Source organism: Diadema antillarum, unplaced genomic scaffold, assembly GCF_040938485.1.
Source record: "Diadema antillarum isolate AM-2024a unplaced genomic scaffold, OU_Dant_1.0 seq00001329_RagTag, whole genome shotgun sequence".
Taxonomy (NCBI): domain Eukaryota; kingdom Metazoa; phylum Echinodermata; class Echinoidea; order Diadematoida; family Diadematidae; genus Diadema; species Diadema antillarum.
Genome location: NW_027272099.1, coordinates 256,911 through 324,240, shown reverse-complemented (window position 1 = coordinate 324,240; position 67,330 = coordinate 256,911). Strand labels below are relative to the sequence as shown.

At 37.4% G+C, this 67,330-nt stretch overlaps 2 protein-coding genes and 1 pseudogene across 2 annotated transcripts; 2 read left to right on the top strand and 1 right to left on the bottom strand.

Moving 5' to 3' along the window:
- Positions 1–24,225: 24,225 nt before the first annotated feature.
- LOC139708374 (galactosylceramide sulfotransferase-like) lies at positions 24,226–25,268 on the top strand (annotated as a pseudogene).
- A 7,508-nt stretch (positions 25,269–32,776) lies between these two features.
- LOC139708373 (cathepsin Z-like) lies at positions 32,777–40,499 on the bottom strand. The gene is made up of 7 exons (XM_071620325.1): positions 40,462–40,499; positions 39,567–39,724; positions 37,977–38,156; positions 37,168–37,318; positions 35,777–35,852; positions 33,923–34,015; positions 32,777–32,905 (listed from the first exon to the last, which is right to left on the bottom strand). Exons 1-7 carry the CDS (start codon positions 40,497–40,499, stop codon positions 32,792–32,794), a joined length of 810 nt encoding a protein of 269 aa, XP_071476426.1. The 3' UTR covers positions 32,777–32,791.
- A 21,990-nt stretch (positions 40,500–62,489) lies between these two features.
- LOC139708372 (uncharacterized) lies at positions 62,490–64,132 on the top strand. The gene is made up of 2 exons (XM_071620324.1): positions 62,490–63,020; positions 63,711–64,132. Exons 1-2 carry the CDS (start codon positions 62,490–62,492, stop codon positions 64,119–64,121), a joined length of 942 nt encoding a protein of 313 aa, XP_071476425.1. The 3' UTR covers positions 64,122–64,132.
- Positions 64,133–67,330: the final 3,198 nt, after the last annotated feature.

Here is a 67,330-nt window from a genome sequence, read left to right as displayed (position 1 = left end):
TGAAATTACGAAATTGCCACTGACTGATCCTTGACTCATTGCAGTTTTTGACAAGCCTTAAAAGGAGATGAACATGCATTTGCTATGAAAACAGGTTGACACAGAACAGACCGAACTCTCCATTTATCACCAAGGATACGACAACTTCCGCACCGCGAGTGCAGCACGATCGATATCAAATTAATCACACAAAGAAATCACAAAGAGAGAAGCCGTAACATATAGTATTCAACATTAAAACAGCCACAGATCACACTACCATGTTCCGTTATTTTCATTGCATTTCCATGCAAGTAAGGCAATGTTTAAAGTATCTCATTGCACTATCGTATCGATATGAAATGTATTTCAAGAGAGAAACAAAGGTGTAAGAAAAAAGATATTCCGAGGGAGGGGCAACTTTTTGATTGAACAGTAAACACAGCGACACGCAAATTTGTTTAGGGGTATTTACAGGTTTCAGTGTCCATCTTATTTTCATCAGCTACCAAAGTGTAGCATGTTTTGATTGCTGGTTTATGAAATGAGGCGGAGTATTGTACAGTTGGCTAGCATTATTATGTATAGCAGAAGAGCGAAGCTCCTTTTTACCAGAAGAAAAGTTCAGAACGTGAAACTGTCATTCAAGTATTCATGTTCTCCTTCAGTGCAGAGTAATCCTCTTCTATAGCCATATAGAGGCCTTCTTTATGATAAAGCTCAGAAGCAGTCACGAAGCTTCTAACTAAAACAATTTCAAAGAGTTGAATTTTACGATGACTTCCGATAGCATGAACATAACTAGTATCACGTCAATCACATTATACATGCACACACACACACACACACACACACACACACACACACACACACACACACACACACACACACACACACACACACACACACACACACAGAAGAAAGAATTAGAATTTAGCTACACACGACCGCTAGATAATGTCATCCCGGAAATGTACTACATGTATCAAGTTTATAGCGATGAGACTGAAGAGGACACTGCAGTGCAAGCTGTAAAATCATAACATCTATACCTTCGTACAAAACAACGACAACATTATCAGTTGCATTATATTCCGGCTATTTTGGGTAGGGAGACATCAGATGCGAAGACAGTAATGTTTTTACTCTCCCATTCTTGACGCTGAATTTGACATAAGATTCTGAAGTGTCGTACAAAACGTGAGATGCTCATTCACTCTGGGTATTATAGAATTTGATGCGAAGAATGTTTTTAGAGACTCTCCCGCCGAAAGCCCATTTTCGCAAAATCTCCCGTTTTCACGGTTGAGATTTAATTTCTCCCGCCCTGGCTCTGTGTCTCCCGCTTGAAATGATTTCTTACTGAGTGTCATCGTATGTTGAAAAATAAGCATGAGATGGGACAAGAGAGCACATAAAACCCTACAGCGGGACTCCGGCCGCCGAGGAACATCGTGCTTTGCGCTCGTGATGTGCGCCTCTCGCACATCGAAGTTGGAGTCTCCCGTTTGCTAGGGGTTTCAGGCGGGAGAATCTCCGGATCAGAAGGTGCTTGGAGTTGGAGTCTCTGTTATTCACAATCGAATAAGTTTTTTTTTTCTTTTTTTTTACTCATTGCTTTTCGACTGTACAAGCTTCCCTTATGGAACAGTGTTACCACACTGTGTTCACATAGTTAACTATGTGCAAAATGTGTGAATATAATGTGTTCACAGTGTTGGCACAGTATGAAATTACAAACTATGTGGTTCACCACATACAACTCAAATTGTCATACACAGATACCACAGCTTACCACATAATAGTCACAATGTGTCATATGCTGCAGTATGTGGGCATGGTGTGATCATAGAGTTGTCATAGTATGAATTTTCAGACTATGTGGTTAACCACATACTAACATACTAATCATAATAATGGTGACATGCAGTTACCACATAATAGCCACAGTGTGTCATATATTGCAGTCTATGGGAATAGTGCCTCCACAGAGATGTCACAGTGTGAAACGATGGACTATGTGGTTTATCTCCTTCTAGCAACATAGTAGTATACAGTTACCACAGCTACCACATAATAGTCACAGTGTGCTACATATTTCAGTCTGTGGGAAAGATGTGTTCACGTAAGAGCACAGTGTGTATTTAAAACTATGTGACTTACCACATGCTAATCTCATAGAAATCTCATAGTGTTACCACACTGTGTTCACATAGTTAACTATGTGTAAAATGTGTGAATATAGTGTGTTCACAGTGTTGCCACAGTGTGAAATTACAAACTATGTGGTTCATCACATACAACTCACATAGTCATACACAGTTACTACAGCTTACCATATAATGACCACAGTGTGTTACATACTGTAATATTTGAAATTTGTGTGCCCACAGGGTTGCCACAGTGTGGAATTCTAGTCTATGTGGTTCTTCACTGAAAGTCACATAGTAATCACAGTTGCTACAGCGCTTGCCACACAAAAACCACATTGTGTCACATAGTGATTTGGAAACATTGTGTCCGCCGAATTGTCACTGTGTGAAATTCTAGATTATGTGGTTTCTCACCCATGTACCACAGCTTACCACAAAATAACCACAGAACGTGTCACATGTTGCAGCATGTTAAAATGTAGTGTTGCAGATTTGTCGCAGTATAGACCGACCCAACAATATTGCTGGGGAAAACATTCATTCTCAATTTGAACGGGACACGGGATATTCCTGTGGTATTTTGGGACATAATATTATATCATAGGACAATACCACGCAACAGTACCAGCACAGGAGTACCACACAGCAAAACCACTTTATATCGCAGAGCAGTACCACACTGCAATAGCAAACAAAAGTACCAAACAACAAAACCAGAGAAAATACAACAGAAAGTACCACAGAAAAATGCCACGGGATATTAATGTGGTATTTTGTCACATATACCACAGGACTACCACAGGACAATACCAAACAGTAGTACCGCACATGAGTACCACAAGCAAAATTAAAGCACATAGTATACAAATGATGCACAGGATAGAGTGCGTTAGTGGAGATGTAGCGCACTCGAGGGTATTTACAATTGTGAAACATGCACGAGGCGACGCACTTGTAACAACTGATTGAGTGCGCACTGCTAGTGTAAACATTGTGACGTCAGGCCGTGCATGTTAGTGAGAAATTAATGCAGGCACACGTGACTCATTTCAGCGCTTCCAATTGGCTACATTCTTGAACCCATTTTATAATACAGTATATCGCACAGCAGTAGCACATAGCAATACTTAATACCACACAGCAAACACAAAATAAGGCAAAACCGCACAAAATACGAAAGAAAGTACAACAGAAAAATAGCACAGGGTATTTTCATGTATGTTTGTTTTTCTTGATATACATTACCACAGGACTATCACAAGAAAATACAATATACCACGCAGACAAAATACGAAAGAAAGTACCACAGAAAAAATAGCACAGGGTATTCTTATGCATGTTTGTTTTTTCTTGATATACATTACCACAGGACTATCACAAGAAAATACAATATACCACACAGCAGTACCTCACAGGAGTATCACGCAGCAGTACCGACTGGAATAAGAAAAAACAACAAACAAACAAACCACACATATATTCCAGAATTTAACTGATTGATGAGTTATGATGAAAATCATAACAATTCATTTAAGTATTATTTGACCTAGTCTATGCTCCTACAGTATAACCTATTAAGTGGGAATGCTGAGGGTACAGTATGTGGTACTTCATTTAGTATTTCTGTGGTATTCCTTTGATACTCCTGTGGTAAGCCTGTGGCAGAAATTTTTTACAAAGCTCATGAATATTCATAAAAAGCAATCAAAAATTTAAAGAATACATAAAGGACTTCTAATTTTAGAGTTTTTATGATGGGGACTTACTTTGAACTTTATTAAAGATTGTTTTGATAATGTTATAATATTCCCAATGTCATAAATTTTGTAATGAAAGTGTAATTTTCATATCTTGATGATAAAGTATTGTCTAGTTAGTAACCATGCCTTAATGCATTACGAATAGATTGGTATAATATATATATATTATATATATATATATTATATATATAATGTGAAGCGGGCTTGGCCTCGTACGTGGTGGGGTACTGCATCATTGGTATATGTGAGACGGAAGGAAAACTTTGCAGTATAGACGTTGCAGTGTCTCATCAAGCCCTTGAAAAAGGCTAGTGAAATAGCCGAAAGCTCGGGGAATAAAGGCAAAGATCTGAACACCACTTGCAACGTCTATACTGCAAGTTTTCTTTCCGTCTCACATATATATATAATATATATATATATAATTATATATATATATATATATATGTACTGATACACTCGATGACTAACCATAGGAATTAGGATGATTATTTATAGATCTATTTAGGACTAGAACCGTATGAGTTGTTTGAGGTTATATAACAGTGAGGACAGGTTGGATAGTTAGGGGACATGTTTTGTCCTGAAATTCATCACTCGCCTATCAGGTAAATTCTGGGATAGTGGCTATTGATTGTCCCAGATTTTTTTCCGACTGTGGTTGATAACACAGGGTGAAATACTGGTGAGAGGCCTGTGGTAGATAACACAGTGTGAGAGACTGTGGTAGATAAAACAATATGGGATGCCTCAACTTGACATACTGTGTTACCTACCACAGTATCCACCCTGTGATTTTCCATAGGTGATAATAACACGGCATTATGCCACATGTCCCAATTTCACAGGTGATCATAGTGTGACATAACACACTGTGTTTCACACTGTGAATCACAGTGTGTTTTACTATGTGGTGATACTATGACTGTTCCATAAGGGCTGTTTCATCGTGAAAGCCTCTAAAATGATTGTAGCTTGCCATATTCTGCTTTTTTCGTATAATTTACCAAAATAAAGTCTGTTTTTTGTTTATTACTATAGGTTTTACTTTATTTTTCAAAGTAAATGAGAACATGGAGGGATCGAGTTCTTCTGTTTCGATTTCACTGACGGAATATTTGGTTGGAACGGTGTAATAATGATTTTGCAACTTCGGCACAGAATGGCACCGGAAATGATTACGAGAACACTAAACAAATCAAGCATAATAAAACAAAATGAATAAACTCAGAACGGACCTGAAAACGGTTTATCCACCTCCTTAGAATATTATCACAACCGACACTGTGGAATACGTTTGTCCACAATCAAGAAACAAGGTCAAATCTCGACAGTGACAATGGTCGCTATGGACTATAATTGTCTAATGTCCTACTTGTTCAAGCCATAAGCATTATGCATAATTGGCAACTCCTCATGTTTCACATGAAGGGATAAACAAATTGAACAAAATATCTTTTCCCTATAAACAGTGATTGCTATTTTTGGATTATCGATGTTAGCCACTTTGATGTCTATGACATCTAAAAAAAGCACAATGATTACGTAGTTATGCTGGTTTGTATGGGCATGGTATATACGTAACATCGTGGGCGCTCACATGTAAAATTAAAATCCACATGTTTTGTATATCCTCTTTCGAACGTGCTTCAATACCATGGTTTATATCCAATGTCACTGAATGTGACATCAAATCAGGTTTTGTTATTAGCTTTATGATACCATAAACCTAGTAACATCGTAAACCTGAATTGTAACATTTTCACTGTAGTTTCTGTGGAATTACTGCGCGCGTGTGTTCATGAGTGTTTTTTCCCTGTAGGATCTGGGCCCTATTTTTCATGAAGAGGTAAAATTGATTATATAGTTGATTTCAACTGTAAGTCTATGGCAGCCTGTGTGGTAAAGAAATTTAGAATCGATTTCATCTTTTGATAAAACGAGGCCCAGAGGGCGAAGCCCAAATCCCTAGCTTTTTATTTGAGTCGCTGTGTGAGAAAAACCATATCATTTGCCTTCATGGCTTTACCATACTGATTAATTTAAGATATGATGGCTACTTAATCTATAAGGAAAGAACAAAATTCTTCATCCTTCCTCATCTACCGGTAATATACTTTGGCTAGCTGTTACTGAAATGAAACGAAATGAAATGAAATGAAAATCGTTTATCATATAGAACAATCAATAACAAACATGAAATGATAAAAAGTTAAAGAATTGTACAGTTGGTTAAAAAAATCAGGAACCAGCCATAGCAAGCAGACTATACAGTGGAGGCTAGTCCTTTCACGATACAACATTACATATTACAACATTTACAGAAGTAACGTAATGGGTATCATAAAACATTATTCGAAAAGAGGTATTTTTGTAATGATTCGCGAATAGCGCGTTACGTAAATTTATATTCTTTAGATCATTTGGCAAACTTCTCCAAATTATACTGCCCTGCATATGACATGGATTCTTTACCAATCTTCCACAAGCAAATTGACAAGTGAATGCTTCGGCTGTCAGGAGTGGTTGGCATAAACCAATCAAGTTCCGGCGGAACCAGGAGTACGATGGATCGATGACGGTTGCTGAATATTTGCGATACTCATCAGCTGCTCATAGCAAAACCACTCTATCACAATCACTCAGATAGACAGTAAAACTAACAATTGTGAAGCCCACGATACTGGCTCCCTCGAGATTCGAGATAAAAATCAGTCAACAAATCAAATAGAAACACTGAGAATTATATGGAGTCGCAATTAACTGGCAATTGCAGAAAAATTGAATTTCATTTCTGTCAGATGTTACTAAGATACACGATTAATGGAATATTGTGCAGTGGGATGACATTATCAGCTCACTCATTTACATATACACATATCTTATTCAACTGTTCAAGAGCTGTTGTGCAAAAATTGCCTTCACAATTTCAAAACTTTCATATTCTTTTTATAGCATTTTGATCATATTTTCACTGTTGTGCTTATAGATTTGAATCTTTTCTTTTTCTTTCGGAATTCCTTTTAAGGTATGAGCATTCTGGTGCCGAACATGATAAACATGATAAAGGATACACGACATGATTTTTTAGAAGCATTTTTAAAACATAAATAATTACTAGTAATTGAATTAGCATATCAGTATAGGAAAGGTCCAAACCTTTTGTGAATAAAGGTACAAATTAACTTACAGCCGTTCATACACCAGCCTGCATCACATTATGTTATATTTGAATTTCACGGTCTCACGCTAGCCTTCTATTAAATTCCCGTGACTTGCATTTTTATTCATTTTTACCATTTTGTTTATACATTCTATTTCTTTTTCTTTCTTTTTTTCTTTTTCTTTTTTTTTTCTGGCGGGGGGGGGGGGGGGGATGGGTTTAAACCTTATCCGCCAGATCTGTTCATATATTGACCCCTGTACCTGGTCGAAGGTGGTACACTCATTACGATGATAACTGATAACAATGCACTCGTGTCCAAGCAAACAGGAAAAGCAAGACAAAACAAAACAAAACAAAGAGAGTGATAAATTTCAAGGTTCTGTGCTCCGTCACAAAACTGGCCGATGATTGTCTCTGTTTCGGAAAAAAAATTAAAACAAGCTGTAACCATGGCCGATTTTCAATCTCTTTCCAACTTGCAGTTTGACTGATTAGGTTTTAAGTTCTGAAATTTGAAGGACGTTGATTGAATTTAAAACTATCTTTTCAAACTCTTATCCGAAGTCAGGTCTCTTATTCTAATATTTCTGCTTTGTAACTGGGATGGTGTAGATTGAAATAGGTCTAAGTTATGGCTATTAATTATGACTTCGTTTATGTTTGCTTGCCTGTTTATTCCAGCAATTATATTTTTCCTGTGCTATGGTCAACTGCTGGTATTTTACTTAAATTTGGAACAATTTGATTGCATAATCATGTCCACTTACTCAACAGTGTACTAGTACATTAATGCGTATAGCAACATTAGTCATTTCACTGTCCAACAGAATTGCTATATGTGTTTATGTACAACACTCAACGCTTTATATATATGAACATTTGAAATTTTGTTGCGCTTGACCTTTCACCACTTAAAGTTCACAGAAGCAGTACACAAATAATTGACTCCTAATTAATATAGTAATTTATAACTCACAAAATTGTGTTTCATATCATTTGAAATGTATGCATTAAAAAAAACACACACACACGGACAAAGGGATGAAAGTGTTACTGTGCTGGTATGAACGAAGACACAAATCTGAAATGTGGCTACAGGAAAATAATGGCAAAAGAAGAGAGCCAAGCCCGAAACCAAGTAAATCTTAGGTTGATTGAAAGCGTCATGAGAGTAAATAGGTATAAAATGCACTAATTCCAACCATTCAAACCAACAAATATTTTCAGGTATACATAACAGTGAGATACGTTGTACATGTGTCGTTGAAATATTCTCTTAATATGACCGAACAAGAATATCTCTGCATACGAGTGCTATGTGAACAATACCATCCCTATCCTAGAGTCCAATATTATACACAGTTATAGAAAATCATACCAAATTTCATTTTTAAGAAACGTATACACGTTCCGTCAATTTATTCCTTACATTGTTATGTTGGGGGTTATATCATCCCCCCCCCCTTCTTTCTGAAAGAGGTAGGTTAAGAAAACTGTCATTATGCTAGAAAAATGAAAAATATGTTGATTTCTCTGTATGTTATTTCGTTTCTGTCGTCGTCCTGCATGCAGTGAAGTCACGAACAATAATTGTAGTCTTCTGATTACTTAGGCATCGAAATTTAAAAGTTCACCATTTTGACCAGATAATCCGATTTTTCTCAAACTCCACTGATGTTTTCGACTATAATATTGCTACATTCACTCAATCCATGATGATTATTTGGGTCTTTTCCCTTTAAGGAGGATAGAGGTAATCAATAAGCACTTTTCATCAAGGACTTGATTACAAAGTCAAGAGTCACTTTCGAGATGCCTTGTATAGCGTGGGCACCGTTGATTACAACATGTTGATTTGATTTTGTTTTGATATTACTTTTTTTTCTTATTGTCTTAGTAGATTTACGTCACAGAGTTGGAGGGTGGCGGAGGGAATGATAATATTTCCGGTATTCTTAACTGGAAGCGTTTACTGACGGTTGCCAGCTAACATCGGGGGCACAATGAAGCCGGAAACATATGGAGAGTAATCAATTAGTCAGACTGTCAACTTATCGTCTATATAAATTGGGCTGGCCTGATGAGAGAAAACAGATAGTATTCGACAGCTCTCACAACAGTACTACATTGGCGTCTCGCTGAAATCGGCTATTCATCTCTAACTACAAAGTGTCAACTCTTACCCAAAGTAAGTAATTTTCATTCTAATATGATTATGTATGTTATGTTCTGGGTATTTTGTCTGAACAAGGGGCTTTCATTTATTTCGTATTTTTCACTCAAACGTTATGCTGTGACTGTCATCTATAACATTGTTTAAGATTTTGTTTTAATTATAGTTTGTAATTAAAAATCGGGTGATATTGCCGTTTACCAAGATTTTGTTACTTTTGTTTTAGTTGATGAACCAGTGTGACAGTTTGTGTTCCTAGTGTGTCTGTTTGTTTGTTTGTTCAATGGGCTCATTTTCGAAACTGGTCCCAACTGGTTTGAAGTTATCATTTTCTTTGTCAGTGATTGACAAGGTTCTTTGAAGAAAATGTTAGCAATCATTGATTTAAAAATATGGTAGGTGTGTTTGCACACACCCTTGAATAAAAATCCTTTATCGTACAAATTGATATCCACAGCTTGAAAGCGTTACTCTTGACTAGAAAGGCATGCACGAATTTTGGTTGGACAGTCGTATTCGTTCATTTCTTATATCTTATCTCTGTAGCTGACGCATTAATAATGCACTAATACTTGTAGGAAGCATGATAATTCTAACTTGTGTGTAATGATTAAAATGCCCGTAAAGAACAAGTTAGCTATTCTGAGCTTCTTTTGTATCTGAGTACCTGAGCGTTCTTCTTATTTTACAACGATTTATGGCTCCATTATAGCTCGCAGGATTATAGAGCGAAAGTACTGTTTTCTGTAACAATGCGCAAGAAGAAAACATAAAGCGTATATCAAAAGGAGGACCTACCACCGTAAAGTCGAAAATGTTAACTTGATGTCTTTCCCAAGAATAGATATGTCTATTATAATTTGCTATGTGGGTGGATAGGAATGCATGTGCGTGTTCATTCTTTACAGTTGTTAAATCTGTTCATGAAATCAAATGTGGTTTTTTTTTTTTCTTTCGTGCCACAGATGAAGTACATGCTTACAGTTGGCTGTGTCCTGGTCTGCAGTTTTCTGCTCGCCGTTGAAGGTAGGGCAAACACACATAAGATTTTTTAATGAGCAAGCACAAGTCGAATAAACTGCAATGCTGAAAACACAAAAGATGAACAATCAGCAAGGTCCTGAACTGTCAGTTACAAAGATACAATATTGGTGACTGTGTAGGCCGAAATTCATTCTGTCATTCTTAGACTTTCGTAGACGGCCATTTGTGATGATATATATCGGGCGAATTCGCACTCTTTCTGTTGCCTCAACTATCTTACAGTAAACTTTGTCAAATTGGTGATTAATGGTTTTTGTTGGTTTAATTCTGTGCTGTAAATGAGTATTTTTTATGTTTCTGAAAACGTCAATGTGGACCCATAGTTGACATTCGACAGAAAGTAACAAACATTTTTTATTTTAATATTCAATTATTCAATTTACCTTATGACAATTTATTAACTGATGAAAGTGATAAAATGGAAAAGTGAAAATGGTTAACGAGATGAAGCAGTACGAAGTGAGTGAGATTAGTCCACGTTCACGACTTGAGCAAAAAGCTCTCTGATTTTCCCTTCAAATTCATCACGTTTGATTAACGAAACTCATATTTCATGTGGTTGGCCCATTGAAGGTTAAATAATGTTGTTTAAAGTTTAACGGGAGAGCGAAAACATTGTTGTGCCAACAGGAGCGAAGACGAAGACATTATTGTGCTAACAAAAAACAACAACAAGAATGCATGGTAATTGCAAGATCCAATACCTGCAGCGGAGACTTTATATACCCCCGCATGCACATCTTAAAATAAAGCTCATTTAAAGGGACATTCCAGACGATTTTCATAATTTCACATCATGTAGTACATAAATCAACAGCTCCATGTATAGATTTGTGGAATTTATTGTGGTTCTTGAGCAGAGAAACAATACTTTGAAAAACCTTAAACAAATTACACTGAACAAGGATGATGACATAGCAGGTTCACATATTTCAGAAATGTAGCTCAGTGTAATTCCCTTACAATACCGCTTGCTTGCGAGTTCACCTGTGTATAATCTATGCATACCTTCTTCTTTTGTTCTGCTTCCTTGAGCCCCAACTCATGCATTCTTATGGTGACTCTGCCATGTCATCATCCTTGTTCATTGCAATTTGTTCTAAATTTTGAAAATATTCTTATTCTTCACTCCCAATTATCACAAATTCTGAAACTCTGTCCTCAGTATAACTAATTTATAGTTGTTCAAATGTAAAAATATGAAAATCATCCGGAGGTCTCCTTTAATCAATCGTACTCCCTCACATTCTTCACGTTATTCTTAGCCCATCCTCGCGGGGGTCATGGAGGCCGGGGTCAAGGTCGAGACTGGAGACGTGAGTTCATCAACAAACTCGTATCAGGTTTGTCCGACAAAGTGTGTACAGCCTACACCTCAGCTTCGGAGGAGGCGCGGACTAACTGCACAGGAGAATTCCTCCAGGGGCTGAAAGGTGATGAAATAAGGCATATGGGCGGCTCCTTCCGTCGAGGTTTCTTGAACAAGTTGAACTGGTTGAGCAGTGTTGTGTGTGGAGAGAACCAGACCCAGTTTGACAACATTTGCGAAATCCTGGATATGATCTGCGTTGTGGGAAACACCAACAACCTGGAGAGATGCCTCCGCCGACAAGGTAGGGCGAACACGTTTTCATTACCTAATTGTGGTTCCGTCTCAGTATATAATTTCCTTCTAAATTCCTATCCCAAATATTAAGACTGAACTCATTCACCATATAATTTTCTCTTGATATTCTCTAGTGCATTTGACATTTTTTGTATTCTCGTCATTGTATGATTTCTATGTTTTTGTTATCATTTCACGGCCTTGCTGTAAAACAGCTTTTAGCTGATAGCAAGCTTTTTACCGTGGTTAAATAAATAAACTAAACTCAACATCGGTCATTCTTCTGTTCTTTTTTAAATACTGCCACTTAACGGAATGAGGGCGCTAGCTCACTTTATACGAGAGAAAGGTGTAAAGAAGAAAAGGCGTTACAAACATCTCTTCAGTTCTGTTCAATTCTATTTCTTTAGTTCCATCGGACAAAGGGCGATACATAATACAAAGTGTACAAGCAAAAACAAGCAAACAAAAAAGTACCCACCATGTACATAGTGTAAAGTGTTCAGCTTGGCAGGTTCTGGTGGTGGTACTGAAAATAGAAAAAAAAAAAGTAAGGAAAGCTAGAAAAGTATAAGACACTGACGTCATGAAAGTTTGTTATAATAGAGAATCAACATGCTGAGGGGAATCGAGGAGCGAGAAGAAGGTTATTTTCAACGAGGGTAATAGATAAAGAAAGCAGTAAAGCATGGTGCATAAGTTGATAATGAGGCATAAAAATGAGCGACGGTTTTAGGAAATTATGTCTTAAAGTGTTAGATTTGTGTTTTCTCCGATTCAGGCCTTCACCGTCAGAGGCGCGATGATGACAGCGACGAGGATAGCTCAGAGGAGGAAGCTGAAGAGGCTGAAGAGGCTGAAGAGGCTGAAGAGGCTGAAGATCCAGAGGAAACCACAGCCGCCCCTCCCGCCCCAACCAATCCAGCAGTCGCCACCAATCCAGCGGCCGCCGCCACCACTGCCGCAGCAGCCGCCATCACTAATGCCGCCGCAACAGCGGGAGCAACGGCAGCGTCGCCGGCTGCTTTGACCAATGGCGTGGCCACCACCGCTACCACTCCGGGTGGTCCGTAAAGATCTCGTTTGTTACAGGCCTCCTTACACGCTATTTTGATACTGACGGAGAAACTGGACTTGTCAGTCATGCTCTGATTGCCGTGGATTGTGGTATTGGGCGTTGGTAAAAGAATGCATCGCTTATCAATCTTTTTCTCATGACCACGGAGTATCAACGTAAAAAGTATGATATCAATATCGTTCATTTCAGGCGTCGAGATGTTTCACACCCAGCTTTATTGGCTATATGTGACTCTGGGGGAAAAGTAGGCAAGTTTAACTTGATAGCCAGTATCGTATTCTCTCAGGAACTCAGGCTTATACGCTGGGTACATCTTTCAGTAGCTGTATTGTGATCGAGCCTAAAAGTACTATGCCAGGCTTTCCCCTCACAAAATCATGTGGTAGCTAGCTAGCGTTGTAATTGCGACTAATATTTGAATTCTTTACAACTTCAAAAACACGCACGCCACAGTAATGATAATAAATTTACATATGTACTGCTCAAAATATTGGTATGCAACATAAATAAACACACTAAATCACGACTAATCCAGGGAAAGGGAGACAATAACGCCTTATCGACAGTCGAAGTCACCGTAGCCACCGTGTACGTTGACATGGGTTACAGTTGTTTTAACACACGCCTTGGGGAAATTGAGCAAAAAAAAAAGAAGAAAGAAAACGAAAAATGAATTTAACACATACTTTATGCATGACTTTTGCGATCACGCATGACCTTAAAACACGCTTAAGTCTTTGTGGTGCCCCCTACCCCCCCCCCCCTAGAATCTGGAAGAATCAAATTATGAAACAACTTAAGCTACGTATAAGTACTTTGTATCTATACCATTCATTAGAGTCCATCGGTGCAGTTTATGCTCTATCATCATGATATAAGTTATTAGCTTGACCTTGTTTTTTTATGTTTCCTGGCGCCTGTGTAAGCAGTGTTATTGTAATCAGATAGGTAGTATTTTTCTTAATTTATTTCCTTCGTTGATGAAAACACAAAATGGAAAAAATGAAAGATTATTGTACAAAGAAGTGCACGTTTTTCTCTATATTATGGTCTGTCTGTTGTATTCTACATTGAAATAAATTAACTTTGTAAGCTGAAACTCCTTGTCGCCTATCTGTTGTTTATTCTGCTAGTTGTATGGTATTTACTCATTCCGAATGATCATCATTGAATCATTGAGCATCAATGATATCAGTAGGAACGTCTATTCTATATCTCTGGTGTGTGCATGTGTGTGTGTGTGTGTGTGTGTGTGTGTGTGTGCGTGTGTGCGTGTGGAAGTTTCAATTAAGTGGGAGAATGGAATTATGTTAATAAATTAGTAAACTGTTGAAATGCTTGTGTACAATAGATCAGAAAGTGAAGTTCATTTATTGATTTAAAAAGTGCGACTGGGCTTGCAAAGAGATAGAATAGTTTTATTAAGGTTCAAACTTCTGTGGGTTTTTTTTTCTCTCTCTCTCTCTGTGCTTTACTGTTAACGGCTATTATTTCTTTTTGCCGCTATTTAGGGCCAATGGCTATGATTTGTGATTACACTAATTGGATTGTAAGATTGTGATGTGAGCGGGGACCCTAAAACTGCATGGGGGATGGATAAGGGAGTAGGTAGGGTTGAATTTTGGTTGAATTTGAATTTTATTGAATCTTTCGACCCCCTCTCGGGGTACGAGAGTACAAACAAAGACTATAAATAACAGTATGACAAACCATCGAATACAAATTGTAAATGCACATAATGACACAAAATATATGCAAGATTATAAAGTGTTTATGAGAATACAAACATGGGTAAAATGAAATTGAGAGAAGATACACGGACAATCTACATGTAAATAGCAGTATATCACAAATATTTAACAACGAAGATTGCTTCACTAACCTACCGTTACGTGTACGCGTAGGTCCAACTCTTGTTGTACCATCTGTAGTACTTGAGCGATTCTCTTTTTCAGAGTTTTTGGAAAATTGGGGCATGACAAGTAAATCTTGCTAATTTTTTCAACTGAGAGGTGTTTCTGGTATCAAAAAGCTCTGTCATGTGCAAAGCACTTGGAAACCTAATTTTGGTTAACTCTTTGGGCAGATACAAACGTCTCTCCCTTTGGATGGCAAACAAAAATATAATGAAACTTATCTCCTATGTGAGATGACAAGCAGAGTGTGCACTGCACATCATGCACAATGTGATGTGTTCGCATTAAATCGACCATTAAATCGACCACAGGTAATTTTATACGATCTACACCGAAACTTACATAAACTAAAGGCATCAGATTTATCCAGTTATGGGTGATGAAATAATCTTCAAATGCATGGTTGCTTTTAAATATCTTACAATTTGTGCAATATATATATATACAGTATATCACTGACAAGCTATAAACACGTAGCTAGTCGAGGGTACGTGAGATGGCAACCAGAAAACGTAAACAGGGCACAATTTATCAAAGTAGCCCATGTGGCACATGCTACATATCGCACTCTATAAAAGCCAGTTGGGATTTTGCTCGTGCGCACATGGGGACAAATGACCTTTTTTTTTTAAAAAGTCGGTCAGGCACTTCACTCGTTTTCAACGCGACAAAATGCATAAGCTTGCTCGATGTAAGAATTTATTGAACCTAACCCTAACCCTATATATCAGTGTAGCTGACACAGTGTTGATCACGACAAACCTTCCTAGGTTGTACAAAATGATAACACTGTCATTGATATAGCTGAATCGTGTACAATTTTGTTGGAGGTGATTTGAATATGAAGGCATAAATCAGTTTCATTAAACTCATAATTAATTTTAAAGTTAGGTTCCAAATTTTGGTCAAATTCATCAAAATTCATACACTACATTATTCAGGATGAATAAAGACTAGCTGTGATTTATAGTGGAATTCCTCGTGAATATATAATAAAGCATTCAAATCCTGGCCATTGTCTGGGTATTAAACTACACACTCCTATACACAGTTAAATTGACCCCTGTGCGTAAAAATAATTTTTGTACAGAGGGTTGAAAATAGAGCAAAATTTGAACTCTAACTTTAAAAAAAAATAATAATCTTGCATCTAATGAAACTGATTCATGCTTTCATTTTCAAATTATAGTACCTCCAACAAAATTGTACACTATTCAGATATTGCTCATATTAATGTCAGTGTTATCATAGTTTTTGAACTATTAAGGATCAAAAGTGGGAAATATTTTTTGTAACACCTATAGTACAATGGTGCCTCTAAATTTCTGGTCGGGAGATCCATAAGCTCCATGCTGGAACACAAACAGAAGCCTCTACAGGTTGGTGCACGGTCCCTGAAACACGGCTGTGCTTCGGCAGTAGTCGAGGGTGTTTCAAATGAATATTAGCAGCCCACATTCATATAGTATGGCTTCACAACTTGATTTGCATAATATAGAATTGGTATTCCAGGTCATTCGTCTCGGACCTCACATTCTTCACTCCTTTCATTCGTGGACTCTGTGCACCTGCTTAGGCATGCATATTTTGTCCGCACTTACTCTGGGGGATATATACGCATTTGAATAATCTTGTTGGGTTGGGGACACAGAAAAAAAGAATGTACGCAACATTAACGGCATCAAATGGTTATTACAATTGCTCCCTCACTAGGCGTTTTCACATCAGCCCGATGTTTCGAAATAGCGCGCTATTTTCTGACTTGGGAAATAGGAAACTATCTGGAGCTTGGATTTTTATCGGGCTGATGTGAAAACGCCTATTGTATCGCTCTGATCGAGAAAATTTCTCGAGTCCAACTCGGGAAATTTCTGAAATAGCGGGATAGTATATAGCGCGCTATTTGATAATAGACGTTTTCACATCAGCCCGATAAAAATCCAAGCTCGAGATATTTTTTAATTTCCCACGTCAGAAAATAGCGCGCTATTTCGAACCATCGGGCTGATGTGAAAACGCCCAAAGTGAAAACGACTCGAGCAATTAGCGCGATGCATGCCATCATGCCTAGCGTGTGTGACCCGATCGATCGAGTCAAACTTCACACAAATCATGAGGAATTTTTGAGAGGGCACACACATTACTGATGCTGTTTGCACATACTCAGCTGTCGAATTAGCTCGAAAAAAAATCGGGCTAATTCTCTTCGGGCTGTTGTGAATAAGAAATGAAATAACGCTCTAATTCGCAATCGCGAAAAATATCTCGAGCTTGGACTTTTATCGGGCTGATATGAAAACGACCGTTGTGACATTGGCAATAGTACATTAATTTGCTAAGCCTTCCTTGTGGTGCAATTAAGCCAAAGTCTGAAAATAATAATCATCATCGAAATGACTCAGCCTCAGGGATTTGTCTTTTGTTTTTATGTTTGTGTCATTTTTGATAAGGCTCAATTTGTGTTGTTTACCATCAATAAATATAATAATAAATGTAATCTACACTCAGGAACGTGTAGAGCGGTAACTACAACACAAAGTGGACACTTGATACGTTGATTAAAAGAAACCCAGTGGGTCTAGCAATAACGTGAGTATCGCAAATTCTTCATTGTCTCTTGCAGACTTTTATCTATAAGGATAACCGTATGATGTTCGTTTTTCCGAAAGTAAATGCGTTAATTCGAAAAGGAAGTAAGGTTCGTTATTCTGCAGGTCCGTTGTTCCGAAAGACATCAATTCCATATTTAGATGTTGCTTAATTTAATCCGAAAATGAAATAGGGTTCGGCAATCCGAACATTTTTGTGGGGTTATTATGGAGGTTCGTTAAGCCAGGGTTACACCAAAGCCGAATTCTCCCGAATAAATTTTGACCGATTCTGCCCGAATATGGTCTGAATCGGGTGGATTCGATGGATTCGGAATAGGTCCCGAATCAGAGCAAAATCGCCAATATGGCTATATTCGCGAAGCTATTCGGGTCATTCTGTCGGCCGTATTCTGGCCTATTCGGCTCACTCGCCTGTATTCTGCTCTGTATTCGGGTAACGATTTGGATGGATTCGGGGAGGTATTCGGGGCATTCTGGGCAGATTCGGCTCTATTCGTGATATTCAGGTCTATTTGGCAAGATGATTCGGGCCGGTACTCCCCTGATGATACGAACTGGTAATAGGCCCGAATCTGCCCAGAATACCTCCCCGAATCCAACCGAATTCCATCCGAATACATCCCGAATGTGGCCCGAATGAAATTGTCGGGGCCACATTCGGGAGTAGTTTTTAGGGTTTTCGGCTGGTTTTGAACATTTCAAAACGAGCTAAATCCCTCCTCGATGTTCCAGAATCCCTCCCGAATTTTTGCCCATTCGGGGAAGGAGAACGGAATGCTCCCAAATCCACCCGAATACGTGTATTCGGGTGGAGCTGTAATCCTGGCATCGCCGTGATATTTGATTGTGTATATTTTTTCTCTCTTCATACGTGCGGTAGGCCTAACACACGTATAACTAAAACGCCGCATCCCGAACCGATTGTTGTGCGCCATCTTGTCTTACCTATTGGTAGTGCTTCTCTATTCATATCTCTTAAAAGCACGGGATTGTTGTTCCCGCTGTCTGAGTTGTGTTTTGCGTCATCTGCAGACTGTGAAGCGAGGGTCAATTCCACTTAGAGCCGAAAAATAGGACAACTTGTGGCGGTGACCGTCTCGAAATTTATAATTTCTCGTCCATGATATCGATTTTCCCCCACCTGCATATACGCTGACAGGTAAGATTGTGTCAGAGGATGTACACATTTGTTTTAAAAAAATACACTCAAGTTGCAAAATCTATGTCTGACATTCTTCGCCTAACTGCGAAGGAGGGTATTTATTTCTACAAATTTCTCTCTTTAGTTGAATTGTGCTGAGAAGAATTCAGATGGAACCATTGTAGCCCCTATCAATACGTACATACCTCCACTGAAACGGCGCTCCTATCGATACAACGTGAACAGGCCATAATAATATATCAGGAGCGAAAATGAGCAGCAAGCTCTCTTGAAACAGTCGTGATTTTACCTTGACATATTGAATATGATACTCTTTCCCGGCTTTGATGTTTTTTTTTACTCCCTTGTCAGGGCATTAAGAATTATTGATATCTTATTCAACAACTATAGTCATCAACTATAGTTATGTCTGTAAAGATCTTTGCTGTAAATGATTACTCGTGAGTGTTGAGCTCGTGGGGTAAGTCCCAAAGCAGTTCTCATCAAGAAGTGGTACGATAACATTTTGGGAACAAACCATTAAAAATTGAGCAACAAGACAGTGAGTTACTCTGTCAAACTTTAGGCCTATAGCTACTCAGAATGCTAGAACAATAAGTTATGCCTTGAGACCATTATGTACTGTATTTATTTTTTTTCCACATAATTAGTATGGCACATGGCTCTTTACTTTCCCTTCAGATGTAAGCATTCAGTGGATGCGAAGAATATCAAATGTTAACTAGTGGTTTGTCTCAGAAAACTGATCTACGGTTTGAAGTTTACGCCATTCACAGGCTAGAATGTACAAACACACGCTTCCAATACTTAAACATGCCCGCGTTTACAGTTTTCCTTGGTAGAACGAACATAGTTTTATAATGATTATTTTAAAGTTATTGTATAGTTCTTAATTGTACAACTGTAACAACTAAAGTTTGTTGCATTAGTCTCCATATATCAAAGCGTTTGGTCAAGTTATTTGTATTAAAAAAAATGTGTTCCGGTATCTTTGTCCCCGAAAACAAATTCAATTATTAATATTTTTTTCACTCTAATACCCATCGAATCATCTGTTATGAGTGTAATAATCATCATCATTCTAATAATCATCATAATACTATCTTTACAGGTTATAATCAACGATAACCATGGCAACCAACACTTCACCACCATCAATCCTGACGTCGCTCTTTTTGCCCGTCTGCATGCGCCGTAGTGATCATCTACTGCTCCTTCCTGGAATATGCAGGCCGACAGCAAACGCCTTTCTCCTTCCAGTACTCAAAAGTTAATCCTCTCTTGCTGGAAAGGTAAGCATGATGCATTGTTCTATATACAACATAATAATTATAACACAGGTTGACGACGTCCCGTTGAGCACAGGTAATGCCCCGCAGTAACCATGGTAACGAGACTAAATTGGCAAGTATATTGTAACACACACACAAGCATATTAGAAGCCCCCCCCCCCCCACACACACACACACATTTTTTTCTCTTCTTTTTTCTTGACAAGGTTATAAGGACAAACGTGTGCCGCAGCGGTCTAAATCAAATATCGGAACATAGGTCAGGGGGCATCATCAAATGACCAAAATGTGGGCACCTAGTATTCATCCCTCCATACGTCCGCCCCATCCCATATCCTGTTAAAAGAAAAAATAATTGAATAACAATCAAGTAATTGCTGTCATGAGCATAATACCTATCGAATTCACATTACGCTAAAGATGATCTTCTACCCTGTAATAAACGAGCATACAAGGACAACCCCAACAGAAGCTATTCAACACAATGACACTGATTTTTCAATTTGAACGACCCATGTAATCTACGACGCAAATAAAGTAATATTGATCGATTCATATCCACACTCAATTCTCCATCCCCCACAAAATCAACTAACCACGCAAAAACTCTCATAATTATCGAGGCTTCCGTCTTAACATATAAACACTTGATAGCAACACACAAGTTATGAATGATGGCGGATCTTAACTGACTTCGTGAAACCTTCACTCTCACACTACGTCTTGACGAAAATATTTACATATTAGTAAAGAACGAAGGCACGCAAGCTAAATCAAACTTGAAGGCAAGTATATACGATAAATCAAACTTCACTCCGACTTGATCCCAGCTTACGGCGTGCGTTTTAATTGGTCTATAGGGCGCATACAGGCCTCATACCTGTAAATAGTAGGTGTTACAAATAACATTCCCACTTTTGATCCTTAATAGTTCAAAAAGTATAATTAATCAATTAATTAATTAGACAAATTTATATAGCGCAGGTACTATGTAAATATACTCTACTGCGCTGTGATGTAACAGAGCTCCTCAATATTGTCACTGATTAGACACACGAAAAATAGATAACAAATTAATCAAAGGCTTCTGAAAAAAGATAAGTCTTCAATAAAGATTTGAAGACAACAAGTGATGATGCCTTCCTCAGTTTCTCAGGTAATCTATTCCAAAGTTTTGGAGCAGCACAGCTGAAGGCACAATCCCCTAAAGTTACTTTCGTTTTTAAGTGAGATTGCTTTAGAAGCAACTTATCCTGTGTACTTCGTGAATTATGACAATATGAGTGTGATTTCATGGATATCAATTCTGATAAATAACCAGGTGCTTGACCATGTAATACTTTATAAACAAGTATCACAATACTTTATAAACAAGCATACATCAGATAACACTGACATTGACATGAGCAATAGCTGAATAGTTTACAATTAAGTTGGAGGTGATTTGAATATGAGAGAATGAATCAATTTCCTGAAATCCATGATTGATTTTAAAGTTAAGTTCCAGATTTTGGTCAAATTTGAACCCTGTGTACAAAATCGGACTTTACACAGGAACCAATGATGTGTATGTGAGTGTGTGCTTACAAAGACCCTGAACAATAGACATGAATACCACGAATACTACCTTTTCATAGCTCTGCTGACTAGGCTTCTGGACTCTTGATCCAAGGCACATTAATGCTTTATTAATGATAATGGATTGCCCCGGGCACTGGTAGTCTGAATTCATGATAAAGGTAAAATGCATGCTCATGAAAAAAAAATAATAATAAGCATGTGCTTGCATACACTGCATTTCAGGATGAATAAAGACTAGCTGTGATAGTGGAATTTCTCATGAATATGTCATAGAGCATTCCAATTCTGGCCATTGTTCAGGACCATTGTCAGGGTGTTTACCAAACACTCCCATACACACCAACTGACCCCTGTGCAAAATTAAAATTTTGTACAGAGGGTTAAAAACAAAGCAAAATCTGAAACCTAAAAACTTAAAAATATATGTTGAATTAAATGACACTGATTTTTACAATTTTACAAGAGGAGCCAAGATTCGTGAAATTAAAATGCATTGGAAAGTTCTTGTCTACACTATGTAGTGAACGCCAGCAGTATTTTGCAAAAATTCCATGCCCCCAAAAAGGCTATCAGCTCCAATTTGCAAAAATTTCATGCCTCTAATAATTCTGGTTTTACAGTATGCCAGATGATAAAGTTTGAGGAGTACTTGACTGCTTTAGTCTGTATCAAGAATTGTCAGTCCATGCCTTTGAATTTTGTCAGCGCATTGACAGGAGTTTTCAAATAGGAGTAGCTATGCAGACCTTGTTAGCCACGATGATGGCGAGGAGCAGTGCCATATGCTAGCTGGCAAGCAACAGATGTAGTTGAGTATTCCTTCAAATCCTGGTAGCATCTGCTTTTGAGAATATTCAAAAAATTCCAAAATAGTGGGATTCACACTGACGTGGATGAGCGGGATGCAAATCTCAAGATTTGTATCCAAGATTTGGATCCAAGATTTGGATTGTGATCCAAATCTGAAATAGCACAATAATTCACAATCTGACATGGCGTGTGTGTGAACACTGTAGAAAAAAAAACATGTTGAGACTTTCTGTCCCGTCAATGAAGCTGCGCAGTGACAATTAAAGGAGACCTCCGGATGATTTTCAGATCTTTACATTTGAACAACTATAGTATACTGAGGACAGAGTTTCAGAATTTGTGATAATTGGGATGAAGAATACGAATATTTTCAAAATTTAGAACAAATTGCAATGAACAAGGATGATGACATGGCAGAGTCACCATAAGAATGTATGAGTTGGGGCTCAAGGAAGCAGAACAAAAGAAAAAGGCATGCAAAGATTATACACAGGTGAACTCGCAAGCAAGCAGTATTGCAATGGAATTACACTGCTATATTTCTGAAATATGTGAACCTCCTATGTCATCATCCTTGTTCAGTGTAATTCGTTTAAGGTTTTTCAAAGTATTGTTTCTCTGCTCAAGAACCGCAATAAATTCCACAAATCTATACATGGAGTTGTCGATTTATGTAGTACATGATGTGAAATTATGAAAACGTCTGGAATATCCCTTTAAGGCCTCCCAATCAATTCACGACAGAGTTGATAAACACAACAGCTCGAGAAACGCAATCTGAAAACGTGTTTTGGTAGTGGGTGTGCATATTACAAGAACTAGACATGCTTCCTTTTGGAGCTCCATAGCAAAAACCCGGGCCTGTTGCCCGTATTAGAAAGCGCGCTCGGTGTAAACGGGCCTTCAGTCTCGTTTTTCAAGATTTTGTCATATGGTTGATCACAGATAGTATTCATCATCAGTGTATGTGACATGTGATAAGGTAAGGGAAGATACAGAAATTCATTCCCATTCAGTTTCCTGACTGAGGCTGTGCTTCAGGAGGGATGATCAGCAAAAGGACTATTAAATGCGCTTTTATTTTTCGTTTTGGTATCTTATCAAGCCCTTTTATGTATGTCTATAATGACGACCCCTACAACATGTGACATGGAACATATCATAGAAGAGAAAATGAAGAGTTTGTTCGCAAAAACCGATAAGTCCATTTTTTAAGATTTTGAAGTACGGTCTCTGTCATAAAATACAAAATAATACCTTTTAAATGATATATTGGTCACCACATATAAAGGTTCGTTTTTCAAGTTATGGTCGAAAGAAGCAAAATTTTTCTTATTATTCTCTTTATTTTTCTTGACCTTTAATCGCAAATATCTCCATTTGACAAATATGGACTTATCTGTTTTTGCGAACAAACTCTTCAAATGTAACAATTTATTTAAATGTTTTATTGAATTTGTTTGTCCAACTTGATTTTCTTTTGGGGGGTGGGGAGGCGACAATTTTACCAAAGTATCTATGTTACTGTTGTAATATTCGTTTGTATATTGTATTACTGAAAAAGAAAGTTGCAGAAATAGTTTAAATCTAATAAGAGAAAATACGCATCTGCTGCTTCTATCATGGCATCTAAAGACGACATACACGGTAAACTATAGACCTACAAGGTACAGCTGTAAACGTCTGTTTTAATATACTGTATTTTTGTATGGAAATCACGGCACACATACAGTACTTCTTATCCCTCAATTGGAAAAATGAAATGTATACGTACTAATGTGATATCATAGCTTGTTCAACTTTACCATTTCATAATATCTTTTTTTTTTAATCTACAGAACAATAAATGTGACAACGAGTGAATCAAATCGGTCACTATCTATAACTTCGATCATGTTTGCTGCCGACATTGGCCGCAATGGATCCGATTCGCATCAAGCTACCTGCCAACCTCTTCAAAGAGTAGAGTATATAAAAACACACAAAACAGGATCGACGACTTTAGCATCCATATTCGAACGGTACGCATATCTTCGCGATCTCGACGTTGCAGTACATCGACGCAGTCACATCATTTCAAAAGACAAATTGTTTCTTACTTCGATGGTCATAAAAGTCAGGGGTCGAAAGAGGAAAGATTTTGATATGTTGGTTAACCATGTTAGATACAATCGGAGGCAAATGGATATTGCTGTGCCTCATGCAAAATACATCTCAATAATTCGATACCCAGTGAAGCAGTTCGAATCATTCTTTGGATATTTTGAAATCGCAAGGCGTTTGAAAATTAATGCTTCTAATCCTCTGAAGTATTCATGTCTAATGTGAAAGTGTATAACGCCAATGACAGCTTTCTGTGGACAAGATTCAGAAATGGACAGCTGTATGATTTCGGTTTTGATCACAAATATGATGAAAATCTCACGAGAATCAATGAGAAAATCAGAGAATTAGCGAGGGAAATAGACTTAGTTATGATTAACGAGTACTTTGACGAGTCCTTGATTCTTCTGCGGAAATTGATGTGCTGGAACTACATGGATATTCTCTACATATCTAATACTGTCCGTAGCAAAAGCCACCGATATCCACTCACTGAGGGAACTGCTGAAAGAATCCGCTCTTGGAATGCCGGCGATATAATGCTTTATGATTATTTCAACAAAACATTCTGGAAGAAAGTCCGAGAATATGGCGAGCACTTTCACCAACATCTTGCTTATTTTCGGGCCTTGGAGCAAAGTGTGATGGATGATTGCATCATGAAAAATAAGACGGACAATGGTGATATACGGGAGGATAAATTCATCACTAAACGGAATGCAACCAAATTCTGTGAAGACTTACTCCGTGGTGATGTTCCGTATACACGCCTTATTAGAAAGACAATGATTACTCGATACGAAAGAGACGTTAAAACTCTTATAAATGGTTAAGAGATATAATTCATTTTGCAGTGATTCTCCACTTGCTTGTCTATTCTGTGCAAAAGCAAACCTTCTTTAACAAAATCGTAACGTTGCAAAATTCAGCATTTGTTTTTTCCTTCATGCTTCTGAATATGTGTGGTGAGATTTCTTTAGTCGCTATCACTTTTCTGCACTTATAATTGCATGGGATTTTTATCAGCTGGTTTATTACTTTTTGTTTGTAGCATCCTTGTACCATAGATATGTCGATGACTTGTAGATTACTGTAGGGCCTAAAGTGAGGGTTTATGTCAATTATTGTACAAGTTTTGTTAAAATTGACCAAAATTTTGTCCAGGACGTTTTATACATTGATGTGGGTGAATCAATCAACAGGAGTTTGCCGAAGACGTATACTTTTTGGTATTACAATTGATTAGTAGAACAGATTTAAAAACACCATCATATTATTTGAATAGATTGAAACAACTTACTCTGTAATTTGTTGATAACAAAATTTAAATTGAATGACTGTCCATTTTACAGATTTTCTATTTATACCATACTTCTCCCAAAAACAGAGACTCATTGCTCTAAAATATTACTGCTACTTTTTTTTATCATAATATTTTCAAACACGAATGTACAGCTGCGCTTAAACGTATCAAACATGCGAAATCGGAGACTACATAGTCGGTAGGATCATAGTGAAATAATATTATGTCTTCGTTAAAACAAATTCCAAAGGGGTAATGTTGCTGAGGAGTATTCTCAAGGGTGTTATTGTTCTACAGGACATGTAACATGTTGAAGAAGTCACAGCTTCCCAAACAATATAACTTTGTCACACGGTGCCTTTTCCCTAGTTCACTGTATACTGTACAATGCTGTATAGGCGGTGCAGAGATAATTCAATAATGCATGACACTATATGGACAGCTGTAGCACAGAAATACAGCATATCGTTTTTAGATACTTTACCTTAGACGTGTTGTTGATCTATTTGTTGGCACACGTGCAGTATAAAATTTTCGTCAGCTTTTGCATGTCGTGTAAGTTTGTAACCTACACGAGGCATCGCTGGCGTCATCAAATTTGTGGACATAACAACGTCAAGACATTCTGACATACCAGGGTTTTATACTACATATGTCAAGCGGGTGAGTTGACTGATTGACTTGAAGTTGTTATGGTGTTCAAAGGCAATCATAAAAATCCTAAACGCGATTTACTTTTGTCCCCGCCGGTAGCTATCACGTTGCAGTTGTGTAAACATCTTATGAGATCTAGCTTCTGACGCAGGGAGTACCTAGTTTGAGCAATGTGGTATTCCACATGGAAGAGGCAGGACAGGTTTTTCTTGTGTTAAAAAAAAAGAAAAATGGGATCTTAGAACCCAAAAGAAACCAAGCAAAAAAAAAGAAAAGAAAATATTCTCATCATAAAATAAAATTCTCAGGAGTCCAAAGAGAGAGAGAAACACATCCCCTTATATATATATATATATATATATATATATATATATATATATATATAAAGGGGATGTGTTACCCTGTTACCCTGAGGAAGATCCGTGCAAGGGTCGAAAATTTGGTTTACAAATAAATGAAGTTGGAATCTAATGCATTATGTCAACTTGTTTGTCTTCATCGTCTTCATGCTCTTATTCCTACACGCGGATAATAATACCATTTTATATATATATATATATATATACAAAAACCCGCTGGTAAAAAGTCAAATACTCCCCCTTTATTGGAATTCTCGGGCCAGATTTTGTCGTACCCCTTTATTTCGTTACCGAAGATTTTGGGAACACGCATGCAGTGCCTCCGACCACGGAATGGTGGGGGGGGGGGGGAGGAGGGGGAGGGGCCCTGCTCCTTGCCGCTGGTGTTAAAGGTACTGTTTGCATTTAGGGCAGGGATGTTCGAGATATCACATTTGATTCATTTATATAGGTCAATTGTATCACAAAACATCCTACCATATAAAAAGTTTGCAATAAAGCCTAACATAAAAGGAGATACACGTATCACAATTTTGCTCAATAAACCATAACTGTGGACGGTTTATTTTAGAAACGATTTTATTATATCTATTGTTAACATTTCGTATCTTTAACTATGCGTAACATGTTTTTTTTTTTTTCTATCCTAATCTCACATTTTAGAATTACTTTGAAACACTAAAGCTGGTTTTTTTTGTTTCATCTGCAGTTATGGTAAATAAGGCCTTCAATAGATTGCTTTGACAAAAGACAGCAGTTCTGTTTCGGTATGCCTAATTCCTGAATCACAGCAAACCTATCGACCAGCAACTCGGTGTCTCTTTCAATTTTTAGCAATTATTTTGTGTGCAGAGAGCAGGACGCAGGAACAAAAGCTTTTCAAAATGTTTTTTTTTTGGGGGGGGGGGCTGTAAAACAGTTACTCACTACTCAAGTAGTAGCCAATTACTCAATCCGAAAGCTTTAGATTCAAATGCTAAACCTGTTGAACAAAATTCTGCACAAATGTGCGCAAGATAGCTATAGATGTAACTTTTTATGAGATAGGCCCTACATAAAACAATTATGGAGTACAATAGTCTGTAAGACGGATTCAAATTCTCAACAAATCTGAATGCGCTATGTAAGAATCCTGTAGTTATCATTATCATTACCATTATTGAAAATAACAAGAGGACTTGCAGAAAAAATGCTAGGATTTTTTTTTTCGTGCCATATTACTAAAAGTTTCACAAAGGATTTTAACACTCAATTTTAAAATACAGCCTTAGATTATTAACGCAAGAACCTCTTCTTTGGTCTCCATATCCAAACTCTATGCATGGTAGAGCGGATTGGAGCATCAAAGTCCGTGAAATGCTGACATATGCAAGCAATTGCCTTACTGTAGAACTTACGCATAAATTTGCGCAAATTGCAAAGTTATTCCACTTCTTTCTCTATAAACACCTCCCTGGTTTAGGGATCTTCCTTGTGTCTGCCTCCTTGCCACTGGGAATTCATGAAAAAAGACTATAGTGTCGGTGTAGAATTTTGTATGACTCTTGAATGTATGTAATGATTTGTATTTAAAAAGAAGAGAGAGAGAAAAAAAGAATGCGATTCAGCAGCACATCAAGTGTTTGATGCACGACCAAGAATGACCTAGCCCTCGTTGAACACCACTTCCCCAAAGAGCATCAGCTTCACAATATTATATGCAACAAGAACACCCTGAAAGTCAGCTGCAGCTGCATGGACAATATGCATACCACAACAAAGGCACACAACAACAAAATAATCAATACTGGTCAGGAACAAGCCAAGGATTCCTGCAACTGCAGAAGGAAGGAAGGATTGCCCGATCCCTGGCAAATACATGGCCAAGAATGTCATATATGAAGCGACGGTAGCGACCTCTAGCGACGAGAAAGTATACATCGGCCTTTTTTTTGCACCATACTAAACAAAGGAATACATAAGGTGTCACTACTTTGCCCCCCCCCCCCCCCCCCCCCCCCCCCACACTATTCTTCTTCTTCTTCTTTTTTTACCCCGGAAGTGCGTAATGGCACTAGAAAGAAATAGAAACCTTGGAGTGTGAGGCGCGGTAAGGCTTTGTTTTTCAATGAAGACCTTTTTTCCCCCTTTTTTGTTGTTGTTGTTGTTAGCTTTGATGTAACCCGGAAGTGCCCCCTCTCCCCACTTTTGAAAACGTGGCGCTGGCTGTGAAACAATGAGAAACGACACCAGACAGAGCTGAACGAATGCATCTGGGGATTGAAGGATGTAAGCACCCCCTACTCACTCACATGGTGGATCGTGAAACATGCCCAACCCTATACTCACCCAAAACAAACCGGTGCAACAAATTGCCACATTATCACGGCCAAGAAACTAGCAATTCTGAACTTAAGTTTTCCCTTGCGGAATAGTACGGATAGTACCCACCCCCGCCTACATTATAACAAGCCATATGCCCCTTCTTTACCAGTACCAGTGTCAGATGAAGCAGCCACGTGCATGTATCTTTTGTTTGCTTGCCTGAGTGCACAAAAGCTGTATGTCTTACGCTGTACGAACTGTTACGAAGTTGATTAAGTTGGTGACGAGGCTTCGGCCGAAACAGACTGTCCAGCTATGTCACTAATAAAGCAACGCCTTCCATCCTAATAATTATATATATTATATATATTGCACGGTATGTTTAAAAAGAAAATGATTCAGCAACGCAAGCAAGAAGAATGCAGTTGCTTACTTTTGTTCATATGAATTTCACTGTGAAAAATGAGCCTGATATAGAATGGAATTGAAATAAAGAATATTTTTGTGTGTGTGTGTGTGTGTGTGCGTGAGTTGTCGATTTTTTTTTTTTATGAGATTATTCAGGAAGTTCCATGTCCATCTATCCGATCCATTTTGCTCGCGCCGGCATCGTGACTACAGGCGCGACAGCAGGAGCCAGTCGAGCTCTGAAGGAATAGAAGAAGTTGCCGTTGCCGTTACCACTGCTCAAGCCGTCGCCACAACTGTCGCTGCGGTTGCACCCACCACTGATGCGGCAGTTGCTCAGGGGAAAGGCGATGACTTCACCATGGTTCCCACTGATCATCCGTGTTGATCTGGGGCAGTCGTTCGCTGGTGAAAGGGGAATGGCATACACTACCGCTCCTGTTGGCAGTTCGCAGTAGGTCTCTTTTAAATGAAAATACAGCAGTAATACTGTCTTGTTATCGGAAATTGCCAATTTCACCTGTTAAAGTGCCCTATTGCGCTTGGTTGACGCGTGTGTCAACAAATGTGGATATTTTGATCCCCCCTCACAATGATATAAGATACGTTATCGTAACAAGACATAAATACATTGCATGCATGTATTACAGATAGGGATCGATTCTTTTTTTTTTTCAAATCAAACAGAGAGAACAAAAATACCCATATATTTTACAGCAAGCGTTAAAGCAATCTGTCAGGTGGCCGTCAGTTTGTCACTCGCGACCATATCATGATGACGATGTTGATTCCATTTTATCATTTCCCTGCTTTATGTCAGGGTCTTTGGTCGCAAATGATAGCATCGGATTATGGTGGATGCAACTTCCCATAGTACTTCATACACACACACACACACCAGAAAAAAAAAAGGAATGAGAACCGACATGATACATGCGCATGTGGCGTCACCTGTTTGTCTGCAGTGTAACTATGGAGATTCTACGTTGGCATACCGTGTAACACGTTATGTCCTATATCAACATCAGTGATAATTTCACTGTTGAATTGACAACTTTCGATGAGAACATTATTATGCGTGTACTAATCATAAGCGGGTGGTAAATACTTCCTTGTGTGAGGGCGTCTGTGGTGTACGTATGTGTCGTTTTGGAGTGCAAACGAACATTGTGTAGGTGATCCCAGAAGAAATTGTTGCTTTTTCTACCTTTGTGCATGATTTACAGATACACAATGTACTGATAGCATGACTCAAGAATAGGTCATTTTGTTAACCCTATAATAATCATTTATAGTGATATTTCATTGAATTGCAATGTAAATGCATACTACATGTACATTGTATTCGACGACATCAATAATACAGGGTAAAAACATTTACAAAAACATGCAGTTTATTCACATTGAGATCTCAGTAAGATCATGACGATTCAACAAACTTGTAGAAAATGCATAAACACTATTCACCTGTAGTTCAATGAAACTTAATCATGACTTAAGCGCGACAATAATAAGAGACGAACAACTTACGCGGTACACAATTTGCATAGCCAGTACACTTAACAAATAATCTGGAGAAAAATATATATCGTAAAACAATTCACCACTCGCTAATTACGGAAACGCCATACAAGTCTCTTTACAATGATTTTTTTAAATGAAATACAAGTACTGATGGAATGAAAACATATCATTAAGGCCCGCAGTCTAATACTACACAATATAATTTTAACCAAAACAACTCAAAACATGGAATTTCAGTACATGTACAGCACAATATAATGAATAATTGAGCTGGATTCCTGGGGATGAACAAATTGGTCCTGATCATCTTTAATCTACTTCGTGAACAAAAAAATAATTTGGTACTAACCTTCTGATACAAGCAGGTTTTGCACACACAAAAAAAGAAATCAGTAATCATCGTAAAAACTTAATAAATTTGTATCAGTTTCATTGTGTTAGTAAATTTGTATTGTGTTGGTCGCCCACTTGACCGTTGGGACTATAGAAAACTACAGTGTAACACAAAATATAGGTCACCAAATAAGTTTTTAAGAGTTAGCTCGCCGTCAGTATGGAGTGTTGTTCAAAGTGTTCAAGTATTGCGACTGTTTTGTGCCCAACCTCGAGGGACGTCAAAGCGGTCTTTCTAACGGTTTTTCCTAAAGTTCGCTGTTCGACTTTAAAGTATTGCTCTCCACCACAATTTTTATTAGGTGGCTACGCATGGTTTAAATGGCACGAATTCCGGATGTGGTATAGAACAGTTCATAGACCAGTCATAGAGAGTTTTAATAGTTTGAATGAAATCGGTATAATAACAACATCCTCTTCATCAGCAAATGTTTAACATGTCCAGTAACATGTACAGCAAAACTTTATCTGAACAATGTTCGAATTGAACTATAGTGTGGGACAGAATTCAAACTTTGAATATGACATGATGTAGCGAAAATGGCGCATATTTTGAGTTAACAGTAGCTATAAGACCACAAGAAAAGTTAATCCTATGGAGTGAATTAACATTTTTCTTATCCTTTTATCCGATTTCCATGGACTTTCGTGTCCAACTATATCTCTAACAGTATAATCCGGGAATCAGCCTTACGGAAGAATAATTCGTACTATTTTAGAGAAAAAGTAAAACTTGCGACACGCTGATTTGTTTTCCCTGCTGTTACATACCTGTGACTGGAAACAGACTGTAATTTTCATTAAAATATGAACATTTGTACTGCAATTCATTTTTTTTTTCTAATAAACTTTCACTACTCTAAACAATTATACATTAACGGTCATTAGTCTGCTATGTCACTTTTACCATGCAACCTCGGTATTATAAAGCAATCAATCAGTGCTTAAAAATGGAAGACATAATAATCTAGCAAATACATGGAAAGGTGTTTGTAAAGATGTAGCATACGGTTACGGTGTACTGATTACAATGCATTTTGTAATCAGACCGAGAGGTCTTTTGATAGATAGCTGTGTATGCTCTTCATTTCCCGACTCCATAAAATACAATCTTTTCTTTGAACTGAGAGCAATACTTTGCAATACTATTGCACTCGAAATTCATTTCAGTTATAAGTACCAAGCGTGTTACATATTATAGAACCCAAGCTGCCAAATATGTTCTGAATCTTTTACTATACTGCAATCTCCTTCACATACCCTGATGCGCACATAGCATGTAAAAAACAATGCTTGAATTTATTAATTTAAATTTCTTGGTGCGCGTGTATATTATATCACGGCTGCAGAAGTGGGTGTGTTAATACTTTGCCGGGAGGTACTTTGTCCCCACTCTTCCATAGGAGTCCGTTCAAGGGAGGATGGGGTCTCCATAGCGACACTCCGACTCAATGTTGAGGTTGTACCAGTTTCCTTCGCCTCCCTTGTAGCGGCTTGTCACGATGCGGAACCAACCTTGCTCCCCCTGAAATGGGCAGTGCAATGTCATAAAGGATTAGTAACACCCTTTCAGGGCCACTATCTCAAACAGCTGCTGCTGCTGCTACTTCTACATGATAGTGATAACATTGATTTTAAATACACGGGGGTTAATAAGACATGACTAAAATAGGAATAGACTTTGGACTACAGTATGAAGGTGCTCTCGCGTATGTACGTCAAGTACTTTTCTAGAAATAGGCAACAGATTGCAGTTTGTTCCTTTGATAAGTGTTATTATAAATACGTACGTGGGGGGAGTCGAAAATGTTGAAAACAGCATTTTTACGTACATGTACCACGTACACACATAAATACACTGAAGGACTTTACTTGTAGTACTATGTATTTTCTATAGTAAGCTCTAATAACTACAAAGTACTTCATGAATCCAATAATCTCATCTCTTTTTACGTTATGGCATTTTCCCCTTCCTCGGATCTACATAACTATATACAGTATCATTTTCGAGTTGTCAAGACATATACCCGTTCATTAGTAGCTGCATACGCTAACGAGAGTATAATTAGCCTATGCGCCAGTGCCCTTCCATGAACACAGGACACAAGGTATATCATTCTTGCTCACATGATATAATGTAAAATAATAAAATATAAATGAAGAGTTTGTTCGCAAAAGCCGATAAGTCCATATTTGCCAAATGGAGATATTTGCGATTAAAGGTCAAGAAAAATAAAGAGAATAATAAGAAAATTTTTGCTTCTTTCGACCATAACTTCAAAAATGTACCTTTATAATATGTAGTGATCAATATATCATTTAAAAGGTATTATTTTGTACTTTATGACAGAGACCGTACTTCAAAATCTTCAAAAATGGACTTATCGGTTTTTGCGAACAAACTCTTCAAATACAGAATCATATATGAATATGAATATATATATATATATATATATATATATATATATTTATATATATGTATATATGAATAAGTGATGATATCAATTGAAAGATAAGACACAAAAAGTAAAAAGGTGCATACCCAGGGTGTTCCCCACGAGTTTCTGACTATCCAGTATTCAATTCCTGTTGCGTTATCCACGCCCCATCCAGCCACAGACACGATGTGATTGGTCTGACCAGAAAGGGGGCGGGGCGGGGGAGATACAAAACAAGACAGTCCGAGTTGAAATACAGAGAACATACATAGAACAACAGAGTGGATGACGCGCAACAATACCAAACTGCCTTGATAACAATTTCTTAGGTAGTAATTAGTGTTACCAATAATTCACATGAAAATTTATTGAAAAAAAATGCAGGTATTCATACAGGAAAATTTACAACAAAATAACGCCATATCAATAACGGCAAGATTTTAGCAACCTGGATGTCGTACATGCATGCTTTGTGATATACTTCCTTAGTAATAGGTCCATAAGACGTAACAGAATATGACATAAGTAATATCAATGGCATCAGCCATGGTTACATTTTTTGTTTGAAAAGATTTTATTTTCTGCATTTCATATTTTCTTTCAGAATACAAAAATAACAAAGGCAGGTTCAATTACACAAATACAATTCTGAAAATTATTGACATATTACATAGTAAGTCATATTTTGTATATAAAGACAAATGAAATGTTAAATAACATACAAAATGTTTATATGGCCAATAATGACTTGATTCACAGTACAATATATAATATATACATATAATGCAGAGGGCCGCCGTTATAAGCCGTGCTTGAACAGACGGACAGCCAGAGTTAAATTACCATTTTTTATTGTAGTACTTGAACACTAATACGGATGGGCCATGTTAAAATGCGTGTAAATCCAGTTTTATACAATTACTTGGTAAACAGGAGTGGTGCCTGTGAGTGCGTGTGCAGGTGATGAAGCGCGAAAGTGTTGATGGTCAGCACTTCTAAGAAAATGATTGAATATGTTATAATATGGGCAAAGGGTCAAGCAGCAAAGTAAAAGAAAGGGAAAAGGGGGTGGACCAAAATATTGCCTTGTTGTTGAGTATAAGAGGTACATGTTTAATGATTACTGTACCGTATGATATTGTGCCAAGAAATATTTCTTTGTATTTGCCTTAAAGGAATAGAGAGATGTGCACTGTTTTATGTGGAGAGGGAGTGAATTCCAAATATCAGGCCCGTTATGCCGAATTGATTTTTGAGCTAATAGGAGTTTAGGGTTATTCAAATGGAAATCATTACGATGGCGCGTGGGGTAAGCATGGACATCCCTGTTAAGGGAAAATGCGTTGTGGAAGAGTGGGAGTAGATTTTGCGTGTATTTGAACATAAATATTGCTGTTTGAAATTTGTGTATATCGTCAACTTTAAGAACTTTTAGTCTAAGGAATAATGGATCAGTATGTTCTAAATAATGTGAGTTAGTACATATTCTTATTGCCTTTTTCTGTAAAAGAAATTATAATGAGGCAGAATATTCATTATAATGAGGCAGAATATGCTGATTCTACAATGATATATTCTTGCATCAAGATGTTAATCAAAACTATATGGGCAGAAAAATTGGTTTGCATTTGAAGAACGGGACATGAACACTATACTTCAGGCAATTCAGTGAAATACAAATCAAAATGGCTGCGGTTTAAAATTCGCAGTTTCTGTAGGCTTCGTTTCAACCACAGCGCATACATCAGCCAATTATCAATACTATAATGATCATTATCAAATGATCATTATCATTTCATTTTGCTATTTATCTTCTGTATGATACTTCATCACCTGTGTGTTGTTGTTTTTTCGGCTCTGATGGATTAAAAGAATGAAAGCGAAAATTGTTTATGGTAGAGAGATAATTAGAAACAAAAAAAAGAAAAAACGTTATATTAGGAAGAGGAATCGCTTACCAATGCTAACACTTTAAATTCGCTGAAGACACCGCCAGAATACTTCTCAAGTTTATTCGTTGCATCAATGCCACAGCTGAAGAAGAGAGCAAAGGAAAATTTATGGTTCATCTTGTATTCAGAAATTGAAAACGAGTTAATTGATTGAAACGAAACGAATAGAGGTAGCGTATATTATCCCTGTGAGATGGCGAATGATTCAATGAATCTGAACCATAAATTCTGATGACCCCTGCGCGGGCTAACTTTACTATCGCGGTTGTTTGTTTGTTTGTTTGTTTGTTTATTTATTTATTTATTTATTTATTTATTTGTTTTTAATGACATGTCAACTTAACTTTTTAAAGATTGATTCCAGCCCTTTCCTCCTCCTTTCTCAAGTATCATAACTTAATGTTGTCTACCGAAATATTCTACATGATATTACTGTTTTCCGAAAAAAAACCCACTATCAAAGTATATTCTTCAAATTTCCTTTCATGAACTATTTTTCATTAGGTGTACTGTCTCTATATGCTCTGTATACTTTCATAGGTTAAATGAGCTCCAACAAACAAAAGGGCAGAAGTTTCATTAAGATCTGGCATAAAATACACACACACACACAAAAAAAAAAATCAGGAAACAGAGATATTGATGACAAGCACATCAGACAAGGGGATGATGTCAATTCAAAACATTTGTCTTTGTTTTAACACATTTTGGCAAATAATTCAACAAGACAACCCCTACTTCCTTAAAAATTCCCGTTGCTATGTTACTATAATTCTAACAATAACTATTACAGCATATCAAATCATATAATGTGAAAGAATCAAAAGTGTTTGTTACACGCTTTTTTTTTTAATGGAATATCAATCGAAGATACTACTGAAGCTTTCTGTTCTATACAAACCATCATTTCTTAATTGCTTGATAATATTTTCCTGGGAGACTTTCCAACCAAAAGAAAAAATCATCCGACAAGAACGGGATATAAATTAAGTAAGAATACGTGGCGTAGAAGCCAAAGATGGTCGATCCTTCCCTGTCCATACTAGTACTTTGTGTTATACGTCAATCGTGTGTATGTGTTATACATCAACTGCATTTGCCATGTGAACGTATGTTATGTTAATGTTATCATCATTTTCATTAGGCTGAATCGATAATAGCAATAATAGTAATAGTAGTAGTAGTAGTAGTAGTAGTAATAATAATAATAATGAAATAATGATAATAATGATGATAACAATAACGAAATAATGATAATAATGATAATAAACAACAATGATAATAATGAAAATAACAATAATAATGAAAATGATGATAATAATAATAATAATAATAATGATAATAATAATAATAATAATGATAATAATAATAATAGTCCTAAACCGGCTTGATCTTACCTGATTGGTCCCTTGGCGTATATCTCCTTCATCATGGCGTCCCTGCCCTTCACGGAGCCGTAGTCAGCCACCTTGTACAAGGTGTAATTGGTCACCTGAGCGCACTGTCCAAAAGTCGTGCATGTTCCACACTGATTGAACTGGTCACATTCTGCGCAGTTGTGGATGGAAAAAAAAAGGAAAGGGAAAAGTACAGGAGAAAAGCAGAGCTTATGACATGTTATTTCACATCATGCATTGTTATAATATGCCGGTCTATATGAAAAATTTGAAGACTATCCATAGTGGATTCGAAAGTTGCAATTTCACACTTGTTTTGTGTAACGCTTTATCTGCATTTTTTATATCGTTAACATGACAAAAAAAAAAATCAGAAGAAAAATTAACGACAGCTTCATTCGCCATTGTCTGGGACCGTTTGTTTGTTTGTTTGTTTGTTTGTTTGTTTGTTGTTCTTGTTTCTAGAAGCTGGCGCTAATATCAATTTTACATGAACAGCATGTTAAAGCTACTTATAACTTTAACTTGCCGTGATTTGATTTACTTAGGCCGCAACCACGCAGCAACCAATAGGATGTAAGTATTCGTGTTATTACCATGGTAACTGCAGAAAAGCAACTTTTAACCAATGCAAACCCCCTTTTAAATAAATGGGCAACCTGGAATTTGCCAATCCTCCTCAACTTATACTTAATTATTACAAATACAATTCGAGTTACACTGCATGTTTTTTTTTTTTTTTTTTTGCATTATTTGTGAAGATTTATGAAAGTCAGAGAGGATAGCTGCTATTTACAGCCAATACGTACTCTGGTTCTTGGCCTGGTAATTGTTGCACGTCTCGTCAGGGATGCCGTGTCGGTGGGCGTACTCGTAGACGCCTACGTCGTCGCCTCCATCGCACGAACCCGCACCGGCGCAGTCGATCACGTGTTGGATAGAGAGGTAGGCTGAGGGCCAGGTTGCATTTCTCAGGATGTTGATGCGATCTTAAGAATGGATATGGTTTTGTTTGAACGTGTTTATTTCATAACAAAAATGAGAGAAGTAGGCAAAAGAAATATTAATCACGACAAAATTCTAACATAGACATCATATCAAGAGGAGTCGAATAAATTTATAAAGGTGTTGTTTGTAACAAATTCAACATAAATGGCTACCACGCCAGCAGAACGCTACAAACATACCAGCTCGCAGCTGGCAAAATTCTTCTGATATTCCTTTCCCAATTTCTAGCAAGTCATTCACTTGAAGGTTTAATGTTCAAAAACATGTACAATTTTCACATGAAGGGTGTCATTTTACCATCGGCTCTTTAAGCGACTCTCGAAATACTTCTCTTGTGTGTTATTATTTTGGGCAAGGATCCTTCAACTGTCTTTCGGTACAGAGATTTTTTGTTTCGTTCTGTTTTTAATTAACCTAGACAGAACAGTCGATTCACAGTGATAATACAAGATACCTTGTGTAAAACCACTATCATGAAAAGCGATAAAAAAGTCATTCGGGTTCGTTTCACTCCACAGTCAGACAGTCAACGTTGTGCTCTATACGGTGTTGTAAGTCGCGTTATCTTTACTCGCTTGTATAAGATGATTGTAAGAGGTTCGAAGTTTAAACTTTGCTACTTAGAGGTAGAAATGTCTATCTCACTTTATCTCTTGTAATTGGACCTAACAAAACATTTTAATCTATTACTTTAAACAAACATGGAGGCAAGCCTCCTAATTGCCAATGCATCTGAATTGATACATGTATTGGCATGTAACGTGAGTCATAGTCCTGTTGTGCAAACTTCAAGATGGATCCCTCTTGGTACAGAAAAAGGTTTCGTTTGTTTCTTGCTGCTCTAGTTTCTAAGTCATCACAATTTTCCATGAATACTCTCGCAAACATAACAATCACAGTAATACTTAATGTTTTCCCTCTTGTTTTTAGGGAATATACTTTCAGATAACCTTCTTAATGTGGAAAAGCATGCCACTTTCACGCAAAAACACAAAACGTTGGAAAAGTTCCCGAAAAGGCTTTAAGTCTGATATCGACGAAATGTCTATCATTCTCGTCGTCTGATTTTACTCAATATTTGTAAGAATCAACTTGGCTGAGATGTGGAATTGCACTCTAATTTTTTCGTTGTCTGTTTCTTCTGGTACCATGACATTTGCTCCTGCGACAATATTGTTCCCATGAAATATCTGCACGCTAAGCCAAACATAGATTTTACCCACAAAGGTAACCCTAACCCTGATCATCACATCCTAACCCTAATCATCACATCAAATTAAACCTAAAACTTTAGCACAACCCTATAACCCTAAGTCCCTGGAGAAAATAAGATCGGAGCAATTGTGGCAGGAGCAAATGTTGTGTCACCTTTATTTGTATCACGACCTTACCTGCAATGGCGCTGGTGCTACCCATGCCCCAGCAAGAGCCGCAGTACTGGGGGATGTGTTGGTTGCGGGTGGGGCTCACGTAGCTACGACCATTAATGTTTCGCCAGTCCCATGAGGCCGGAACACTGGCCACGTTCAAGTGATCCCGAGGGTAGGTGCTAGAAACGACAATACATCGATTGATCATGATCACACTGACTATCATTGTTATGTGATGATAATGAAATATGCATTAATAACAATAATAATCACCATTAACCATCTTGTAACTTTAACTTTTAATAACTTATCAACTTGTATTAACTTTTTCAAACTAAAAACTATCACAATAATTGCGATAACCATAATTATGTAAATGTACATCAAGATTCCAGTATACACAAACAAGCACTGATATACTCAAAGAATGTTTCGATGCGCATTAATGCAATTGTACATGTATCACAGACACAAGAGAGTGCAGAATATCCATTTATGATATGAGTTTTGAGTGCCGATTACCAACAAGAAACCCATAGCTTCGTACAATGTAAATACGGTTTCTGGAACAGAAATTGTGAAAGCGAAACTGATCTATTTTCAGGAGCTATGTATGCATTACACCTTGCCTATAACTTAGTGTCTTAGCGATGTCAATTCAGTACGGAGCCGGGTTTGGCAGGAGCCATTGAGATAAAAATTTTTCAGATTAAGTCATTCTATGGGACATAATATTGTACCCGTTCATTATTTAGCAATTAAATAGCAATTTAATTAAGCAAAACGTTACTTCAGTATTGTACGCGTACCTAATATGCAGTATACGCACTTTTATTTCGGTAATATCGTAAATATGTATAAAGAGGTTAAGTTGTCACATTCGATATGCCGTAATTATCGAATGTGACAAATTTACCTCTTTAGCTCTGCCCCAACCATCCACACCTGCCCCATCCCTTTGAAGAAAATATTAAGTAAGGAGGTTAGAACAGCAGCCAGTGTTTTCGTGTCATAAAAACAAGACAAATCCTAGACTTCCATAAATTCATCACATTTCATCCCTTTTTAGGAAGATCTGTGCGCTGGCTCGACTAACTCTATATCAAATTCACCTTGAAAATGAGTGGATTTTATAATGCTCGAACAATATTAGCGTTTATACAGGTCAGTGATGGACAGTATGCGTACATAGTTTGTCACTTTGTTTTTAACAATTATTGCAGTTGACGTGACTTGACGAGATTATTATTACGTCGAGTCACAGAAGAACTTGTTTGTGCGAGGGAGATCACGTACGTTGCATTTCCTTATTAACTGGTCTAAGACAATTCGTACTTCACAGTTAAGATATTTTAACTTGACTTTCAGTTTTAAATCTCTTTCATAACTTCCATACGTATTCATATTACTGCACATTCTCCAATGTTGCGTGCAATCGATTAATGAAAGACGGGTGTCCTTCATCTGGGCAATTCCATGAGATTGGTGTCATGGGGTGAAAAAAATAAATTGTTATGTTGAAACTTGCCACCTATTTTATTTTGTTCAGTATACTTCTGGGCATGTGGAACAGCCATTTTTAACTCTGATATACCTCCAGAATGGCAGATATTACAATTTAAAGTTAACTTACATTTTTATTGAGAATTACACTAAAAATACACTTGAATGCTTGGGTTGAATGCATAGAATATAAAAGAATGGTAAGTAATTGATTTGTTGATTTTTATTACGTATTGGGTATCAGTTACTAGTTGTCAGCAAGGAAAAAATGATCCTTATTCCCATGAATTGGTAGAAAGCATACTGCCAAACTGCTCAAACTAATGTAACGTGAGTAACGAAAATACTGAAATAGTTTCATATCTTAATATCCCTTGGATTTAAAATGTGCCAATGGAAATTCTCTTCATACTGCCTCTACCTAATATGAAAAATGGTGAAAGAGTTGTGTACATGCAGTTGTATTATAATGAGAGAGGTTCAAAAATTGTAACGTGAGTAACAATGTAACGTGAGTAACAAGGATGTAACGTGAGTAACGATGAAAAAATCATGAAATACAGATATTTCTGTATACACCAATGACAGCAAATAATTTTTTGTGTGACTCGAATAAACTGGGGGAGCATAAAGAGAGTGTGGTCTTCTAAATAACCTTACATGACCTTGCTTAAATTGGTTATTATGTAATAGGCTAAACACACTTGCTATCCATTTGAAGAAAAGCTTGATTGGCAAACTAGACAAACCAGGTGGCAAATAATCGTGGACATTAGTTTTTGTTAAGTTCTAAGCCTTGCATTACATATCTTTTCAGATATCAGCTATGAATAACTTTAAATCCTTTTTTACAGCCAGCTTGATCTTTTTTTTATGCATTTAAGGTTGTAACTTGTACAATTTTGGTAATTGGTTAGTACCAGAACAATCATAAGACAGATGGAAATGTAATGTTGCATATCGATACAATTTCCAAATGAATTGTAAGCATAATAGATATAATACTAAACTGATGTAACTTTGAACAAGAATTGGCATTGTCTCTTTTTACAATGTATTTTTTTTTCGGGGGGGGGGGTTACAATAATCAATTCCTTTCAGCTGGCAAACATGTGTGTTTAAGATATTTACAAGAATTGTCATTGTTACAGTTCTTAATACATTATTCTTTGGGATTATCAACCCAAAATGATGACAACTACTTAACTAGAATAACTTACTCAAAGTTAGAATTCACCATTACTAGAAGATACAAGAATAAGTTATTAAAATTAGATTAAGAGGTGGATCACTGTATACATCTGTACGTAACAGGGTTGCCAAGCTAGAGTGAGAGTTTGGAGTGGAGTGTGAGGGAGCAAGTGACTAAACAAAGTGACGATGGTCAGGAGGGGGGTTGGGGATGATGTGGAAGGGGGTGTCTCCCCCTTCCCCCTTTCCACTGGAGGGAAGTTCATCAATTTTGCATTTTAATTGGTGCATACTTCAGAAAAGATTTCAACACATGCCATAGGGAAAGTGCGTCTGTGGAAAAATCTCGAAAGTTCAGGCTTGGGCATATTGCATATTCGATAATGAGGAATTTAGGGACATTATTATTTTGGGGGTTTTTTTGCATACTGTTTGGGGGTTAAGTGTGAGAATTCTTTTATCAGAGCTAGTTAAAATTTGGTGAATTGCGTGAGTCTTCTGCTAACTGCGCGAGAGTTGGCAGCCCTGCAATAGAGTGGAAAGTCCACACTGGTAACAGTAGCTGCTGTATGTACTGTATGTTATTTCTATTAAGTTTACAATTTATGAAATCAAGTGTTTCACCCATGATTAAAACAACTTACATTGAAGTTCGTGTGAAAGGGAATAGATGGAGAATATTTCATTACACTCAGTGACTGCATGAACTAGTGTCTACTACTGAACTAGTGCCTACTATTTTCTTGCATTCAGTTTATAGTGGTTACATGGATTCTGAAAAGTAAAATATGGGCCATATATGACCATATGACAGTTGGAAAAGGATGAAAGAGTGCCAATATTGTTTTATTTTAGGGACAAAATATCTGTAGAGGTTAAATACATCAAAAGCATTTAGTTTCCAGCTAATTCTCATGGTCAGTTATGTGGTAGTGATTATGAGCTAATATCTAACGTGAGTAACGTGTAACGTGAGTAACGACAATTTTGCTATTGCTGTCAAATATTTGAAATGCTCTCAAAATTTTAACCCCCTATATTTGAGTACCACAACATGACTTATATAATTCATACAACAGTTGTTTGAAATACCACCCAGTATGAGGACACTTTTTGAATAAATGCATGTTGGCTTTTTATGTCGTCCCCAAAAATGTAACGTGAGTAACGAAAGTATTTTGTTCTTATTTCCTGTATGGATGTGGTTAGTAAAATTCTATTAATATGGCATGGTAGACTAAGGACTTGTGAATCTGTTGTAGAACAGAGAGTATGTCAAACTTTCCAGTACAAAAAAATATGACAATCTCAATCACAATATGCAAAGACACCTAAAAAGTGTAACGTGAGTAACGTGGAATTGCCCATCTGCATATAAATCACGTATTTATATAATATTATTTATATATATATATATATATATATATATATACACTGTATATACAAATGCATACATACTAGTATTGCATGTGCAGGCCTTCATACTATTATGCATGATATACACTTCTATTATGTTGCTAACGTATCGCACGTATTGTAGGTCAACGACATCGGGTAATACTCGGACATCTGCTTGCTACGGTATTAACATTGTTCATCAGCCTGTCAAGTAAAACAACACACATACCTACCCACAGTACAACAGTGACAATTGTAGAGGAGTTCTCTGTAGCTGTAAGATTATGCAGTATAATGCAACGCGGGTAGATGGATGGATAGATAGACAGATAATTATACGTACCTGACGGATCTCACACCTATGAATGAGTTGGGAATATAGCATCCCGTCCTATCCCTGCTCTGCTGTGACGTGCAATAGGAAACGCAGAAAATTGAAAACATCACAAATCCAAGTAAGCGACGCGAATCCATTTTGCTGTCATGTAAGTTGCAAATTTCCACCCGAATGGAAAGGCCGCCGTTGGTCAGTCAGACGTAGCAGAACGGTCTCTCGCAGTTGGTTATATGTGCTTCTTTCATGCACCTTTCGTGCGATCAATGAATTGCTCACAGTAAAGTGTAGAGTTCTGTGGCTGTGATGATCGGCGATCTTTTCGCCGCGTACTACTAGTCGCTGTCATGTGATGCAAATAAAGATCTCTTAGTCTCAATTCTGACGTAACTAGGTATTCTTTTGTTCGTCGGGTTTCACTCGATGCGGTGGTTATTAAGCACAAAGGAAAGGCAATAATAAAGCAGATACGAGGGTGTGTACAAGGTCAGAATACTCGCTGAACTAATCGGAACCCGTTCACTGTCAAAGCCCATTAATTTCCTTTCGAGAGTTTTTAAAGGGCGCATCTGGGTGTGGACAGTGTAATTAAGCAATGGTAATAGTCAGCGTGTAGCGTGTTATGGTACCAGCGCTTAAAAAAATTAACTAGAAAGTTTGGGATGATTGCATATTGACTACACGCATTTGCTGTATTACGTTTTGAAATATCAAACAATAAATTGGTGTAAAAAGTCATGTTGGAGTTCACCTTTTTTTTGGGGGGGGGAGGAGAGGAGGGTCATTATGAAAAATAGATTAGAGAGTTTCCCTATAAAGCACGACCCGGTTCACAGACTAAACCTTCAACCATATAAACGCACTCTATACAGTGAGCTTTCAGCATGGGTCAATAAGTTTGGGTAAAAATCACTGATGACTTGGCGTTCTTGTCTTGTTTGTTTGTTAATCTATTTATGTGTATGTTTGTTTGTTTATTTGACGGCTTCTGCTCGGTCAGTCTCTTTTCCCCCTCCCCCTTACTTTGCTCTCTCCCATGCTCTGGCTTCCTCACTCCAAAATTAAATCGCCCCACGGAACTTGCAGCAGTAAAGCTTATCTTTGTCTCAATTTGTAAGGAGTGTGATTTGATATCATACTAGTATAGCAATGATATTTTAACACTATAACAAGGCATTGCTTCGGGATGAGGACATCTTAGTAAACTTTAAAGACTGTATCCGTTGAGCCCCAACAGCTTGTTATTCATAAAGGGATCAAAATTTATCACAGCAGTGTATAGGGTCTATATCGAGTGTATCCGCACAAAATCGTTTTGTTTCTTCTTCTTCTTCTTCTTCTTCTTCATTATTGACAAAAAACAACAGACGTCGTAGTGCAACTTAACAATCATTGAACTCATCAGTACGCATGTGTACTACATAAATATAGATAGCCCAGTGGTAGATATACCCAACACGTTAAAATTATAGGTCTATCATGTAAACGCACCCATCTCTCATAATCTACTGCGTCATTATTATGGGTTTATTATTATCATTAAATGGGTATTGATAGATTTATCAAAGACATGGATATTGCATACACATCTGCACTTGTTCTAACTATTCATTGCATCATTGTTGATATGTACAAAATGGTTGCAAATACAAAAACATACGCACGAAGACACACACACACACACACACACACACACAACCCACGTACATAAGATATCCGACTACTTTTGTCCCACGTTTATCGCAATGAAAAAATGGTCGATCACACTATTTCAGGGATAATTCTTCTTTAGATTTCACATTTCTAATCACTTTCTGTAAAAATCCTTATTTCTCTCGGCAATGAGCACACGAATCTTTTAGAACAAACCGACTCCTAAATACAGAGAAACAACTGAGCTGATGTTATCAATTGACACTGTTGTTATATTTCCAGAAATTACAGAACAGAGACTGAAAATTGCACAGAGACTGAAAATTGCACATTTATTTCTCATTTTATCTTTACAAAATGATGTCAGAACCTACCAAGTTGCCTACCTTACGAATCAGGAGATTATGAATTTGTAAGAGATAGCGTTGATCAGTATACTTAGTGTGGCTTTCTAGTTCCCCGGAAGGAAGAAAAGATTGGTTAAATTCATTCATGTGGTTGCCTTCAGTTCACTTACCCACTATCCCGCATGACATGGGGAAAATCAAAAGGCAATGATTGGTTGTCTTTAAAGGGATGGTACAGTATTGGTGGAGATGAGAATTGGGCTTTTAACTTTTTTGCGAGATACCAAGAAAACATTTATGATATAGTATATACAGAGCATACCATTTCAAGAGGAATTCAAAGTTTATTTGCTGAAAAATCGGGTTTGGAATGACTGAAACATCCAAAAACAAACTAAAACAAACAGATCGCAATAAAGCGTGGGTCCCATACTTTATCAGAATCGCTCTTTTTTGGATATCTCAGCCATTTCAAAGCAATTTTCTTCAAATAAACGTTAAATTCCTCATAGAATTACATGTTCTTTCATATTTCATAAGAGGTTTCTCATTATCTCACCAAAAATGTTAGAAACCTGAAATTAGGTCTCAACCAATACTCACCGGCGTACGATCCCTTTAATTGCGCAGATAACTAGAACCACAAAAGGGAAAATATAGAATAATTGCAAACTAATGTATAACCTCTTCTTGTCTCTATAAAGTTTTTGTTAGCTCTTTTTGTCTCTGTTTATTTTTTCAAGTTTTGCCAATGACAAAATAGTAGACATTGTTAGTTTTAGTAATGCATAATCATCGTATAAACGTGGTAATAATATGTGTTCATGCTTGATAAGTAATGATATAAATTGATGAACTTGTAATGAAATAGCTCCATTTTCCTTATACCAAACACTGCCACTTTCAGATGCGTCCATTTCAGCATATTGAATATCTACGACAACAACAATTAAGCGTCATTTAAATATCGTAACTTGAACTATCAAAACTGAGGTATCGCAAGCTTCCGCTTATAAGATAGCGATCTAGATCCTGTATTTGTTCCTAATGATTATAAATTATTGAATAATCAATGATTTTCCAATTCTTCGTGTATTACTATAATTTACGCATATTATTGTATTATTTGTATAATTTTGTCAAATAAATAATTACTTTTGAAAAAAAGTAACGTTACATTTGCTTTGTGGTATACCTCTAAATGCAGAAATCAAATCATATCATATCAAATCAAATCAAAATCAAAATCTCTTGGCGTTTCAACTGGCTGACGCCGTGATCAACATCTGGCGGAGCTAGGAGAAGTCAAGGAGAGGATGCGCATATTCACATACCGTGCATACACGAGACAATCATCAGCACTGACTGTGTGTAGTGCAGATTGTATGCAGCTTATTAGAGTATTCCTACGGAGTTTGGTTAGGGGTCATCGTCATTCCGCCGCCTTCTCCGCTGTCAGACTGCGAGCTGTCGGAATCCTCGCTGCCGGAAGACGAAGCGCTGCGTCCATGTCGGCGAGGAAGTCGTCTACGTAATGCATCAGGACGTCGCCCTGTTCCCCGTCGGGAAGACCGTGAGGGATAGTTGGGGTAGCTGCAAGCTTGTTTTGTAGACAAAACAAGAAGCTCTGTCAAAGTCTACTCACACAATAGTATTAATCTCAAGCGTTATACGCCTATTACTAGTATACAATTCAACATCGCATCCAAATCAACGTTATCAAGCGGGAAGCGCGGGACGTTTTGAAAGGTTCGGAGAGAGGGGAGGGGGATGGCGCTTGCGGGCCAATGGGAGGGGAGGGGGCAGGTTGTTGTTATTATTGTTGTTGTTGTTGTTGTTGTCGTTATTGTTGTTGTTGATATTATTGTTGTCGTCGTCATCGTCGTCGTTATTGTGTTTCAGGTCATTTGCCGCCATATTTTTTTTTTAATATTTTCGTCTAGCCTACTTTAGAATTGAATGTTCGACGTTCAACTGGAATTTTTTTTCCTTCATCTATTCTATATCATTTCCAAGGGAATATACAAATATTTTACAGAAATTGAATTCGTAGATTACATCAAAATACATCATAGACGATAAGTTTACAAAATATTTTAAGTGTTGAGTATAACATATATAAGGAAATGCAAGAAATGGGGAGGATTCCTAAAAGGCAGTGCCTGTAGTGTGCATTTCCCCACACGCAATATAACACAAGCTATAATATGATTGATAAATTGTTATTCAGTAAACAAAAAAGCGGAATTACAAAATAAATGAAACTAAGATATGGAAACCTAACTAAACCCGAAACGAACACCCTGGACAAATCCCTATACTAAGTCGCTGTCATACAGGAAGAGCAAGTTTTTTTTTTCTCCGTCTCTGCTTTTATTCATGTAAAAACAGAGACGGAGAGAAATATTCATCATCTTCATTAGGGCAGTTATTCTCTTTCACATAATTATCATGAATACAACTTACAATGCTCGCTGTCGATTCCACAAATCATCAATCCAGGCGTGTTGTAATTCTTCGACATGCACACGTAGTCGATTAGCTCGCAGTAATCGCGAAGGGTCCGACCGCCCTCATCATCGACGTAGCAGGTCATTCGAGAGAGGGCGCTATAGGCATCTTGTTTCATCTTCACGCTCGCGTTCACAGAGTACATCTCCGCAAGGTAAATCAGGTAGTCGTCGGTGCACTCGACAGCTGTGTACTCGAAGCATAAATCGCTTTCTTCCACAGTCTTCAAGAAGTATCTTATCATTTGGGCGAGACCATCCTTTGACGTCTGGGCATTGGCTGAGGAAAATAAAAGAAAATAACATCATCAACAAAGAATGAAACATTTTTTTTTTTTTGGAATAAAGATGTCCACCATTTTACTAATATTTAGTATTGGTTGAGGTATGAGAATTCAGCTATAAACTTTGTGAGAGATACTTGGAAACCTCTTTATGAAATGTTAAAGAGCATACAACTCTGATGAAAATTCGTTTTGAAATGGCTAAGATATCCAAAAACAATGAAAACAAAGCGCTACAAGCCTTAATTTCAATTTCACTCTCACTTTCAATTTATTTTCATATTTCTCGATGAAAAAATACATCAAATATAAGAAAAATTAAATGAAGTACATGATATCAAGCTGGAGACATACATAAAATATTGCAAATATATAAAACATATAGTGGTCGATCTATGAAGTTTGGAATCTGTGAATGAATGCTACAGAAATATGAAGGAACCTACTTAAAAGCGAGCTTGTTAAGCGTAGGTCCCAGTTAAAATCGAGTTAAAGATTAAGATGGGGAGCACGGGTACAATAATGACCGAAACATAGAGGGAAAAAAGTACAATTATACAGTTGTATAACAAATTCTTCTCTAATGCAGATTTGGGGTCGGATAAGCCACATGCTGTAGGCGGATGAACCATTGTCGTTCTGGCAATAATAAGAATATCACTCAATAGTAACAATGATACGGTTTAGAAAGTATTCGAAATTTATACATTGCGTGTATTAAGGAGGGAACACAATAAAAGATGGGTCCCACTTTTCATTAGTTTTGGTTAATTTTCCCCAAATAAAGTTTGAATTCCTCTTAGAATTATATGCTCTTTTACATTTCACAAGATGTTTCTCATTGCCTAAAAAAGTAATTATCAAAAACAATGGAAACCTGAAGTCCCATCTCAACTGACACTGTACCATTCCTTTAAGGTGGTCGTTAGACGTACATTCCTGTAGGAAGCATTGAGATATTGTCATCTTTCATTGAACACTAATGAATGAATTATGGAAAATTTGTACATCATATCATTTAGAGCACAATGAAAAAAAAAATAGTTAGCGATGCGATTTTCCGATGTTATTTTCATTGTTCATAACGGAAAGACTTTTAAAAAATAGTGTCAAAAGGCAAATCAGGGGCAAATAATTTATATACATTACACATGCACAATTAACATGATCGTGATTATCGTGATACCCACTAAACACGCATATAAGTTTGGAAAATGATGAAGAATATCATGAGCAGTGAATGGCGAAACTATGAGAACTGGTTTTGCTTGTAAAGAATGTGTAAGTAAGCATTCTTAAACAATGTATATACACTTTGGCTTATATCCTTGACTCTGCCTTTAATTATGACTTTGGATTTATAAATTGGGGGAGGGGGGATACAGTATGATGCAGTATGATTCAGATGTCTACGCAGTTTGATAACATTCTAAACTTTTTGCCGGAAAGAACCTTTCAAAATCTAATAGCTTTCAAGTGTAAAGGTCTCTTCGAGAAGACACACAAAGTAAATACACTGTAGATATTTTTTACAAAAGAGTTGGAATATTTGGACCTCAATCAGTAAATAGATCCAACCTTGATATGAAATATGAAAAAATATGAAAAAATAATCTCTGAATCCACAATGTATCCATTAGTTCGTCGCTACTATAAAAATTGTTATAACTATCATAATGTAGGATTATTCAGTCTAATTTAGTTTCTATTCAAATTTGAATCAAACTTAACCACTTTTAAAAGATACGAAACTAAGAAAAGATACCTTTAAAAGTAATGGGTAAAAAGTGATATAAAACAAAGTATCGGAACGACATGGTAGGTACCAAACGAAAGTTTGACTCGTAGCAGGGTAAAAAACATAATCAACGAAACGGAAATACTGATTACACGTAAATGGAGGAGGATATAGGAACACATACTTACCTAACTATGAATACGTCGTGTAATGACAAAGAAAAGAACCAGAAAAGTTACAAAGTAGGGAAGTCAGAGATAGGAATAAAAACAGTTGAGTGGAGAGGGCAATTAATGAAACCATCAGCACGAGTTATGAAATGTGCCTTTTCATACATAGTTAAGCATTAGTGACAATTTATTTTTTAAAATCAATGTTAATACTGATTTGGTTTCATGCTTTCTAGACTCTCTCCTTTCTTTGTTGCTATATTTGAACTATTCAACGAGAATTTACTATTTCCACCTACCTCCGTTCACAAACAGAATACTGCATAGCAGCAAGTTCCCAAATATGGTGGTAAACTTCATCTAAGAGGATGGAAGACAGAGACAAAAAAAAATATGAGAGACGTTCATACTCATGATTTCTTACACGCATATATATATATATATAATAAAATCATGCATCACCTATAATAATCCTGTGTTGTTACATATTCCTTCTTAGAGCAGTATGACTGCATTATGCTATATTACTACCATGACTACATTCGACATTATGATTACATATACGCAATAGTTTTAACTTGTGTATTAAAGCAGATTAAACTAATGATAGTATAGATACTTATCAACGGTAACTTACCATGCCTCGGTTTAAGCCAGCAGGAACAAGGGGGCGAGAATGAATATCAATCTCTTGTACTTGTCAAGAAAGAACGTTTATGCAATGGTTTTGCTGCTGGTGCATTTGTTTCTTATATAGGGATGATCATTGGCATCAAAAGAGGCTCTTTCGTAATCTAAAACTAAATCCCTTTTGGCGATAGGTAACGATGGCAAGCGCGTGTGGCTGAGCGCTAGGGATTATGAGGATAAGCCGTCGACATGTTTCCTTGTGTCATGAATTGGTTAGTTGGACAAGGAGGAATGATGGAAAAGTGCAGGTGGTACGTGGCACAAGAGTGCCAATCTTTCATCTAAAATAGGGCGTTCCCCTTCCAAATATCATCTTGACATTATTTTGATTGTCTTTCGTGGCGTTCGTTGACTCTGCGAACAAGCTAGCTTATATGTGCTTTGGCACGCTGGCATACTAGTATAAAACATACGGTTAGGCCGCTTTTTAGGACAAATAAATCTTGCGGGTAGAATCAGCCTTTCACTAGTCGTGCATCGACTTTTTCATGAACACAAAAAATGAGATTACAAGTAATAAGTATTTCATAAAAACGTCAAATGTAATGTAAGGGGTACCTGTCAGAGGTGTAGCAACCAAAAAGCACACCACGATTGCAACATTTGATATTCTACAACTAAGAGTGTACGTTAATGTAGAAAATTAGTATCAGTACTGTACATTACAAACGTTAAAAATTATTATTTTACGAACATTTGAAAGTAAGCGCCTATTTCCACAAAACGATAACAACCGTCGTGATGTGTTCGTTTGAATTTGTATGTCTAGAATTGAGGAAAATAATATGCTCAGTGTAGCTATAAGTTATGTCGCAGAAGAAGATAGGTTTCCGACTTTTCCGTGTGTGTAATAGTGGTCTTGCATCAAGAACACAACGAAAAAAAGAAAGTCGTTATAAATCTTTCGAGAAAGCTTCGACACGTTCAACTTGTTGCATGCATAGCACTTAATTCTTGTGACTCAACTTCTTGGCCTTCTCTTGTTGCTGTTGTTTTGGGGCTTGTATGTAAAATTAAAAAAAAATTAACGCAAGAACATTATTTTCTCTTCTTGTTTTGATTGATGAAGATTTTGATAGAAACAAAAATCAATGTTCATTTAAAACTTTGCTCATATTTGGAAGGAAATTTGACTTTTAATATTTTGTCAGAAATGATCTTCAATAAGGTAGCGTGAGCAAAGACATCTTTCACTTTCGTTCTTACTTCATTATGATGAAAGGAAAGCAAAAAAAAAAAGCAACAACAAACAGACAACAACCAAAGAAATCATGGTGGACAAGACAAGGGAATGGACAATATACGATTAGTCAAAATCCATAATGCTTGCGTGACATACCAATGATTTATGCCAGCAAATACAAGTACGGCTGTAATCCGATTTATCCCGTTAGTATATTTCAATTTCAAATCTAAAGGGATTTACAGTGAAACCATGCGTCTGTACTGTCACGCCTATAATCCAGCTCACACCACGGCTGTTCTGCCATCATCAACCTGGATTATTTTGACAACGAGATCGCGTTGGGGGGGGGGGGGGGATGACCTAACCCTTCCCCTTCTTCTTCCCCTCCCATAAAACAGTCTCCAACCGAAAAGCAGATCCCCATAGTCTTCTGTTTAGAGAAAAACAGACCAACAAACCTAAACGACAGTAAAATCATGTCAGACGTAAGCCTATGTGACAAGTTTAAGCAGGGAAGTACTGGGCGTTTATAGTACCTCCTTGGTTTAAGTGGGCCCACAGAATACTTCGCATTTGAGCTGAAGTCTTCCCAGTTTTGATCCGATTTGTGAATCTTTCTCTCTTTTCTTTTTGCATTTGAAATCATGATACAGGATGATATTTCGAGATAAGCTGTTCTGATCACAACTGATAGGAAGAGCCTAATGATGTCTTGCTTTGTAGAGCTTAACTCTCTTATGTAAAGGGCATATAGGACACCTTCAGAATCACATTTTAAGTTTAATTTAAAAAAAAAATCACGAAAGGGGGGTGAAGGGGCTTGAATATCGCATGACTATTACAGCTTTACGATGACCACTCAACTTGTTTAAAGAAAGAAAAACAAACAAACAAACAAACAGCATGAATGCAGTCGTGAATGGGTTTTATTTCATTTCGTTTTCCTGTTCCATACCAACTGTGGAGTTTCAGATGATACTCTGAGACATGCTGTTCTTCTCAGTGCTAATGATAACCAGGGAGGTGGAAACTCCCACCTCTCTGTGATAAAATATCTCAAGAAAAATAAAATAAGCAAAATGTTAAAGGGGATGACTAGTAACTGATCAGTGGGAATCAGTGGGAATGCTGGGGGATGATTGTTCCAATATTTGTGGGATTCCTTCAAGAGTACATTATAATAATATCTATTGTTGTGTGAAAATCATTTGCTTCAGAATGGCCTCACATTCAAGTAATGTGCAGTTTAATGCCCCGTCACTGTACAGGCATGCTAACCTGGAAACATTAAACTGCACATTACTTGAATATGAGACCATTCTGAAGCAAATAATTTTTCACACAACAATAGATACATAATGTACTCTTAAATGAATCCCACAAGGATTGGAACAATCATCCCCCAGTATTCCAACTGATTCCCACTGATCAGTTACTAGCTATCCCCTTTAAAGCCTGCGAGCCATTGAGAGTTCAAATGATACCCAAATTTCCATATGACTGTCTTCATTACTGACCTGCATCACATGTACATGATGATATTATTGGGTATCAACACAGTGAAAATCCGAACGTTCCTCGGGGCTCATTTCAGTTGAAGCGGTACAGTTGGGGGAAAAAAGAAACATTTTAATCTTTCAGTTTACAGTACGCCACTTTTTTTCAAAAGCAAACATTTAAAGAAACACAAATATCACAGTATCACGACATATCCATACAACCACTTACCATTTACTGTACAGTTATAGCTCCGGCATGTCTCCCTAGAGAAATTTCTGGTATATTATTCCCTATGTATCGCCTGGGAATCAAGTAAACGCTCCCCCATGTGACGCAAGGGCTTTATAATGGTGTGTGATTCCATTGTTTCGACAGAAATGAGATGTCATACAAACAAACAAACAAACAAATAAACAGAGAGAACATAAACAATATAATTCAAATAGCCCTCACCTGGCATCGAGAGGATTTATGTACCAGATGGCCGGTGCTGAAAAAAATCTGGTGTAATCAATGGAAATCGCATGAGTAAGAAGTCTTTGATTTATGTGGGGAAGAAGGAGACTTCTAAATAGAACTCTCAATTATTTGCGAAAAGAAATCTAGGACAGATATACACTTTTACTAACAGTTTGACGAATGGGAATATACGCCCTACCAGCAATACTTCTCTGCAGATTCCTCATATTTCACATGCATATTATTTCTTTTATTTGTTGCATTCGACAATAATCCACAATTTCTCGTTTAGTTTATAGTTTACTTGCAAAACGACGTAGGCCTATATGGAAAGCAAAAACAAAACAAAACGAATACAGTGCATGTCTGCAGTAACATGGCTGTTGGTAAAAACATTATTTAATCGACTTTTCCGTTTATTTTTTCCGTTTGTTGTATGTACATTACTGAAAAACAGTGTCGATGCAAGTGTTATTGCTCGAGACCACAGCAAAACATATTGCAGGGTAAAAATGATATTGCTCGCACCGGAGAGAGACGGACAAATAATAAGAGGAAGATTTTGTTTTCAGAATTTATAGTAGCCACATAAATACACTGATGTAGCCTCATATGAGGAGTATGAAAAGAACTGAATTGGATTGAGTTAAAAACCAAGCTGATAGAATCATATTAATGAATTCCAAACTTAATTCAAGCTTTTCACATAATGATCAGAATACTGAAAAATGTATTTAAATCAACTATGAAATAATCTTGATTGTAAAAAACAACTGAGATCCAACAAAAGTTAACAAAAAATTCTTCATTGAGTGATCATGCAAACTAGTGAAGCGGGCAAGGGATTTTTTGGCCCAAATTCTTCGAAAATACCAAATTTGAGACACATGTAGCCCAAATCATACTATTTGGATTTTTAATGGTCGCCAGGTAGGCCGCCCTCTATGGGGCTGCCATTAGGTTTAAATGTCACTTGCAGTTAAAATCCTAAAATGGTTACAATCAGTTACAAAGTCGGTTTGGAGGTTTTTTGGGGTCAAAGAATTCAATGCTGAAGTCATTTCACTGCTCTGAAGTCAACTTTTCGAGGTCACCGTGTAGGTCATTTAAGGGTCAAACCATCATACATATTACAAAGGGTAATTTAATAATGGTTTTCCTGTGGTCACTACAGCAGAAATGGCAGCCTTTAGTAATATCATTGCATTTGTTGAGAGCTGAACAAGGGCATAATTCTGGTCGAAAAATATAAACTTTTCTGCGATACAGTTTCACACACACACATACACACAAAATGCTGTAACATTGGACTTCTCTGTTACGGATGTTTTTAAAAAGTATCCTGACTTGATTAGGGCACCAAGATCTCACCTCTGCCACCCCCTTTTTTTTTCAAGGGGTCGGGTGTGTGGAGAGGGGGGGGGGGGGGGACATGCAAGCATTAAAATGAGTTTGAAGGTAATGTCCAAAGCCATGAAAAATATTTTGGCCATGTGACAATCATGCCATCTTATATGGATGCATTAATAATAATATTTCTACAGTCGCTGAGGGAAAGTTCTTCCACCTACTGGTCATATTTGTGAAATTCAATTTGTTGCCATCTGCTTTAATGACAGCCAAAAGTGCTAGCTATAGAATTATGGATGTATCCAATTGACGTGAATGTCATCGTTGTACGTAGAACCTGAGAAGGATACAATTGTTCATTAGAGCTATGTACTCTTCAATGACTATGATGACGCTCATGGAAATGTTGGTGTATTAACGGAGCTACAGGTGTAGTGTACCCATGGCGGTACCTTTGATTAGGAGGTAGTTGCTTCCTATTAAACTGATATTTAATATTGAGGGGGAGTATTCATTCTCATATCTGAGATCTTCTGTGTGGATGATGGGCTGGAAAGGGAATCGAGCGCAATATTACATGCTTGTAGGCCTTCATTATGTGGTATATTGGTGCAAAGAGCAGGAACGTCAGCCGTCACGAGAATGGCGCGGGGGCTGAGAGAGGCATAACGGTTATTGAGTGATTCAATGTGTCTGAGGTAACTGGTTGTGTCTTGGAGGAAAGATGGAAGTGCTTGTACTAGAAGACGAAGGTGACAATTTACGTACAAATTCAGAAATGAGTACAGTGGGACATGAACAGCCGGAGACGATTGTCTTCCAAGACTATCTTAGGGAGAAACTAGGCCTACAAGTTGCTGCATTTGACCTCCTGTGGAGTGAGGTAAAAATAGTAACTTGGTTTCTCTATCGTTACTCAATTGTTCTACGGTGTATTCAACCGTTCTTAGGAATAGGTGACCGTCAGTTGGGTCATGTGTTACCTCTTTGTAGGTGTTCTCGTCATAGAGTTGACTCATTCCTTCTACCATGGATTCTTTCGATTGGTCAACTGCTGTCTGCATGTTTGATGATCATTTCACGGTTTCGTTGAAGACTGTGTAGGGCTTTTCGTTCTTCTGTAATGAGGTTGTAGGGCCTACCTGTATTTAATAACTGACTCTGCGATCTTAGAACAAGTTTCTTCTATGAAGACATAGGATCATGGTTCCTTGACACTGGGTGTTCAAGCACTCATGGGTTTCGGGGTCTTCGTTATGTATCTTGTTGCGGTAGGTTGGGCTGTGAGTATATTATGATCTTGCTCAACTGGGGTACCCTGTGGGTTTTGGGAGGGTCGTCTGGTGAGTGCTGACTGTTTTTTTGCAAAGTGGGTTTTTATGAACATTCTTCTCTCGAATCGTTGGAGGTCCCTTATGAAGTTCCAAAACTTGGACAAAAGACTGATTTCACCTGTGGTGATGAGAACGTGGACAGATAAATTTACTACACTAGATTTGACATCTCCAGAGTCTGGTTCCACCTTATTGGTGGTCGTGGTTGTAGCTGCGCTCGTTGTGTCTGTTGATGGCGCTTTTTTTTTTTTTTTTTTTGGTGCTTTTCTCTTTTTTGTGTTTAATAGTTTCCCTTTCCTGAAGAATCTGCTGCGCCCTTTCCCATGCAAGTGCGGAGTTTCATGCTGAACAGATGGGACTGGCGGTGTTGTTTTGTCCAGCGCTTTCAGGTCTTCATCCACTCTCTGACATTTCTTTTGTATTTGCGTTCTTTTGATCTGCCAAGAGTTGTGCTTTGTTTATTGGCTTCACCCTGAAGTTAGTTTATGGTTTGGTGGTAATTTGCAAGACCAGTGGATTGCCAAAGTTCATTCTTCAGGTGTTCGAGGTTAGTGTTGGTCACAGCGATCCTTACTCTTTCTTCCCTATGTTGGATAGGCCCAGAGATGTGGAGCAATAATATTAATTATTACCTATACGAGGTAGTTTTGCGAGGCAATTACAGTTGGTATTTTGCAGGGTCGGGAGTTCAGCAGGCGACATTAGAGCATATCACGAGCATCCGGGAGTTTTACATATACAGTGGACTCCTGTTATAACGAAATCCTCGGGACCGGCAGTTTTCTTCGTTAGATCGGAATGTTGTTTTAACTAAACAAATAAACAATAGAAATACATATGGTGGATGAGATTGCAGCCCAAATTTTTACTTCGTTATAACCAGAATTTGTTGTAACCGTGGTCATTATTATAGGAGTGCACTGTAAAACAGGGAGGTGGGAAGAGAAAGAGTGGAATCTCTCTCCCCACCTCCCTGCTTTAAACGTAAACATTCCGATCGACCACAAAAAGAAAACATTCCAGGTCGTCCAGGGTGTCAGTTGCACGCACCGCAGAAGAACGCTGATAAATCAACTCATACAAGGTCGACCAATTACAGCAGCACTAGGCGTCAAACAATGACTAGTCCATTTGTGCTCAGTAATTGCACAGTGACCATTAGTTTTACAACTCTCCAACTTTAAACAGAGGTAAAAATAAAGTGTAAAAGCGTTCAGATGTTTGAAGTTTGCCTGTTACAACTACATATGTATCTTTGAAGTTGGAGTTGAATGATATACATTGATGAACAATTTTGCAATTATTCAACATGTTGATGGTCCACAGGTAGTCAAATGTGGCTTGATCTGTGTGTAAAGTCGTATTCACATATTTTCTTAATTTACCTAGGGGATAGGTAATAATTATGATATTGACTGGCCTTTCTTTCGGGAGGTACCAGATAAATATTGCCCGCACTGAAAACATATTGCCCTCGTCTTCGACTCGGGCAATATGCTTTCAATTTGGGCAATATTTTCTGGTACCTCCCTCAGGGCCAGTCAATATTATATAATTGTTTTGCCTCAATCCATATAACGTCTTCAGCCAGCGAGGGTCGTTGTCTGCAAAGCATGATCGTTTTGTTATCAGTAGACTTTGACTAACAAAACAGTTTACTTCGTGTCCTCTTAAAGGGCATTCCAGACGATTTTCATCATGTAGTACAAAATCGACAGCTCCATGCGTAGATTTGTGGAATTAGCAGAGAACCAATACTCTAAAAAAAATCTTAAACAAAGTATATATTGAATAATGTTGATGACATAGGAGGCTCACATATTTCAGTAATGTAGCAATTTAATTCCATTAAAATACCGCTTGCTTCAAGTTCACTTGTGTAGAATCTACGCATGCCTTCTCCTTTTGTTCTGCTTCCTTGAGCCCCATCTCATGCATTGGTGAGGCTGTATGTCATCATCCTTGTTCATTGCAATTGGTTATACCCTTTGAAAGCATTCTAATTCCTCATTCCAATCACTAGTATGAATTTTGAAACTATATCTATATTTGTTCAAATGTATAAAAAATCTGAAAATGATCCGGAGGTCTCCCTTAAGTGCTGCGAAAGAAGTTCATGTCTTTGTCTACGTTCCATCAGTTGCGTGTGTTTTAATAGGTGTACCTGCGGTTTCTAGGGTGTCATGTTGTCACTGTCTGTTTGTGCTATTGTACTAATTTGTAGAAAGGAAGTCGCCTGTCCCTGATCCCAGTCATACATCTGGCAGAATGCACGTATAGTACGACTAGTAAACAAATTAACACAAGCAAGAACTGTTGTGCCAATTTTTAAACTTCCTGATGGCGGAGTCATTGTACAGTGGACTCCAGTTATAATAAAGTCCTCGTGACCAGCATGTTTCTTTCGTTTTATCGAAATATCGTTATAAACGAACAAATAAACAACTGAAATACATAGAGCCGATAATGTTGAATTTCTATTTCGTTGTAACCGGAATTTTGTTATAATCGTGTTCGTTGTAACGGGAGTGAACGGTATATAGGCGTAGAACACGTAGTGTTGCGATGGTCCAGACGTATAGCTTCTGCTTAATTGTCTTTTCTTTCATTTAGTTGTCAAGCTTTCGGCCCTATTAATATTATAGGTGTGTAACATTGTGGTTTTTGTTAAAACCAAAATAGAATCAAATTGAAACAAAAAGTAACAAAGCAATACATTTTTTTTGTGTGAATCATCCTGCGCCATTTTAGGAAGTCCAGTCCTTCCGGTCACACTTCACTTTTACCTTCCAAATTTGGGCATAATGATATTATCCACTGTCAGTTCTCTTTGGGTCAAGGTACAATGTATGACCTCACAGCACTCAAGCCAAACAAAGTGGCAGTAAATTTGACGTAGAGCTGTGCGTCGGTGGATTGGATTTTTAAGTCAAAATGTAGTTTTGGGAAGGGTCCTAAACCCAATACATAGAGTAGTTGACCTGACAAATGACATGAACTTGGAAAAGGCTGGTTAAAAGATAGACTTAACAATTTGGAGATATATTTTTATTGCTCCTTTCTTAACTTAACACCTTGGTGACCGGTAACATTGTGCGTGACTATATTGCGGAGTACAAAACACTCGAGAATGTAATATTCTTGTTGCATGGGCGTATGCACTAGGATACCCCCCCCCCCTTCTCTTTGTTTCTTTATTCTTCCTCTTCCTTCCCTTATTTCGATCGTATATGTTGCTATTGATTACTAGTAATATTGAAGATGATGTGAGCGTTTAGCAGTATAAGTCTATAATATTACAATGATATAGGGAAATATAGACCCAGTGATGTATACTGTTGGGTCTTTGAGCAGATTGAATCTTGCTTTATTACGTAAAGTTGCACAAAGGAATATTGAAATATCAATGTCTGTTATTGCTCATTGAAGAAATCATGCGACATTGAAGATCTTGCTAATCATTCTCTTTTAGATGCATCATTTTGATCTAGTATGTAACTACTTGCTCAGTTTGTTAGAGCGAGACGTTTATGAACTTCAAGAGCATATTATAGAAGATTAACTCTAGCAAGAAATACAGTGACGTCAAGGTTTTACAAAAACAGAGCAAATTCTAAAATACCAATGTCAATAATCAATCATTATGTGCTTATTACGAATATCTCTCTTTTTTCTTTTGATTTTTTCACCATTCATACAGAAATATGCATTGTATCAGAATTTCAGTTTTTGACTGTTATTTTGAATATCTCAAAACCCTCAGTAATGCATTTGAATAAGGCTATTTTTTTTAATTGTCCGCCATTTATAAGAACATGATAAACTCATGGAATTCAGATGTTTCCTGCTATGTCGGAGAACAATTTGGTGGCCATCTTGAATATCTATTCAAATCAGCACCTTCGAAATACAGTAAAAATTGGAGCTTTTCACCTTTCCTCTGGAAAACTGCAGTTTTGTCGGTCATTTTGGCGGCATTACTTAATATCTCAAACACCCTTCAGGATGTAAAAGTTGATTCATCCAGATTCGGATACAGCACCCTCGAAACAAGATAAAACTATATCTATATTATTTTTAAGGAAGGTTATATAGGAACTTCAGTTTAAGCGGCTATTTTGGCGACCATTTCGAATGTCCCAAACCCCTGAAGAATGCATAGGCTACTTTGATATGATTTGGATTATGCATTATCGATCGAAATCAAATCTTACTTAATAAACTACAGCACTACGGCTCCGAGGAAAGTCCTTGGAATGGTTCACGAGTTACCTTATATATACCAACAGACAACAGTTTGTTCTGAATGTCGTCAATAATTCATCTACCATATGTGATATTCAAATATTTGGCCCCCTTTTATTCATTATCTATATCAATGATTTTCATAGATGCAAGTTGTCGATGAAAAGCTGAAACATGTTACACAATAAATACTGCAAACAAATTATCACTTAATTTGCAAAAACTACGTTTATGCTTTTTAGTAATTTCCTTAAAAAGCTGCCTAGCAACTTTGTACTTGATGACTCTCCGAGTGAGGTTGTTTCATTTATTAAATTTCTTGGTGTTCATAAAGATAATAAGATATCATGGAAATTTCATGTCAACGATTATACTGTAAGATTATATCTCGGAATATTGGAATTATCAATAAGTGGAAGTGTTTTCCCCACTCATATTTTAATTAATTTATATTATAGTCTCATATTTCCATATCTGAGCTACGGTATGGGACTCGCTTGGGGTAATACCCACTAACATTTGATTGATAAATTGTATTTATTTAAAACAAGGGCTTTGAGAATCATTTATCACTTTTAACCATATGATCAAATTGAAGAATTGTTTTTGAATAATAAGATTTTAAAGGTCAAAGATTTATATCTATATCAATTATGACAATCTGTGTATAATTTCAGGAAAAATAAGTTACCCAAAGTATTTGATAATGTGATTTGTAGAAATGTCGGTTTTCACAAGTACCCAACAAGAAGATCCAATGAACTTTATTTATACCCTACTACATTTTTTTGCCCAGAATACTTTTGTTTATGCAGGACCAAATTTTTGGAACCAATTAAGTGATGATCTAAAGATGCACCGAGTCTTGCTGTATACAAGAAAAGACATTTTTTTTACTGCTATACGTGTGACGTCAAAGTTGAGTGTCAAGTCTTGTCCTTGTTCAAACATAAATTACACCTTTTTGAGGACATTTCAACTGGAGATTTTTGACGTGAGTACTAAGGATGAGGACACATTTCTTCGAAATATAGGTTTTTCATTAAACCGATATGCCTACAGGTGGAAAAGCTCAAGAAAAATCTCGGAAATCCCAAAGGGGCAAGTTGTCAGAGAATGACCGGCGAAGGGACAAGACCCCCGCCGGTGAGCCCGGGGCCGAAGAATCGAACTTGAGCTCAGACGAGGAGTCAACTCCAGCTGGTCAGTCAAGCAAACATAGCTTCGACAGCACGCTGAAAGACGCCATTGAACGTCAAATTGGGCATTCTCTGCGCTCACCGGACCTTGTCAAACAGATTGCCAACGAAGTTTTTGAGGTGATTGCTGCGAAGCTCGAAGAGCGTGTAACGTCCAAAGTGTATAATGCTGTGTCCTTGGACCTTCAAAAGCACGCTGATGAGCTTAACGCCATGAAAAAGAAAATCTCGGATATGCAGAGAGACATCAAAAAACTCAACGACGACAGAGACGATGCTGAGCAGTACAGCAGGCGAAATTGCTTGCGAGTATACGGCGTCAGAGAGGACCCAAATGAACGCACTGACAAACTGCTGCTTGATCTCTTCAAGTGGGAGAAGCATGTCGCAAAGACCACGCAAAAGGCAAATTGGGTTCTATCCCTCCTTCGGAGAAACCTCTACTTCTGCCCTGCCAACGTTAAGCGAACTGCCTATACTTCACTCGTTAGATCACTCCTTGAGTACGGTGCCACTGCCTGGGACCCATATCTACAAAAGGACATAAACAGACTTGAAAGTGTCCAACGAAGAGCTGTCCGATTCATAACAGGGGATTACGTGTCCAGAGATGACGGCTTTATCACAAACAAGCTGGCTGAACTTTGTCTCCCAAGCCTGAAGGAAAGAAGAAGGAATCTCAAGCTCACCCTCTTCTTCAAAGTGGTCGGGGGGCTGGTGCCAGCTCTCCCAATTCAAACCTTTGCTCAACCTAAAAAACTTAGACGACGTATCCGTGTTAAGCAATTCACAAACTGCGATACTGTAAATATCTTGGACAGACAAGTGACAAATAACAGTAAGTGCTTTAATCAAATAAGAGCACAAACAGAACAATTCAGAAACTCATTCTTCCCGTCTACTGTCATCGAGTGGAACCACCTGAGTGACGCCACTATTAACTCGCCATCAATCGCCTCATTCAAAAAGGCCATTGATAGAACTTTCTAATCACCTCTGCGCCCTCTCTCATCCGATGCGTTATGCCCAGTAGGGCCCTGCATCGTAAACATCCAGATCCAGATCCAGATCCAGAACTCCAAAATGGGCCTACAAATACCTCCTGATGCGATCGACCGCAGCCATCGTATAACTCCACGTCCATGGCAGGATGGCGCCGCCGAAGATCGCAACGCGCCTGACGATCGAACCTCATCGTACGCAGATACAACCAGAAGGAAGGGACCTCGGGCGATTATCATCAAGTTCAGCCGCTACAACGCGAGAAGCGATGTCTACAAAGCCCGCACTCGACTGAGGGACATACAAGGACCCAAGATCTTCATCAGAGAGGACCTAACTGCTAGCCGAGCCGCACTTTACAGGAAGCTTGTCAATAGCAGAAAGGCGAAGACCTGCTGGACACAAGACGGCATCATTTTCGCCCTCAACAAAGACGCCAAGCGAGTCAGAATCTCATCTGCACTGGACATCGAAAATATGTGAGACTGATCGTTAGTATCTCTTGTGTATCAAATGTATAATATGCCTTATAATGTCAAATACCCATGTATAAGTTGCCGCAGAGATGTGAAATGGGATCAAAACGCTATTTTATGTGTATCATGTGATAAATGGAGTCACTTAAAATGTTCGAGAGCATCTCGAGATATATTTAATTCCGAGGTAGATTGGGTTTGCGACAAGTGTATTTTTCAAGAACTTCCTCGATATACTCCATCAACAGAAGTTGAAGATAACTCAGATGGTGTATCATTACACAGTAAATATGATTATGGTAATGCCAAGAATATATTTGATAAAATTCGCTCATTACCTGGATTTAATATTGCTCATCTTAATATTTGTTCTTTAACAAAGAATATTGACGAGATTCGTCACATTGTAAGCAATGAGAAAATTCACGTAATGTCATTATGCGAAACCAGACTGGACGACACGATCTCTGATATTGAAGTAGATATTCGAGGCTATCAATGTATAAGGTTAGACAGGAATCGAAGTGGTGGTGGCATTGTGACCTACATCAACGAAAATGTTGAATTCAGTGTCAGAAAAGATTTATTCATTGACGGTCTAGAGCTTATGTGTATTGAAATTTTTTTGCCAAAGCAAAAACCTATTATTATAGTATATTGGTACCGTCCTCCAAACTCCCACGATGCGATTTTTGATCAGTTTGAAACTTTACTACAGTCGTTAGAATTTTCCTCAAAAGATGTTATAATTTACGGAGATTTGAACTGTGATTTAATGAAGAAACGTTGGTCATGTCAATCGAGACGGCGTCAACTTTTAGCTGAAGATTTCGATCTGAAGCAATATGTCGACAAGCCGACAAGAATCACACCGTCGACAGCTACATTGATAGACGTGTTGTTTTCATCTTGTAAGGATAAAGTGAAATTCTGTGATGTACTGCCGTTATCAATTAGTGATCATTATATGATCGTTTGCTCTTTAGGTAAAGCCAAGGCTGGGAAAGGTTACCATAAGTTTACATATTGCCGAAATATGAAAATGCTTAATCTGGAGGACTTTAAGGCTCATTTAGAAAAGATTAGCTGGGATGATGTACTGGGTGAGTCAGATCCGAACAGTGCGTATGACATATTTTCTCATAAGTTTATTCCTCTATTGGATAAACATGCCCCCCTTCGAAAGAAAAGAATACGGCATCGAGAGTCACCGTGGATGAATATTGATATATTACGTAAGATGCGTGAAAGAGATCACATGAAACAACAAGCCCTTCGCTCTAAAATCGACGAGGATTGGAAATTATATAAGAGATTGAGAAACTCTGTAACTGATATGATACGGCGAGCAAAACGAGCTTATGTGTCTGAAAGCATTGTAAGGAATAATGGTGATACAAATGCAATGTGGAAATCAATACGACGTATAATGCCAAAGAAAAACAGTGATACTCCCATTCAAAAGTTGATCATTGAGGGAAATGAAGTTAAAGGTTCAAAAGAAATAGCGGCCTCTTTGAATGATCATTTTGTAAGCTTGGCTGCTAGAAGAAAACAGGAGTCTAATACGAAATTTGGTAAAAATATGCAACAATATTTATCTAGGATTAGATCTCAGTTCACTTTTACTCAAATTTCTCCAAATAATGTAATGAATGTTACAAAAAATATTTCGAGGAACAAAGCTACTGGTTTGGATCAAATTCCTGCCTGTATCATAAAAGATACTATTGATTTTATTGTCGAACCTTTGACCCACATTCTAAATCTGTCATTGAAAACTGGTAAAATTCCAAGTATATGGAAAAGGGCACGTGTAACACCTATCCACAAAGGTGGTGATAAAGACAACCCATCAAATTATAGACCGATATCAATTTTACCAGTAATGTCCAAAATATTAGAGAAAATTGTATTTGATCAAATATATCGTTACCTGTGTCAAAATGACATACTCAGCTCGCATCAACATGGTTTCCGCCCTGGTCATTCCACTTTAACCGCATTGTGGTATTTAACAGATGAAATGTGTAAACAAATTGATAATGGAAATGTAATTGGTGTCGTTACTCTGGATTTAGAAAAGGCGTTCGATTTGATTTCCTTTGATGTTGTCATTGAGAAATTAAGATATCTTGGATTCGACTCACAAGCATTGCATTGGTTCAGTGATTATTTCACTAACAGAGAGCAGTCAACCTTGGTAAACGGAAACTTGTCAGCAAGTAGGACGGTTACAAGCGGAGTGCCACAGGGAAGCATTCTTGGGCCCCTTTTGTTTATCTTAGCTTTAAACGATCTGCATAAATCTGTCAAGAAGTGTGCGCTTTCCCTATATGCAGATGACACTTGTTTATATTTTCCTTCAAAGGATCCGTCTTGTTTACAGAAAACAATCAATGATGACCTAGTGTCACTTCTTGAATGGTTTAAAAGTAACGAATTATTGTTAAATGTAAACAAATGTCAGTTTATGTTGATTGGATCTAAACGGAATTTGCGAAATTTTCAGAATGTTCATCTTAACATTCAAAATACACCTCTGCAAAGAGTTTCAGAATGCAGATATCTTGGGGTCATTCTCGATGACAACCTAACATGGACCCCACAAATTGAAAACGTTAGAAGCAAAACGCTTAAAGTCTTTCATGCAGTCAAGCGTATAAGAAAGTACATTGATAAGGATACCTCCCTGTTGTTATACAAAACTCTAATCCAACCCCATTTGGACTACTGTAGTGTAATCTGGAGGACTGGTCACTCGGGTCAACTACATCGATTGCAAGTTATTCAGAACAGATGCCTAAGAATGGTGCAAGGTGTTGGCACCCGTTACAATAGGGAAACTCTTTATTCTTCTCTTCAGGTCGACCGACTCAAAGAAAGAAGAGGAAAGCAAGCCTTAATCTTTATATTCAAACTGTTGCATAACCTTGCTCCAACAACTTTGTCCGCTAGTGTTCAACTCAGATCATTTGAAAATTACACTCTACGAAACTCAAATACTCAAATTGTGATGCCAAAACCTCGATCTAATTTTGTCCGAAATAGCCCATTATATGTTGCATGTAAAACTTTCAATAACCTTCCTGTTCATTTAAGAAGAATTAGTGACATCAAAAGTTTCTCGAGAGAGATCATGAAGTTAGCGGAAATCCCTTAATGTGTCCATAGAAGTATATCGATTTTCTCTTTTGTTTTTAATATCTGAATCTT

Bases quoted from the DNA above. Each gene is read 5' to 3' on its own strand.
- LOC139708373 (XM_071620325.1), bottom strand. From the start codon at position 40,499: ATGGGGCAGGTGTGGATGGTTGGGGCAGAGCTAAAGAG. The intron at 37,319-37,976 runs GTACGTATTGGC...ACAACTGCGCAG, and splicing joins TTACCAGGCCAAGAACCAGA to AATGTGACCAGTTCAATCAG. The intron at 34,016-35,776 runs GTAAGCGATTCC...CTTTCTGGTCAG, and splicing joins AATTTAAAGTGTTAGCATTG to ACCAATCACATCGTGTCTGT.
- LOC139708372 (XM_071620324.1), top strand. From the start codon at position 62,490: ATGCCTACAGGTGGAAAAGCTCAAGAAAAATCTCGGAAATCCCAAAGG. The intron at 63,021-63,710 runs GTCGCAAAGACC...ATCCAGATCCAG, and splicing joins TCTTCAAGTGGGAGAAGCAT to AACTCCAAAATGGGCCTACA.